Source organism: Colossoma macropomum, unplaced genomic scaffold, assembly GCF_904425465.1.
Source record: "Colossoma macropomum unplaced genomic scaffold, Colossoma_macropomum, whole genome shotgun sequence".
Lineage (NCBI taxonomy): Eukaryota > Metazoa > Chordata > Actinopteri > Characiformes > Serrasalmidae > Colossoma > Colossoma macropomum.
Window position 1 is genome coordinate 34,188,964 of NW_023494788.1, and position 72,089 is coordinate 34,261,052.

Sequence of the window (72,089 nt, forward strand, 5' to 3'; positions counted from 1 at the left end):
CCTGAACTATACTTGCTTTTAAATTACAGACTGAAAATGGGTGTGGCTTAATGTAGAAATGAGTGTGAGGTGTAATTACTGATTGCATTCACAAACTGCACTCCAATAAAGAAGCACAGAAGTCAATAAGGTACATGTAGAATCTAATTTCGACAACCAATTATAAAATCTGGAACAAGCATGCTGATTGAATAATGAAGGCTAAAGATGAGACTGACAACTCTGCACTCAGTGGCAGTAATGCCAACCAATCAGCACTCAGTATCTGTAAAGCTAACCAATTAGCACTCAGTAGCAGTAATGCCAACCAATCAGTACTCAGTAGCAGTAAGGCTAACCAATCAGTACTCAGTAGCAGTAATGATGATCAATTAGCACTCAGTAGCAATAATGCCAACCAATCAGCAAATGATAACCAATCAACAATCCATAGCAGGAATGCTAACTAATTAGCACTCAATAGCAGTAATGCCAACCAATCAGTGCTCAGTGACAGTAATTTTGCTAATCAATCAGTACTCAGTAGCAGTAAAGCTATCCAATCAGCAATTGGTAGCAGTAAGGCTAACCAATCAGTACTCAGTAGCAGTAATGATGATCAATTAGCACTCAGTAGCAATAATGCCAACCAATCAGCAAATGATAACCAATCAACAATCCATAGCAGCAATGCCAACCAATCAGCACTCAGTGGCAGTAAAGCTAACCAGTCAGTGCTCAGTAGCAGTAAAGCTATCAGCACTCAATAGCAGTAAAGCTAAGCTATCAGCGCTCAGTAGCAGTAAAGCTAACCAGTCAGTGTTCAGTAGCAGTAAAGCTATCAGCGCTCAGTAGCAGTAAAGTTAAGCTATCAGCACTCAGTAGCAGTAATGCTAACCAGTCAGTGCTCAGTAGCAGTAAAGCTAAGCTATCAGCGCTCAGTAGCAGTAAAGCTAAGCAATCAGTGCTCAGTAGCAGTAATGCCAAACAATCAGCACTCAGTAGCAATAAAGCTAACCAATCAGTGCTCAGTAGCAGCAAAGCTAACCAATCAGTGCTCAGTAGCAGTAATACTAATGTCCTACTGCCCAAAACCTGTTTGCTGTAGAAAAATAGAAATAAACAGATAATTTTCCCTTTGTGTTTTTTTTTAACAAAACATCCTCCTACATTTTAAAATGAAAGGAAGGTCCCGGGCAAGTGGTTAGCAACTATTTTAACTATTTGAATTTAGCCATTTAGCTCCATTCACCCACATTAATTTGGGACTTGCTCACAGGAACCGTCTGGCATTTTGCAGTCATGTTTTTGATGTAAAGTGAGAAATAGGAAAAGGCCAGACCCCTAAAACCGGCACATGTATAACTATGCCAAATTCATCGCTTTAGACCAATCAGAACAACTCCTGTAGCATTTTCTTCTCCACATACTAAATGTAGTTGTTGGATATGAATGGTTCACTCTATCAAACCTCTATCATTCTGAGAATTTAAACTTTCAGAGGAGTTACGATGTTTGCACGTTATGAGGTTGTGCAGATGTCTTTCTAAGTGTAAATAAGTTAACATCAAACCAGCACATTTCAATACACAATTACTGTTTTTTTGCTGACTTTAACATATTGGAGGGGAAAACTAAGCATAAAATGTGCAAAAATTACGGTATACTTTATATTTTAATTTTTTTCAGCAAATAAACAGAAATACTGCACTAAAAATCAAATATTTGACTGAGGGTGTTCAAACTTATGCACACAACTGTGTTCCTTTTTGTGTGTTTTCTTGTTCAAAATGGTTGTTTGTGAAACAAAGTAAAAACCTGAAAAAAATAAATGTTATTAAGGGGAAGTTTAATTAATTAAGCAGAAGAAATAACCACGTTTTTGCATCTGCCTTGAAGGGCTATGTTGGCTAACAATGAATGGAAGCTAGTAGCCATTAATTTGTTTGCTATTCACTTCCATTTATTGTTAGCAATGTTAGCAGCTTTGAAAACTTGAGTTTTGAGTGTGAGCCGCCAATTTGTAAAGAAAATAAAACACACAGGAGTCCATTAACGTTTACATTATACACTTGTCAGTTTATTGGTCACCTTCTGCAGTAAGGTAGATGTGTGTGAGTGTGTGTGTGAGTGTGTATGTGTATGTTTTGATAGTGTGTGTGTCTTGAAACTTGGTGCACCTTCTGTATTTGGCCTCTCGGTTGAAAATGGACCCATTTTTTTGGCTACAATAACACAGAATTACCATGTATTCAAATCTAGATTATTATGTTCTTCTTTTTTTTTCTTGTTCTTCTTCTTTACATGAATCTCAATATCCAAAAGTGAAAAAAGGATGGATGTAAAGTTTGGAGATAAGGCTTTCCGTCACATTAAGAACCCCTGTAAAGTTGATGGCCAAAAGCTAACATTCCCAGGACGCGACCCAGGACACTAAAACTGGCGAAAACAGCGCGAATGGAGACCACATTTTCAGAAAAGAAAGCAAAAAAATAATAAAAAAAACAAACAAAAAAGTATAATATATATAGATAGTTTTATATATAGATTTATATTTATTTCGAAGCTTAAAAGAGTACAGTTAAGACTTCTCACACGTGATATAACCTACGCATTGTCTGAGAGAGTACAATTTAGGCCACTGCTGTCCCCGCTCACGACGTGAACTTAAAAAGCAGAAAAAACCCCAGCGCGAGAACGATTCCTCCAAATCCACTGCTTTTCCCGGAAAAAAATAAAAGCAAAAAAATAGATTTAGGGAAAAAACACCTGACCATACACACACACACACGAAATAGAAAAACAGTCATGTCTAAAAGAGTGATATTGCATTTATAATGCACAAAGAGTTTTCCTGTACAATTGGCTTCTCAGTGGTGTGTGTGTACAAACAACTAAAGGGCTCAGTGAATAATATCTCCGTCGTTGTTGGTGTTTTTCTTGTTTTTTTTTCCTCTTTTTGTTTGTTTTGTTTGTACAGTAGTGCTGTAAACAGGCACACGCAGTATCCGAGAGAAGCGATACGGTCCCCTCGTTTCTCTCGTGGTCTTCATCGTCCTCCTTTGTTCTTTTGTTCTCATTTTTTTAGCAGTGCACATCTGTACTCCATTCCGTCTCAGTCCGGCTGAGAAGCGTGATGTCCTTTTGCGTCCAGCCACTAGTCTGTCCTCATCAGTCTCTCTCTATCTCTCTTGGCCCTGGAGGCTCTGCACCCTCCGTCCACGCTTCGGGAAATGGAGTCCAACTTTGATGCTTCAAACCTGATGGTCCTTTTCTCCATCAGTCCCAGTGATTGTGCAAAATCACGCCGTCTCTGGTATGTCCACACGGAAAGAGCTAACAAATCCTTTTCCGCGCTGCAAAGTGAAAGACATCCAAGGTTAGCAAGCATCAACAGAACACAACAAACAAAAACACAATCACTAAACAGTAAACAATCACTTTAGCAAGGAAATCTCAAATCTCAGCTTTCTTTGTATGATGTTCTCAAAAATCATAGTTGCTGTTTTTTGTTTGCTTGTTTTTTACAGAATTAAAAAAAACACCAGCTGCCATTCATATTATTAATATTATTATTATTGTTAAAATATTATTATGAACAGATCAATAGAAATGCTCCAAAATAACTTGGAGAAAAGTCCATTAACTTCCAATCAAAGTTAAGAACACTGTTTTAGTTTTGAAGATCCCAATTTTAAAAAACACGGTTTTGACAATAGAAAGTTTTAGAACTTTAAAATCGCCACTGTCGGTAATACATTCAAAAAAATGGTAATGTTACAGGAGAAGGAAAAAAATTTACTTTTAATGTAAGTCAATGGAACCAGACATTCTTCCAAGTAATTTTAGGCTGTTTCCTTTGGGCCATTCATCATGATATTTTCACACAATGTAAAAAAACAACAGAAACTTTAAATTATGTCAAAAACTGAAAAACAACAAAATGGAGGTTTTGTTCCAACAGCAGTGAGATTATATATATATATATATATATATATATATATATATATATATATATATATAATGAGCTTTAGATAATAAAGCTGTATCATAATAATTTTGCAAATAATATCAAATAGCCAAACAGCACAGACATCATACAATTTATAGAATTTATATCTACACTCTCTTAAAAAGATTGCACTCTAACAGTTTTAGCAAAGACCATGGTTAATATAGACCTTTTGCATTTTTAAATGGTTCCACAGATTGACGTAGAATGAGCTGCAGATGGTTCTATGTAGCACCTTTTTTGAAAACTGTTCTATGTAGCACCAAAAAGGGTTCTTCTATTGTTGTGATGTCAAGCTTGTCATGGTGGAAGAATTCTTTTTGGTGCTACATAGAACAGTTTTCAAAAAGGTGCTACATAGAACCATCTACAGCACATTCTCCATCAGTCTGAAGAACCACTTCTTGATGCAAAGAACCCTTTAAGCATTCAAATGGTTCTTTGAGAGTTCATGGTTCATTTTCTTTACTAAAGAACCCTTGAAGAACCAAGTGCATAGAATGTATTAAATATAGTGATTGAATCACATAATGCTTAAAATATTTACTACAAATAGGTAAATATATTATTTTTCATTTAATGTCATTTAATGTTCCTAAAATAATTATAATATTGAATACAATATCATAAAATACCTCCTGTCTAACATGTAGTATTTCAATCTACACTCGATATGTTAAAATAATAGAGATAAATATGAGATGAGAGAGCAGTGGTAAAAAATAAAGAGCAAAAAAAATGCATTAAGGAGAAATAAAAGGTATTTCTTAACATCTGTTTATTTTTTTTCCCTTTCATTCATTTACTTTTGAATATTTATTTGCTTTTCAAGATATCTTTTGGTTCATTTGTCATGAAACATTCACACAGTGCAAATGGCAGCTTTTGCTTTCAAAGCACAAAGAAAACAAACAAATAATGGTGATTTTTTTTTTTTTTAAGACAGCGACGAAACATTCGTTACTAAAGCTGGAATTAATCTGTTTACTTCATTAATGTCATTTTCATTCAGAAAAGCTTTGCATATCAGCTCTGATAAACAGGTCTCTGTTTGCTTCACGCACACACACACACACGCAGAACACACACCACCCACACACAACCTCCTTTCACATCCAGACAGCAGCACTCAAGGCTCTCCATCATTTCCCCATCACGTCCACACGCGCCTGCGTCATCTTTGGGAAAATAAACAGGCTGCTCAGCTCGGAGCTGGCAGGGCAGATCTGGAAAACGCTCGTTTGAAGTATCTGAACTATCTGAACTGATTGTTGATGCGGCCGATCACTGCACTGTCTCCCAGAGTGTATTTCTGTCCACTCGTGAGACAATGGCCAGACTCCGCCGCTCTCTGTCCTCCCTTTCCAGCTATTTTTCACCCGTTTATTTTGGGAATGGACAATCTGCAGAGAGCCTGCAGCCTGCTCTCAGATATCTGAGGATGAAAGGATGATCTTTCTGTCCTTTTCTTTTAGAAAGAGGGCCAAGAAGCACTTTTTGAAAGGGCCAATAGACCGCAATTCTCTAATATTCCATTATTTTTCGGTTCTATGCATGAAAATCAATGAACATTTTCCCACCTCTGTTCATCCCTTAGAATTAGACAGGCTGTTTACATCACTGTGCCTTTAATATAGATGTACAGTTGCTATGCGAAAGTTTGAACCCCCTGGTCAAAAGGCATGTTTTGTTGATTTTCTATGTAAAAACAAGTTAACACAGCCTGTACAGAGAAAACTTTTCTGTAAATTTTAGTGCACAAATTGGTCACAACTTTTGCACAGGCCACCTTTTATGGCTTTTTTCCCCCACAATATGTTAAATTCATATAATAAACAGTAATTGTGTATTAAAATGTGCAGAAGTGTGTTCTCTGTAGAGGATGTGTAACTTATTTTCACAACAACAAAAACAAAACATCACTTGACCAGGGGTGCACAAACTTTTGCATACTATTGTACAACGATTCTGGTTTAATTTAGTCATAATTCATTTTTATGAATCAAACGGGCTGTTTTTGTTACCTTTAAGACTGATATATATGCAAATGAGCTCTGTTCTGATTGGCTGCCCTGTATTGTGCCTGGTTCAAAAGGCAGTCAGGACTGGAACACTATAACTTCAGTGTAAACGGGCGGAGCTAAAACAGATGTATGTAAATGTATGTGTGGATTTGTGACATCACAAAAACAAATTCAGCTGTTCAATGTTCACATACTACACCCTCAAAAAGATGGTTCTTCAAGAGTTCTGTAACAAAGAAAATGGTTCTATATAGAACTATATACACTCAAAGAATCCATTGTATGATTAAAGGGTTCTTTGCATCACGAAAGTGTTCTTTAGATTGATGAATATGCTGTGGAGAGTATCTATATAGAACCTCGATGTAGCACCAAAAAGAGTTCCACTATTGTTACAAGCCAAAGAACCAATTTTTGGTGCTATATACAACCATTTTTGCCAAGAGTGTACATAAAGCTGCTTTATTTCAAAGCTAGAAAAGAATTTTGATTTTTGATGAAATGAGCCCTTTAAGATTCCTCAAGGCAAATATGATGCAATTTAATTTATCTATTTTTTATTTTATTTTATATAGTTTAAAGTAAAGGGCTGCCCTTATTATCAGAATACACACACACACACACACACACACACACACACACACATACATACATATAAGTTTGTGCACCCCAGTGAATTCACGTTTTGTGAAAATAATTACAGAGAACACATTTAATGCACATTTTAATACATAATTACAGTTTATAATCTGAATTTTTAAAACAATGGCCTGTGCAAAATTTATAGTACATTTTTTCAGTTTAAATTTTCCATGTTTTATTTTATTTTATTTTATTTTTTTCAATTTTTAAATTTAGCAAATTAAAATAAGACATATTTTTTGCAAATTTCAGTGCACAATTTCTATTTATTCGCTGAATTTATCATCCTGGGGGAAAATATGTTCAATATAATAATAATATTTCAATTTTTAAACCTGGCAAGTTTAAAGATGGCATTTTTGTGTAACATTTCTATTTATTTGCTGAGTTTAACATTCTGGGAAAAAATGTGGCCTGTGCAAAAATTATGTCACATTTTACATGTTCTAATTTTTTATTTTAATTTTTTCCTTTTCAATTTTTTTCAACTAAGCCAATTTGAATATGGCATTTCGCAACTACTAGTGCACAATTTCTATTTATTTGCTGAGTTTAACATCCTAGGGGAAAAAAGGGCCTGTTCAGAAATTATGGAACATGTTATATTGCAACACATGACATCTTTTGCGAAGGCCAAAGCTTATTATTTATTTTTCCCCTAATATGTAAAATTCAGCAAATCAACATATCGCTGAAAAACTATCACCATTTTTAACGTTTTGAATTTATTGAAAATACCTATGGCTCTTTATGTTGTATGTAAATTTCATGATGAATGGGCCAAAAGAAATGGCCCAAAGTGACTTGGAAAAAAGTCTGGTTACATTAAATGTAAAGTAGGTTTTTAGGTTCTCTTGTAAAGTTACCATTTTGGAGAGGTTTTCTTCCCACAACAGTGATATGCAGTAGTATGTTCTCTGTAGAGGGTGCATTAACTTATGCTCACTTACAAAATCAACAAAACATGTCATTGGACCAGGGGCGCACATACAGCATCACAAGCAATTTCTCCTGCTGAACCCAAAATAAGAATTTTAAATAAAATATACATTATGAATATGCTAGTGTTACATGGATTATGAATGCTTGAACTAGAACATTCATTTGAATCAGAGTTTAAATCCAACATTAATGAGAGCGGAAAAAGGTGGAAGAGGAATGGCGGTGAGATGGAGGAGGAAATGCAGGAATGTGATTGAAGGAACAGTGGATGGAGGAGCAGAGGAAGGAGCAGAAGGAGGGTGGAACAGCACTTCACGCCAGAGAGTTCAGGAGGAGCTTGGAAAAAAAGGGCTGAATTTAGCTGGGAACCAGTGGTGGCATTTTGCAGAAATCTGGCACATGGCAGAGTGACATCACAACATATCTGTCTTTAACGTAAAAAAGCCTTTACAGATTTTTTTTTAGCCTAACAGCCATGATTTATCACATCATTATTTAAAAGGCAAAATTCTTGTTTTCTTTTCTTTTGTCATTTTCTTCTAAAATGTCTTCTGGCTTTTGATTACATCACTGCAGACATATAGGCAGGGAACATAATTTTAACCTAGCTTAGAGACCCTCCCTCATACTGCGTTTCACTTACACAGTAGGGAAGAAAATTGTGTTATGATTTCTCTTTTTTATTCTAGTCACTATTTATTTGTTTATTTACTTTTTAGAAGATTTGAAAATTTCATTTACAACATATCAAAAACTCATTATACTTAGACCAAAATTGCTTTTAATATAATATTGTTACATTAAAGGTTACATTTTTACATTGAACATTAAAAGTGTGTTTTTCTTCTCCTGTAAAGCCACTTTTTTGGAGATTTTTTGAGAAAAGTTCCTTATTTAGAGAAAGTTTAATGTCGCTCCCTTGTGGTTAAGTTTCAGCTTGCTAAACATGAGTGAGTGAGTTACAAACCAGGTTTTTGAGGTCACACTCAGTGTCCTCCTGCAGGTCCACATCACAGATTACAAATCAGTCTAATTGACGTGTTCATGCTCCGCCCACAAATGCATTCTTTTTTAGCTACTGTTGCAAATTCGGACAGTTTTTACAGAATGTTTGCAAAACATTCAACCTAATAAAAAATTGAAGGTCACAGCTTTCAAAAATTAAGATTAAAGATTAAGTTTTATTGATATGTTGCAGTTATCTTGCATGGGTGTATGGAGTAAAACTGTTAGCTAAGTTTACGTGTAGTTCTTTTGTTATGTGATTGAGGCTGCTAGCTAGCTAACTAAGTCAACATTATAGCTTACACCACTAGCTACTGTAGCATTGCTGAAATTATTTGCAATTACAGTAACATTACCGCAAAACCAGTAAGCACAGACAAAATGATGCTCTGAGCCAGTGGTAACTTAGCTAGCACCATTTAGACAGCTTAAGCCAGACAATGTATTGCTTATTTGGTCAGATAATTGTCCCTAATTATAATTACATCAGTCTTTCCCAACAACGCAGTATTTCAAATGCATACAAAATAAATGGAATTTGAAATTGCTATGACAAAAATTTAGATGTTTTGACAAAAGTTATTCATTAGATTAAGTGAGATATTCCAATACAGTTCAATTCAAATGTATTTGTAGAGTGTTTACGGCAGACGTCAACTCAAACGCAACAGTGGTGAGGAAAAACTCCCTAACAGAATGAAACACGAAACCTTGCAAGAAGCCAAAACTCAAAATATGAACCGATTATTCGCTGTAAACCCTGCAGAAAGAATGCATTTGTGGTTGTGGAGTGGATTTAGGCACGGTAAATCTGAAGCTAGATCATCTCTATCATGTTGCTGTTGTATGGAATTTACCACACTCTGCCAAATGTGAACGCCAACTCTGCCTGGAGAAGGTCAGACAGTGGGAAAAAGAGAGGGAGGTAAGGTAGAGAGAGGTAGAGAGAGAGTGGATGGGTATGCTCTCTCTGGGCTGGGATACTTACACGGATAGTTGGCTTTGTAAGGCGTGCGCGAGTTACACAGAAGCGCATCGCACTCTCTCCTATCTAGCGTGGAGGCGTGGAGGTGCTGTTGGTGAGGGTGTTGGTGGTGTTGGTGTGTGTGGAGTGGCGGCTCTTTGCCGAAGGTGGAGAATGATGAGTGATCGCCCACGGTCAAATCGCCCTCAAATACCTCAGTGTCGGGCACGGCGTCCATGCCCGGGACGTGCAGGTTGCTGCGGTAATCCGCGCCCTGCCGGGACTCTGTGGGCACGAAGCTGGGCATCCAGCAGCGGTCTGAGTGACCCAGGGCTTTACACTCCTCCGTGCAGTTCGAGAACAAATCTGCTCCTGTGGGGAGAGAAAGAAGGGGGTTCAATTCTAAACACAGTGCACTCCGTATGGTTTACAGACGCTTTATAGAAATCTGTGTGCAAGAGTAACAGTGCCGAGAAAGAACTCTGAGAACATGAGAAGAACCAGGACTCAAAAGTGGTTAACATTGGTGGTTAACTCATTTGAACAATTTGTTTATATTCAATTTCTATGATATTCTAATATCAGCATCACCTTGTTTTAAGGAGCACATACTGGATCTTGTTCTGTGGTCATTAAAGCTCAAATTAGACATTTTTACACTCTTCAATAGGTTTCTTCAAGGGTGCTTTAAAAAAAGGAATGGTTCTGTATAGAACCATGTCATGCTTAAATGGTTCTTTTCATGGTGAAATACTTTTTCAGATTGATGGAGAATGTGTTGTGTATGGTTCTAGATAGAAAAACGTCCTACATAGCTCCAAAATGGGCTCGTCTTTTGTTGCTATATAGAGACACTTTTTTGAAATTCTTTTTAGAACCATATACAACACATTCTCCATCAACCTGAAGAACGTTTTCACCATGCAAAGACCCATTTAAGCATGAAATAGTCCTATACAGAACCCACAGTTCTAAATAGAGCCATTCCCTTTACTAATGCACCCATGCAGAACCATTGTTTTTAAGCATGTAGATGGTTCATTCACTATGCATTAGGCTTTGTCCATTATGACCTGTATTAGTACATAACTGGAAATGGCTTTATTAACAATGAAGTTTTTTTAAGCTTTGCTCTGCAAATTATTGAGCATGAATTACCATCTAAATTCATGTCTTTTTAATGTATAATGGGCAACATTTAATTGCTATAGGTTATAGGCAGCATTCAGTTTATTGCTTGATTGAAGGTCATTAATTAAGAGCTAATAGCGAGTTTAGTAAGTCAATAATACTTCAAGATGTTTTCCATTTTCTAAAAAGCTGTTTTAGTCACTGAACTCATTGCACATTTAACATTACATGGAACACTGACTGTGAAGCAAAAGGCCATGAATAGGTATTGAATTTGTGACTTATTGAAAGACTGTTCATCATATTTAATTAGTGATGATGACTTATTAAACTTGTTAAGCTCTAAAATAATAAACTCCAGAACTCACCTGACACTTACAGCCCATAGGGATCAAATGCCATTTTACAGTAATACGATGTGAAGTTGTAATAATTCATTCTCTATAAAGTGCAGATTTTGACACAGTGTGTACTCTGTGCTATTACAACTAATTACAACTCATTGGTGGTTTTCACACAAGAGACCTCCAAATATGTACTAATACAGGTCACGATGGATGAAGCTTAATGCATAGAGAATGAACCATTTAGAAAGGTATAATTTGGGCTTTATTAAACTGAACTTAATAAAGGCCTTAATACAGTCTCTATAAAATAAACTGTTACTCTAATGTCTAAGTAGTATGATTTGTTTCCTCAACTAAAACGTTTTCACCTGATTGACATCATAAAGAAAAACGTGCCCCAAAAAGGGACCACATCCTTCAGCAGGCTGCCCCTGATTGGTCAGGAACTCAGCCCTGATTGGTCTAAGAGCTGTTTATTATCCAAAATCCCATGGCGCATAAGTTGCCAAAGCAATAACAAGTGATCAAAAACCCCAGGTTAGATCAAACTAAGCCTCAAGTTACTTCCATAAGCAGGAAATCCTACTTAGTAAGACAGCCCCCTGATCCTGCTGTTTATCAGAGCATCACTGCTCGCCAGTTTCAGTCTCCATTTCCCAAATGCTTTAGCCAAGAGTGCTAATGTTACGTCTCCTAATAAACAGACACACTTTCAGCTCTGTCTCCTCATTATTCACCACTATCACTGTAATATTTTATAATCAGCATTAACACACAAAGGAAATAAGAGGGGATGGTGGAGATCGAGTCTGCAGTGTCTGAGATTTTTACAACACAGAGTTAGAAAAGAAAAACATCGCACAGTGAAAGCAGCGTTTTACAGTATAAATAAATGTAGCGTCATTATGCGAGTAGTCAACTATGCTGCCTGACACAGCTGCCTAAAATTGATAGAAACAGATGCTTAAACAGAAGTTAGGTCACTGTTGGGGTTTATCTTAAAGTTAGGACAGTATTTAGGAGATCTATTTAGGAGATCTAGTTAGGATGTCTGTGTAATACTGTTCTCTCATTTGGAGTTAATGATAAGATAATGAATTTAGGAACTGTTCAGTCCATACTGAAGTCGTCATGGAGACTAAATAGATCAGATTTCAGAGTAAAGATGTTTCTGTAATACTGCATGTTTTTAGAAAATGTTGATAACAATAATTATAATAAATTTGATAATGATAATTTATTACTGTCTTGCAAAAACCTTCTATTTCCATTTTTGTCATTTATTTATTTTTTTATTCATTTACTTATGTTGTTTGCACAATTTGAAAACTTCAGATAACCTTTGAATTGTGTGAAAATGACATGATGAATGGATCAATAGAAATGGCTCAAAATTATTTGGGAAAAAAAAAAGAAAGAATAAAACATTTATATTAACTTCTACTACAACCAAACAAAAGTTTTTCCTTCTCCTGTAAAGTTATCATTTGGGAGATACGAAGTTTTGTTCTAACAAAGACAAAATGCTTCAAAAACATTGTATCAGTGAAATAACGGCTGCCATTAGCAATTTAGAAAGTACATGCCACTCTATTGCAGAGTGATCTATAACAGCTAAACATCTTGCAAAGTACTTCTCCATTTCAGACATCATTAACCAGGAAATGAATTAGCAGTTATGAACTAATTAATAATGTATTGCTCTGTTAGATTCTTTTCATTTGTATTTGGAAACCATTGATTAAATATCTCTTATGCATTTGTCTTATAATATCTCTATGATGCTACAGCCATTTGTGGCCAGAAATCCAAGAAAGCACAACTGGAATCTGGATGGGTTGGGATGGTCCTACCACCCCCCATCACTCAGCGAGACGCTGTCCAACACAGGGGCCTGTTAACTGATGTTAGAGAATTGGAAGTTAGTGTTCTCCTCCAAGCGTGTTGAGCCCTCCAATGACATTGCATTAGCGGCAGTTTGAAAAGATGCAGTGGAGCTTTACATTTCATGCTACCATTCACCCTCCATAATGCTGGTAGTACTGTGTGATTGGAGGAGGTCTAGCTGGTGGGCGGAACTGGACACACTACACTGGGGAGAAAATTGGGGAAAAACAAAAATCTCTTACGCAAAACCAAACAATTTGATTTAAAATATATTAGTGTGCATATTGTGTGAATACTGTGCATCAAAAGTTTGGGGATAACTACATTTTTAAAATAGTTTATAACACAAGTGAACATGTTTCCTTTGTCTGTTTGTAATAACAACATATCGCTGTTGTTGGAAGAAAACCTCACATCTCCAAAATCTCCATTTACAGGAGAAGGTAAAAACATACTTTATTTTTAATGTAAATCAATGGAACCAGACATTTTTCCAAGACATTTTGGGTCGTTTCTTGTGGTCCTTTTATCATGAAACGTTTTCTTCCAACCGCAGCAATATTTAAGATTTTTTTTTTTCTTATAAGAAAACCAATATCATGCATGTAAATGTCTGTAACAGTGTAGTTAGTGACAGTGCTAACTTGGGAACAATGCCACACATTTTATTTTATTTTGTTTTGATGTCAGCACTCACACATTTTAGGCGTTTAAAAAACCTTTGGGCCAAAAAGCTTCAAAATGTGCTCTTAACGATAGTTTGGACAATAAAACTGTCCTGCTCTTCATACCAAGGAAGACCCTGTGTCGAACCTGAAGCTGTTAAAGCATTATCACATACCTGCGTTATGTTAACAATAACGTTACAGCTATTTTCTCCTCATTATTTAAAGAAAAGCAATGACTCACTTCACACTTCTCTGGTCTCTTCCAGTACTTTCTCAGTGCAGAGGAAAGAGATGTCATTTAAAGTCACATTGAGGTTGTTAATGATGGCAGGGCGAAGCTGACGCCTCCGACATTTCCAGACTTATTCGAGAATTAGAAACGTATAAATCCTGATGAAATATAATATCAGTCATTCAATTTGATCATATTTAAAGCCGTGAGCATGAAATGGCTTCAGCACCGCGGGCTTCAAGCATGGGGAGATTGGCTTTTGCACCATTTCCGTTTTTGGAGTGAATTAATATGTCGAATTACCCTGATCAAAGCATGTGAGGAGAACACACACACACACACATGCACAGAAAAGGAGCTCAGCGATTTACTCAATGCACTAATTTCTTCTCATACATTTCCCTCTTTCTTCTGTTCGAGATCAAAGCTAGGTACACGGAGGAGCTAACCCTGGAGATAAACCCTAGTTCTCTCTCTCTCTCTCTCTTTCTCTTTCCTGCTCTCTTCCAGCACCTTTCACCCCAGTGTGATGCAGGAACTGAAAGAAAAAACATGTTATTTCCAACTAGAGACTTAACACTTAAACCTTGCTACATAACAATGACATAACCCTGCCATAAACATGTCATACATACATTTTTAAAGTAACACATTTTAAATGATGCTTAAACAAAAGCATACTTAATTGGAATCAACTTAAGCGTATTAATTATGAAGTATATTTTAAAACAGTGACTTTTAAAAGATGCTTCAGTACTTTTTTGCTGTATTTTAGATGCAACATAAAACTAACTAACAACTAAACACACATAAGTGAACATTCAAAATAATTTCAGATGTGGCAGAATTTGTGTATTAACATTTGCTGAAGTTAACTTCATTGCAACATAAGTTGTTCCAATTTAGAAGAGAAAAAAATATATATTTCAACATGATTTAAATATACGTTGTGTTCTGTTATTCCAAAAATATGTGTGCATACTTTTATAAAAGTGCACTTAAGTACATGTTTTACTTAATAAATGTGTTGAAGTGTATTTAGCGATACTGAAATATAATGTATAGTGCATTTTAGCTGTAAGCAGCATATATACAGTAAGATTTGATAATATATTTAAGTGTAATAACTCCTGTGTCTACTTAATTCTACTTAAGTGCAACCTAAATCATTCAAAGCACTCAAAAGCACTTAATATACATTCAGGCACAGCTTAATTACAATGGAAATACACTTAAGTTGTTCCACAATAGTACATTTAGTATATGTTTAGTATAAGTGTAAACGTGCAAATATTAAAAATACATACTTTTCATTTTAAATTACATTTAAAGTACATTTAATGCATTTTTCGTTCAAAAGGGAACACATCAGAATATGATATGTTTATAGCATGGTTATGTCTATATTATTACCCACAAAACAGAACTGCATCCAAATTTTTGAAAGCCGAACTGCTAAATCCCAACCTTGACAGACAGAACATGAACTAAATAAACTCCACTCACTAGTCTTAAAGTCGAGCTTTTGCTGAAACTAACTGCTGTGAAATGGCTGCATCCACCATAAATGTTGCTGAAGAGATGATGTGCCGGTTCTCCTGCTCTACGCCGTATGTGACCAGCGTAGCGACCAGGGGCCGAGAAACGCCCTAAATCTGAAATCTGTTTAGTCACCATGACAACTGCAGTCAGGATCTAATTTAGGTCAATAGCTATTACAGAACAACAGTCCCTAAGTCCATCATCTTATCCACACTCTAGATAAGAAGAGAGTTTTACTGAAGAAGCCTAACTTTCCACAATACCGTCTCAACTCTAGAACAACCCCAGTGTTCTCCTTACTTCAGTTTTAACCTTTTGTTTCCACCTTTAGATTCTGATCTTCTGCAAACACCACCCTAAAATACAGTTTGGAGAGGCCTGTTTGTGTTACTGAGCTTTTAAATGATGTTTTAACATTAAATAACATTATAACAACAGAAGAACCTTATTTGGTGCCATATAGAACACTTTTCAAAAACCATCTACAGCACAATCTGAAGAACTCTTTCATGATGCAATCATGCAAAGGGTTCTTTAAGTGTTCATGGTTCTATATATAAACCTTTTCTTTACTAAAGAACCCTTGACAAAAAACATTTTTTAGAGTGTACTTTTAATAAACATTTCAAAACTTCTAAATATCTAATCTAATTTTGATACATTTCTCTTTATTTGTTCACTTATTTGTCTTTGTAATCTTTGTCTTTGTGTCGTTGTCCATATAATTTGAGCCAATACTCTCATTTTTCATTTATTTATTTTGTCATTTTTTCCCTGTACAGTTTTTGCATCCCTGGTCAAATGGCATGATTGTTGATTTTCTAGGTAAAAATAAGTTAACATATCTTTTACAGGGAATATTTCAATGCACAGCTACTGTTTATTTGGTGAAATTAGCATGTTGGGGAAAAAACAACACATTTATGTGGCCTGTGCCAAAGTTATGGCAACTTTCCTATTTTATGTTGTATAGTTTCCAGTATGTTAAATGCAGGAAAGAGCATAAAGAGAAAATGTGCACTCAAAATGCCATGCTTAAGTTCCCTGTAGTTTATGTGTTCCCTTATTTTCACAAAGAAAATGCATCATTTGATCAGAGGTGTTCAAACTTTTGCATATGACTGGATTCCTTCAAATATTAGTAAACTAATCCAACGTTATACACGAGAAAACATCACAAATGTGACCTACACTCTCAGAAATAAAGGTAATCACTGGGCAGTGCCCCTCTTGTCACTGGGGTGGGACTCTCAAGAGTACATCTCAGTACCTTTAATCAGGGAACATAACTGTACCATAATCCATTGAAATTATATTTAGGTTGTACTGACTCCACAGACCCCATCTCATCTCCAGACTTTTTATTTTATTGCTCTGTTTTAAAACATTAGGTTATTAAAAGATACAAAAGGTACTTTTCATCTGGAAAAACTTATTTAAGGTGCACAACTGCACCTTAAAACCACTGTTGTACCTTTGAGGGAACATTTACAGTGTTTGTACCTTGATGAACAAAACATGTTCCTACACAGAACCTTTATTTCTAACAGTGCAGACCTTAATTCTCAACGTCAACATGAGCACAACCAACCAGTTCACCACAAACAAGCCAGAGAAAGGAAGATTCACATGTGGTTGCAATGCTGTTCACCTCAGCTCTGGTCTACAAATGCATTCTGCTTAGCCGTGTTTAATCTGAAGCTTCTGAGCCACCCGTCGCTTTAATAGCGGAATAACCGAACGAATCGGAAAGCCAAGAAGCTGCGCCACAAAGGTGCGACACGCAAAGTCAGCGGGAGCAAGCAGATCCTGTTAGCCGGGCCTGACTGTTCCACAAGACTTTTTTTTCTTTTTTTTAAGTCCTGTTATCAGCCCAGCAGGTGTAAGCCGTTCCACTGCATATGTGTGTGTGTATGTATGTGTGTGGATCTAAAAAGCTGAGTAGTTCCAAATCCCCCCTTAGCCCCATCTCAAAACTCCTCCATGTCAAAAACAGTCAGTAATTACAGCTGCCGCATTAATATTGTGTGTGTGTGTGTGGGTTTTTTTTTTTTGTATTTTTCTAAGCAGCTCAAAGTGCCAATGCTGGGGGTTCTCAGTGCTGTGTGTGTGTGTGTGTGTGTGTGTTTCCATTGGGGGGGGCACTGGTTTTTAATCCTCTGACTAGCCCTTCAGACAGAAGACTGGTCAGCACATGCAGACTTTGGGTTTTTTCCTGCTTTTAAAGAGGATTAGAGTCATTCAACACAATATGCAAACAGTCTGCTTAAGACAAGGCCTTATGGGCCGGGCTGTAGGTCTCAGCCAAACGGGAGGCAACAAGTGAGACGCTGTTTAGCCGTCAAACACAGCTTTTACAAAAGTGACGGACATTTGAAATATCCTCACTAGCACAAGCTAATTTGAACGGCAAAGAAAAGTGAGAGAGAAAAGAGAAAGAGAGAGACAGCAAGACAGAGCGACAAACGAGAAACCGCGAGGAGGAGTTTGATATTTAGAGAGAGCAAGATAAGACACTCAAAGGCCAACAGACTCTTCCTCGCCTTCTAATCCCAGCGAGACATCTCGATATCTCCTGACATTTTATGAAATTAAATGCTCCGTGTATTCATACGGTGTCACTGTCTTTCTTCCCTCACCGGTAAATTGTAAAAGCAATTATGTTGTGGATTTACAGCCGGGTTTGGAGAGAAGGGTTAGAAAATATCTGAGGAACATTTCAGCAACAGACTTACTGGACTGGGACTGGAGAAAACTGGTTTATTAATGTACACAAGAAGAGGCCTTTCATTTTCAAAAAAAAACCCTTTTTTCTTACATCTGGAGCACATTACCTTCTCTTTTTTATGAAACTGATATGGATTTCAAAATCTTTAGTATCAATCAGTACTGATACCAATCCAAAGTTTCTTCTTCTAAAAATCCTCAGCTTTAAAATTAGCCTTTTTAAATTGAAGCAATTCCCTTTGAAAAGTGAACCATCTGCATTTTTCCAAATAAAGGTGCCTGAAAGGGTTCTTTACACTGTCCCATAGAAGAACCACAATTGGTTCCCTGTAAGACATTCTTTAGAGAACCACAGAGAACTTCCACATAATAAAAAGGTTCTAGGAAGAACTGTTAAATTGCTAAACAACCTTTATATTTGCACATTGCCCTAGAGCCCTATTGTTTCCCATAACATTCTTTAGAGAATCATACAGAACCCCTACATAATGCAAAGGTTCTAGAAAGAACTGTTAAATTAGTACAAAACCTTTATATTTGCACATTGCCATTGAAGAACCACTACTGGTTTTCTAAAAAAACTCCAACCCCTGTTGTTTCCCATAAAACCATTCTTTAGAGAACCCTAGGGAACCCCTACATAATGAAACAGTTCTAGGAAGAACTGTTAAATTGCTACAAAACCTTTATATTAGTGCAGTGCCATAGAAGAACCACTACTGGTTTCATAAAAAAACACTAGAACCCCTAAAAATGTTCTTTAGAGAACCATAGAGAACCCTTACATAATGAAAAGGTTCTAGGAAGAACAAAACCTTAGTACAAAACCTTTATATTTGCACAATGTCATAAATGAACCACTATTGGTTCCCTAAAAAAGAAATTGTTTTAGTTTTAACATTGTTTAGAAAACCATAGAGAACCTCACATAATGAAAAGGTCCTAGGAAGAACTCTTAAATTGGTACAAAACCTTTATATTATGTAAAGATACTTTAGGCCGGTTTGCAGATTAAAACAGCCAGTGGGTAACTTATAAAATACATATTGAAAAGTAAAGGATCCTAAATGGTTCTTGGCATGGATGGTTCTAGAAACAACCTGTAATTGTTAAAAAAAATCAAAAGAATCTTCTTTTTGGCACTTTTATTTTATTACATCTGAAGATGGCACCACTTTTTCTCTTTTCTGATTGTGAAATTGTAACTTTGAGTATGAAACATCACCAGCACTTATTTCAATCCAACATATTTAAAAACTACCAATTTAACTAAATGATTCTTCAACGGCATCACTCAAAGAACCCTTTGTGAGTAAGACAGTAATGTAGGCAATCATGTACAACCTACTCAGTAACTCTATTAACCCCACAGGAGGAACCACATGGCCAACAACACCACATCTCACAGTGAGAGTGAGTTTCAGGACAGATTTGTTACAGGCCTGAGGATTGCACTCTTAAAAATTGTACCACAGAGTTTTAAGCAATACCATAGAATCACTTTTGGTTTCCCAAAAAATCATATTTGTAAAAGAGTGTGAAGAACCTTCAGACAATGTAAAGGTTGTGTACCAACTGAAAGGTTCTTCCTACCACCTTTAGCATATGGGGAATACCTCTGAACTTTAATTTAAGGTCAACTAGGATTGTTCTCCAAAGAACCTTCTAAGGAAAGTTTATTAAGGAAGTGGTTCTTCTATTGCATCACACAAAGAACCCTTTATGAACCTATTTTGAACTTTGGGTACAGCCAATGAGACACTCTTAAAATGAAAAGTTTCTAAATGCTGCTTATCTAGGATGGTTCTACACACTTAAAAGATTGTTCTTCAAGGGCTCTTTAGTGAAGAAAATGGTTCTATACAGTACTTTGCATGATTAACAGGTTCTTTGCATGGTGAAATTTTTAGGTTGATAGAAAATGTGCTTTTTGAAAAGGGTTCCATAAAGCACCAAAAAGGGGCTGCTCTTGTTATGATGTCAAGTGTGTAACAGTTGAAGAACCCTTTTTGGTGCTATATAGAGCAATCTATACAGTACAATCTTAAAAATGTATGGTTCTTCAAGGGTTAGGTTTAGTAAAAAAAGTGTTTCTATAAAGAACCATGCACACTCCAAGGACCCTTTGCATGATCAAAGGGTTCCTTGCATCATTAAAGTACTATATTAGGAACTTAAGATTGTGCTGTAGATGGTTCTGTATTAGAACCTTTTTGAAAAGGGTTCTACATAGCACCAAAAATGTTTCTTCTATTGTTACAAGTTTGAATCCTTTTGGGTGCTATATAGAACCATCTACAGCACATTCTCCATTAATCTGAAGAGCCATTTCACCATGCAAAGAACCCTTTAATCATGCAAATGGTTCTTTGAGTGTTCATGGTTAACCATTGAAGAACTGCATGCATTGAAATGTTCTTTGGGGGACCATGAGTGGTTCCTCCATGGCATCGCTCCAAAGAACCTTTATTTTTAAGAGCCTATAAAGAGGAATCAGTGTGCTTTAGTGTGCAGGGCTAGAGCAGAGGCAGAAGAACATGAAGAGCCACAGACGGAGGTGCACCCTGTGAAAGAAATGACCCGTTATAACGTCTCTTTCATTCCCGGTTTGCTCCGCTGCTCTCCAGACAGAAGCTCTGCAGAGCCCGGGTGGGATAATAACCTTCATTTGCTAATTGGTATGCACAGGTCTAGAAATAAATTACTGATCAGTGAGCTGTTTCTGGGTGCTGCCGTGAACTGCAATCCAAATGAGGGATTTAGGTGCAGCGTGGCGGATTGGCAGGACAAAAGAAAAGTCAGAAAGGGGAAAAAAAATCAGCACTGCATTGCGATCTGCGGCCCGAACATCATCCAGCAAAGAAAACGTTGGTGGAAAAACGTCTCCGTGGCATTAAACCTGCATTACACACCGCCTTGTCTGATTATCCCTGATGCATTTTCGCATAGAAAGCGCAAATTAAGTAGATCCCACACTTAAGGCAGCCTTGTTGTGCATTGGCACCGGTGACCTGCAGCTGATGCGGCGTGGCGATAACAATGAGAGCGGATTTACAAACCTGAGACAAACTTTAGCATTTAACGGAAAGAGAGTTCGGATTTTAAAGGCCCTGAAAAGTACATCCTGAAAAAAAGAACGAAAAACAAGGTGGTGGTAAACAAGTAGTGGCAAATAAATCCGAACGGATAAGCAGAGAACTTCTCATTAAAATGAACAATGCAGGAGCCCCTGAACGTCCTTTCCGACAAGCCGGCGCGCTTTCAATTATCTTAATTAAACAAGATACTTCACAGCAAAACAATTAATTCTAGCGAAGAAAACATGCTCGCAGATCAGGGGGAAAAAAAATGAGATTCGGTAACGGCACAGAGCTCGTGAGATGGAAAAGCGAACAGATAGCTTACGACGTAACATCCAGATGGACTTGCAGCTACGAACATGACCTTATGTCTCGGAAAAAAAAAAAAGAAAAAAAAAACACTATGGCTTAAGCTCTGCTGTTTTAGGCTAAATTAGACGCCATGGCGGTCCATCTGAGCACTCCATTCACGGCATATGGTGCTCCAGGATAACAGCAGAGGGCATATGCTCAACCAAAGACAAATTAATGGTAATCAGATGCATCTCTCTGGTTGTATTTATTCGTGTGCAGCTATGTCATGATTAGGCTACATGAGATGAGGCCTGGTCACCTCTACGGCTCGTCAAAAGTTTGAGAACACATCAATTTTTAATACAAAAAGAGCACATTTCCTTTGTCAGCAGGACAGCAGGTTTATTTAGTTTCTCACATTAAAAAATGGGACAGTAATCAAAAAACACGCCTTAAATACTTATCTATCACCTTCTTATGATGTCGGCACTCTGCTGTCGGTCTTTGGGCCAACCTTTTGGAAAACACTGTCAAATCATTATTTAGGCAAAACCTGCTCTTCATACCAAAGAAAACATGTGAAGCTGAGTGTTAAAGATAAATACATCCACAGGATTAACACAGAGCAGCTTCAAGCTCTCGTCTCTTCTTACTTATTTGTACACCAGCAGTAAAAAGAAGTCAATGTGTCCCCAAACTTTTGACAGGCGGGGTAACACCGCTTTTCTGTCTGCTGCAGCGCGATGATAGAAGGCCGAATGCTGACACAAGGATGACGGGAGGCTATGAAAGCTCTCACGACTTTAATCGCGTTTGGAGGGCACAGAGTGCCAGGCTGTGAAAGGTGAGGATAAGAGAAGCAGGCGGGACAGTAGAATGGGGGCAGAGAGGTGGGGGTGAGGGGGTACAGAGAAATGGGACCAAGCACACCCAGAATAGCAGCGTGTAGAGGTTTGGAGCACACTGCCCATCAAATGTTTTAGCTTTTTCACAGGTTTCAACAAGCATATTTTCCATCATTAAAGACTGAGTGGGTTTATTTTCACGGGTAAATTATCACATGTAAACATTGGTGGCAGTTCTACCTTGGTAATAATGCCAAATGCCACACACTTTATCCTCTTTCAGCTTGTCGAAACCACTTTTAGGCCAAAAGAGGTGCATTGTGTGCTTTGACAATAGTTTAGAAAAGAAAACTGGTAAAATATTGCAGGCAAAACCTGCTCTTCAGTTCAAGGATGATGAACTGATGAACATTAAGCTGAAAGTTTAAGCTATTTATATCCAAATGATCAGCATGAAGCAGCTTTAAATTCACCTTTGCAGATATTTTTTCTGCATTGGTTACAAAGTAACAGCGAAACATTTTAGAATTTAACATCAGAGCACATTTTTGACAGGCAGTGTGTCTCCATGGGGTTGGATTGTTTGAAATGACATAAAATATGTTCATGCTGATTTAAAATAGCAGCAACTCAGACTCAAGAACACATTTTGGGCTGTCTAGATTCTTTAAAGACCCAGCAGTTCCTGACCCTGGTTTTGGAGAACCCCTGACCCACACACTTTGCTCTAACACAAATTATTCATTAACAAGGCCTTCCAAAGTTGAAGTGGGTGAAGTAAAGCACAGAAAACAATGAAATGTAGCTAAGTTAGCTTTTATTTCTACTACTGACTTGCTCTCTGATCTTAGCAATTAATCTGTTAAGTATTATTAAGTGTTTTATTTAAGCCCCTGCAGGTTCATAATTCAGTAATAAAGTCTAAGGCTTATTATACAGAACTACAACTTAACTGGAAGCTATGTGGCAATTACAATGTTTTATTTATACTTATTTTTATTAAACTTCAGGGCTGTACCCAATAATGAAAAAATCAAAAATCTAGTTCTGTATGTATATATGCTCATATGCAAAAGTTTGTGCACCCCGGTCAAATTCAAATACAAAGTGTTGTTGGTTTCCTAAGTGAACACATCCTCACACACACACAGAGAACACACTTCAGCATATTTTAATGCACATTTATGGTTCACTTGCTGAATTTAACATGATGGATTAAAAAAAAAAAACATAAAATGTGGCTCGTGCAAGAGTTACAGCACATTTTATGTTGTATGTTTTCTTTTTCCAATTTTTTAAATTCAGCAAATAAATAGAAATTGTGCATTAAGATTTTCAAAGAAGTGCGACTAATATATATTGTGACAAATGTATATCGCTGTTGTCAGAAGAAAACCTTGTATCTCCAAAATGGTAACTTTACAGGAGAAGGAAAAAGCCCACTTTTCTTTTCATGTAAGTCAATGGAACCAGAATTTTTTTACAAGTCATTTTTTGTCATTTTTTTTCGTCCATTCGTCATGAAATTTACACACAATGTAAAAAGCACCAGGCATTTTTGAATGATGTCAAAACCTGAAAACAACAAAAAATGGAGAAACACGGTTTTCTTTGGCCAGCAATTTGATTTTTTACACACACCCAAAATATAATGGTTTTTACTGCTGGTTTTGGCTGGTCAGAGGCCAAATTTAAAGCTATGGAGAATATCTGGGCTCACATTTAAACACAAACTAGCTCAGCAATGTTTTTCAGCTGTTTGAAGCCATCAACGCTGAGTGGATCAATACTGACTCTTCTTTCTGTAAAAAGACTGTCTGCAAATTTACACACAAAACTTCAACATTTGAAGAAATCAAAGTGAAAAATATCCCATACTAAATTAAATTATCTATATTTGGTTAAGAACTGTTTTTCTAAGTATGTGTTCCATATGATGAACCAATGCATAAGGTATCATCAGCCCCACAACACTCGGTTATGGATGCACAGAGGAGACAGGAGGATGTGACTAGTTGCTTGCCGTCCATGAATCACTCATTTGTCCGTGGCTCAACCTATTTGGTCAGGTTCTCACCAAGCGAACGACAGGCTGCCAGCCCTAAATTCCTGATCTAAATTCCCCCGCATCCCTGGAGTGGCTGGTCAGACGAGTGAAGGTCACACTAGAGCAGAACCTCATTACAGCTCTAAGTATTTACAAACAACAGGATTACTCTCAGCACTGGGCCTATTGTTCCGGAGAAGAGTTTCCCACGTATCTAAACAAGGCCAGGAGCCTGCGGGATGGCTGATAGCATCACACTGTGCATTAGCTTAGCGAGGAATGTTGAGGAGACATGACAAGGCCTGATTTTGGGGGTTTACTGCTTGTGTATGTGAGAGAGAAAGAGGCAGGGAGAGAGACAGAGCGAGAGGGAGAGATTAGAGAGAGGGAGAGAGTATATTTAAGAAGAATATGTATTTGCTCGGCGTCTGAAGCCTGCATGGTGGCGATAAACACTCTCAGCCGACTACAGCACAACACCAACGGCTCATTCACTGTCCTTTCAGCACCACTCTTCAACATGGAGCTTTACAATGTGCCAGTGTGTCGCAATCCTGCTGTTCTAGCTCCTCCGCCCTGCACAGTTTCGGGCTCTTTCTGCTCTAAAAACATCTGAATCAACAACTCAGATTCTTGGCTTTCTGGTTTATTGTGTTAGTAAAGCAACTGTTTGCTCAAAGTCCAAAGTTAACCCTTAGAAGGCAAGATAGAACCTGAAAGTTCTATTGCTGGAAATAAGTATAGTGGAAATTAATATTAATTACTTCACACTCGTAGCTCCCTGAAACAAGCATATACATTCTGTATACATTTCTGCCATGTTTCTGTTGTATTTTGGCACGAAACTAAGCAGAAAAAGGTGTTAATGTAAATCAAAGTGTAATGCAATGTTACTTACTATGTAATTACTCATGTTATTACATAGTCACATTACAATAGTAGTGACAAACTACAGTAATAACACTACACTTCTAAAGGTTAACTCTGGTTGCTATCTGGTTACTTCATCCCTCCTCAATTCTATCAATGACACATCCAGTTTTACACCATCACAGCAGTTTGTAGACCAATTAGTCTTAGATCACTAATAACTTCAACCACACTCTTAAATTTAAAGTTTCTGGGACTAGATGTGTGGTTCTAGGGAATAAACAGTTGGCATATTAGCATCAAATGAAAGTTCTTTAAACACTAAATTAGAAAAATGGATGTTCTTTAAAAGACCACCCTATGGTTCAATATTGAAACCAAAAGTTGTTTGTGCTCTAAAGAACCCTTTATAATTTAGTTACATGTGTATAAATACATGGACTGAAGGCTTATTTTGGTATGTTCAAGCAGGAAAACACTAAACACTTTGATGCAAATGAATCCAGGAGAGAAACTGTGAACTAAACCGTTAAGGAGGCACCACCTCACATCAAAAACAAGAGCATCAGGGCTTCTGGTGACCACAACACAGAGCAGAATGATCAAATAGAGAGCAAGAGGGAGGAAACTGACCGGAGGAGTGTCCACGATGCGTGGCGTCATGGTCACTGTCCCCCTGCTCGCTGTCCCCATGCCCACTGTCTTTTGAGCTCACTATGTCCGCCTCCTGGAAGGCCGAGCTGGAAGGAAAAAGCGAGAGAGGGAAAAAGAGAGGGAGGGGGTTTCACTGCTGTGCTGCATGACTCTTATATAACCACCTTATTATCACTGCTCAAGGATGAAATGGCTACTTCATGCCACCTCACATGCTTGCTACTTACACACTCACTGAAAGTGAAGCGAATACATGTCCACATAAAATGAGCAGCATTCAATGCTAAGAGGACAAAGTCCATTTTAAAAGCAAATAAGACTCCTTGGACATTCAGCACAAAACCTTCAACTGATGTAGAACATTTTCACGTGAATCGTCTTCAAAGTTTAGAATACAATGAATGATGGACTATCTTTAAAAAAAAAAACATCATTTGAAAGGACCTTTATGGACCAGAAGAGGGTCTTCTATGGCATCAAAGAAACCTTTGTGAATAAATACCAGCTGTTTTACCTTGTATGACTATTTAGTGATGAAAAAACAATAGAAATGGTCCAAAATCACTTGGGATAAAATCTTGTAATATTGACTTCCATTAAAAGTGATTAACCTGTTTAACTTCTCCCAAAATTACCATTTCGGAGATATAAGTTTTTGTTTTGGCAATACATGTACATCTATCACTGCTGTTGGAAGAGAACCTCGTATCTCAAAAATGGTAACTTTACATGACAAGGAAAAAACACTTCACTTTTAATGTATGTCAATGGAACCAGATGTCATTTTCAGCCGTTTCTTTTGGTCCATTCATTGTGAAATTTCCACACAATGTAAAGGGCAACAGGCATTTTCAAATGCTGCCAAAAATTGAATAACTAACTAAAATAAATAAATAAATAAATGCCAACAGGTCACATGACTGGGTCGGCAGGTGTGAAAGTGACGCGCTTACCTGTTTACACGCCTCGGCCTGTCCACAAGGTAACTGAGCTCCGCCCGCTGGTGCTTCGTCTGGAAGAAAGACAATGCATCTTATAATATACATTCATTTTTTACACAAATACCAACAATCAAATTGACTGCTGACTTTTTTTTTAATTAAGTTATATGAACAGCTACAATTACATATTCTGAGATGCCAGTATGTAAACCCACACATTGGTTCCTCAACTATATCAACATTCACAGTTACTGAATCATTCACAGTGGTAACTGACTAATCTGTCCTAAAGCTAATAAACAAATCATAAGCCTGGAGTTTAAATGGCTAACAAAGTCAGTAAACTTGTGACCTTGTTGAGTTGTTTGAAACCTTGAATCACAGTTGAACTACACTAGGAATTCTGAGTGTATTCTTCCAAAGTTAGGAGAACAAAGAAAGTCTAGAAAGGTTTACTAGTAATACTAATAATGACGGTAAAGAGGCCTGTGACGGTTTTATGTATGTGTCCCCTGAGCAGCAGGCTTTGTGCTGTGGGTTAGAACCCTTTAAAGCAGTGCTCCACTACACACGGCTCTTTGTTCCCGTGCGCCTCCGCAGCACCGTGACCCGCATAGATAACGCAAACGCTCTCGGCACTCAGCATGCAGCACCTATCCAAGAGGAGGCCTTCACACACCCATACCGCGGGCAGCTCCGCACCGAAGCCACTTTTGGGGACGAGTGGAGTATAAAGAACCAGCAGCTCTCTGTTTGAGCTTAGAAGCTGCACCATAAGGCTTTATGTGCCTCCATTATAGCCACTAATTTCATAATAATTCAGATGAATCCCTCAGGAGCACTTAATTCAACTGACAAACAGCCATAAAATGGCTCAGTTACATAAACTGCTCCATATTTCACTCAACAGCTCTCAGTGCAGGTCAATCAGCAACAGAGTCGCTTCACTAGCATCTCAGCAATATGAAAGGGCCATATTCACATTTAATAATAATAATAATATGAAGAAGAAGTAGATGAAGAGGAAAGAATGTACATCCAATATTGATACTTATGTATAGCACTAGTTTCCTTACAATATGCTCAGTTGCACACTGGGGATTATACTGCAGCATAACAATAACTACTCAAAATATGACTATGAATATATATATATATATATATATATATATATATATATATATATATATATATATATATACATATATCACACTGTAAAAACACTGCAAAAACATTTTTCACGTTGTAAAGGCTTCTTGTGTTCTCATAACTTTTTTTTGATTTGGACTTTACTGTGTGCCATTTAATGCACCTTTACATATTATAATGACGTTGTTAGTGTTTACTGTAACGTCAATTACGCAGCTCCACTGACGTGTAACACTGTGAATGAGGGGGTGGTGGCACTTTGGAGTGTGATTGGAAGCCACTTTACTGACTTTATTAGACCAGCAGTGAGTCAGATAATAGAATAACCTTCATTAATCAGCGCTGATTAATGCTCACCTCGCTGGAGAGCAGCCCTCCATTGGATATGATGTCTGGCTGCTGCTGCTGCTGTTGCTGCTCTCCATACGCGGACACCAGCGCCGCGCGCGCTCCCGGGTCTCCGTGTGCGCCCCCGCGGGCCGGGCTGCAGGCCTTGAGGAACATGAGGTCAGTGCTCGCAGCCTCCGGGCTCAGGCACACCTGGTAGCAGTAGTTCTGCTTGCGGTGCAGTGAGCCGAAGCTGCCGGACTCCTCCACGGGCACCTGCGCGCTCCCGACGCCGCAGGGCGCGCTCACGCTCACGTTGTGCGCGCTCCCGCTCCCGCCTCCTCCGCCGCTCTGCACCAGCATGATGTCCGACTTGCTGAGCTTCTTCTTCTTCTTCTTTTTGCTGGAGCGCGAGTGGCGCCCGCAGCAGCCGCCTCCGGCGCCCGCGCCTCCGTTCCCGGTGCCCGCGCACGCGCCGCCGCAGCACCACGCGCACGCACAGCAGCAGTGCAGAGCCGCGTGCACGTTGAGTTTCTTGTCCTTGCGGCAGCGCACGGCCAGCGCGATCATGGCCAGCAGGAAGATGAAGGACACGGAGCCCAAGGCCACGATGAGGATCAGTGTTAAGTCCAGAGAAGCATCCTTGGCTTTGGAGGCGCCTCGCGCGCTCCCGCTGCCGCCGCGCGTGCTCCCGCCCCCTCCTCCTCCGCCACCTCCTCCTCCGCCTCCTCCGCCATCCGCGAGACTGTCCACCAGAGCCACCTGCAGCAACGTGCTGCACGATAAGGGCGGCTGGCCGTGATCGCGCACCTCCACGAGAAGCTCGTACACCTGTTGCTGCTGTTGGTGCTGGTGCTGTGAACGCGCGCCGGCTCCCGCGTTCACGCGCCTGGCCGTGCGCAGCTCTCCTGTGCGCCAGTCCATACGGAAAAGTCCGTCCTCGTTTCCGCGCACAATGCTGTAGGAGAGGCGCGCGTTTTCGCCGTCATCCGCGTCCGCGGCCACGACGCGCGTCACCAGGTAGCCCGGCTCGGCCGTGCGCGGTAAAGGCTCCCGCGCGGTGCCATTCTTGCCCACGGGCGCGATCACGGCGGGCGCGTTGTCGTTCTGGTCCACCACGAGCACGCGCACGGTGGCGTTGGAAGCCAGCTCAGGCGTGCCGGCGTCGCGTGCGCGCACAGTGAAGCTGAACTCCCGCAGCTGCTCATAGTCGAAGGAGCGCAGCGCGTACAGGTAGCCATTCTCCGCGTTCACGGAGACGTACGTCACCACGGACATGCCTTGGATGTCGCGCTCGGCGATGGAGTAGGTGACGCGCGCGTTGCTGCCTTCGTCCGCGTCGAGCGCGGTCACGGCGTAGATGTACGCGCCCGGCACGTTGTTCTCGGCCACGTGTACATCATAGGAGGGCTGCGTGAACTGGGGTGCGTTGTCGTTCTCGTCGGCCACGCGCACGCGGATGGACTTGCTGGTAGCCAGTGGAGGCGTGCCCCCGTCGCGCGCCACCACCGTGACGGTGTAGGCGTCCGCGGTCTCGCGATCCAGCGGGCCGTCCGTCACCACCGTGTAGTAGTTGCGGAAGGAGGGCTTGAGCTTGAAGGGGGCTTCCTCGCCGACTATCTCGGCGCGCGTGCGCCCGTTCTCGTCCGCGTCTCTGTCTGACACGCTAAGCAGCGCGATCACAGTGCCCGGCTGCGCGCTCTCGCTCACCGACTCGCTCACGGTGCTGAAGGTGATCTCTGGCGCGTTGTCGTTTACGTCGGTGACGTGCACGAGCACCTTGCAGTGCGCCGGCACGGCGTTTGGCCCCAGGTCGCGCGCCTGCACGTAAATCTGATGTAGCGCGCTCTCCTCGTAGTCCACGTCGCCGCGCACCTCCACGCGCCCCGTGCGCGCGTCCACGTCGAAGAGCTCGCGCGCACGGCTGGCGGCCGCGTGGCTCCCTCCGCCGAGCGCGTACACCACCTCTCCGTTCGCGCCCTCGTCCGAGTCCGTGGCGTTCAGCTGGATGACGAGCGTGCCCACCGGCGCGTTCTCGCGCAGGGTCACCGCGTACACGGGCTGGTCGAACACGGGCGCGTTGTCGTTAGAGTCGAGCACGCGCACCACCAAAAGCGCTGTGCCCGTGCGCGCGGGCTGCCCGCCGTCCACCGCCGTCAGCACGTACCGGTGCACGGCCTGCCGCTCGCGGTCCAGCGGCGCGTCGAGCACGAGCTCCGCGTAGCGGCTGCCGTCGCCCTGCGTCTGCACGTCCAGGTGGAAGTGCGCGTTCGGCGTCATCTCGTACGCGCGCAGCCCGTTGCTGCCCACGTCTGGGTCCATGGCGGCCTCGAGAGGGAAGCGCGTGCCCGCGCTCGCGCTCTCCGAGATCTCCACGGTCACGTCCGGCTCCGGGAAAGTGGGCGGGTTGTCATTGATGTCCAGCACCTCCGTCTCCACGCGGAACAGCTCCAGAGGGTCCTCCAGGAAAACTTCCAGGTGCAGCAGGCACGGCGGAGGGCTCCCGCCGCACACGCGCTCCCGGTCGATCTTTTCGCTCACGTACAGCGCGCCGGTCTCCAGGTTCACGTCCAGGTACGGCGTACGCGAGCTCGGCACCGTCTGGAAGCGCCGCGCGGAGAGTTTCGTGGCGTCCAGCCCCAGATCCTCCGCGATGTTACCCACGAAAGTGCCCAGTTCGGACTCCTCGGCCACCGAGTAACGGAGCTGCGAGGACGCGCCGCGCACCAGCGCCAAAAGCACGAAGGAGAGCGCGGGCACGAACATCTTCGTCGAAGCACTTCGGAGCGGCAGCAGCAGCAGAAAGGCGCGCGAGTCAGTCTGTCTGTGTGTTATCCAAGTAAAGAGCGCGAGGGAACAGTCATCCTCTTCTGCTGCCTCCTCCTCCTCCACGGTAACGAGGATGAGTGCGTGCGCGTGAGAGAGAGAGAGGGAGTGCGTGTTTTCCTTCAGAGAGGGCGCGAGACAAACACCATGCTGCCTCACAGAGAGAGAGAGCGCTCACACGCGCGCGCACACGCACACGCACCTCACTCTCTCTCACACACACGCCTCACTCTCTCTCTCTCTCTCTCTCTCTCACACACACACCCCTCACTCTCTCACACACGCACTCACACTCATGCACGCGCCAAGATGTTTTTAGGCATCAGAGCGCGCATCTCTCCTTTTCCAAGCAAAACGCTTCTCTCTCTCTCTCTCTCTCTCTCTCTCTCTCTCTCTCTTTTTTTCTCTCTCTCTTTCCCGGTAATCCCTCTGTCTTTCTCTCTCTTTTTCTCTCTCTCCGTCTCTCTCCGCTCCGTTCCTCTACTCTGGCACTGATGACTCGAGCTGCGCAGTTTTCCCGCAGCGCTCCTCTCATCCGCAGCCAATAAGAGCGTGAGAAAACACGTAGCCCCGCCCCCTATACGGCGCCAGCAATCAGGCTCGGCTTAGCAGCAGAGCCCCGCCCACCGACAGCCAATCAGAGTAGGGCTAAGAGGTACGGGACACACAGGAAGCCAATCAAGAAAATGAGAGAGAGAGAGAGAGAGAGAGAGAGAGAGAGAGAAAGAGAAAGAGAATGAGAGATGTAGGGGACAGTAAGAGAGAGAGAGAATGGGTGAGAGATAATTAGGGAGAGAGAGAGAGAGAGAGAGAGAGAGAGAGAGAGAGAGAGAGGTTTGCAGGTTGTACCGGTATTTTTCTTAGCTATTTTTCTTCTAATTCGTTTTAGAAGTGTAAACTGTGTACTAAATCGTCTTATAATAATAAATAATAATAATAATAATAATAATAATAATAATAATAATCTTCGATTTATTGTATTTTATTGAGCCCATATTCTTATTCTCTGTGCTGAATAAAAAGCTCCCCTTAAACGAAGAGATTAAGTGAAGGTGGTCAGATGTGGGCTAGTTGGTGAGCCTGTGGGGTCTCTCCACTCTTCCCCCTCACTGCTCTGTCCCCATTTCACTCTCTTTCCAGCGGAGAAGAGTAAATGAACCACAGCAACACTTTCCCTCTTTCTTTTCATCCTCGTTCCCTTCATTTCCTTCCTTCACTGCCGTAGAGGTCTGGAGAAGACAGCCTGCACTTACACACTGTGTGTGTTTTCTGCTTGTTTTATCCACAAACACATTCAGGCTCTCACTGTGCGTGTGTGTGTGTGTGTGTGTGTGTGTGTGTGTGTGTGTGTGTTTCTCTCCGTCTCTCCCATGTGTGAGCTGAGTGCGCCCCCTAGCCGCCACACGCAACCTCAGTCTGCAGTTGGCTTTGTTTGCGGTGGTCACAGTGCTGACCTGCCTGGAGCTGCTGGACCCCCCTGACCCCGCTGGGTTTGGGGTTAAACTCCGGTAAATAAACACTGCTGCACTCAAACACCACACAGTGACATACTAATCAGAAGGAAACGAGCCGTAAAGAAACGAAATGATTTCCATCCAGTGGACCTGTGTGATCTGTTAACTGTTACATTCGACCTTAGTGAGCTTGGAATGTATTTATTTATTTATTTATTTATTTATTTATTGAGCATTTATACTTATTTTATTTAGTTGCATTTTACCAAGATTTGCCCAAGATATTTATTTATTTACTGTAACTTTTTCATTCATGTATAAAACAGTTTAATAATGCATTATTTATTTTTGTATTTGCTTATGTATTTATTTATTGTTACTATTAAAATTTTCAGTTCTTAAAATAATTCAATAACGTTTATTTATTTAACATTGATACTTTTATTTATTAGCATTTTCCCTAGTTTTACTTATTTATTTATGTATTTATTTATGTATTTATTTATTTATTGTTACTTTTTTCATTTTTGCTTATTACATAATTCAGTAATGCATTATTTATTTATTTAGTCATTTTTATTTTCAGTTTTTAAAATATTTCAATAATGCATATTTATTTATTTATTTATTTATTTTCCATGTTCTGCCTTCATTTATCTATTTTTAGTATGTTTTATTGTTATTTTGCTTATTTTAATTGGCCCTTTATTTCAGAGCTGTCTGATTTTCAAAAACATTTCCTGTTGTGGCTTTTTTAAAGTTCATGTTTGCATCCTGCACATCTTTTCTTGGTCATCTTTTTATTTAAAGTGCACGTTAATATTTTAAAAACTGTGTATTTGTCCATCACCACCACTGTGGGTTTCATTAAATGTCCTTCACACGAAGCTTACTAAACACTATAAGAGCCACTGAACCGTTACAGCAATGTTCTGTTTTAGTGCCTCAAATGGGGTTTACACTGACTTTTCAAAATTTCTGCATAATTCAGTGTGTGAGATGTAAACAGAGTCATTCAGAGTGGTTTGGTGTGAAATGGTTCAGATTTCTATACAGTGGTGGTAATAGGAACCAGGGGTCACCATGACTACAACACAAATATAACCATTTTATTTACTATCCAAAACTACCAGTGAACCTACATGTGTCTTCTGAGTTTTATATGGAATGTTGGTTTTGCTATTCATCACCCCCACATGTTTCTCTCCATCATGAATCCATTTTAAACATACTTTGTGGGCAGAAAACTAATGTCAAACATCATAAAAATGTCTCAGACACCAGGCAGCATATCCAGAACAATTTCATGCAATATCTTTCTGTGATGGAGCTTTTAGAGGTGGACGTCTGGTTCCTATCACCACTACTGTGAACAATTCTGACTCAGTAAGTTTCTCTAGACTGGAGCCATGTACACTCAGCCAGTAACCAGCAATCATCTGCACCAGGTGAGCTGGTCCTCCGGGGCCAAACGCCTACGCTGTGTGGTGAGGGTACGAGCAGCGTGGCGCCCCCTAGCGCGCCGCCACGCTACTACACCTCTGTCACTGATGGCTGAGCCGAGTCTCCCCTTAAGAAACGTACTTTTGGAAGAGTGGATCAAAACGGCGCTCTGCCAGAACGAATCTTAATGTGCCAGTGGAGTGTAAACATGAATCTCCTCCAAAAAAGAGATTTTCTAAATCAAGTTCCCGGCGAGCCACTGGCGCGCACACTCCGCTTTATGCTTTAATTCCCACCAGGCTGCCCGAGGCATTTGAATAGACTCAAGTTTTCATGAATATTTCAAGATTTATGGACAAATACTGATTTGAATATGAGAATCAGATTATCTCCTGCTCTCTGTATAATATGAACATACCTCAATAGCGTGAGGAATTCTTCCCTTACGGAGAGCGCTGGAGAGAGATAGATAGAGAGAGAGAGAGAGAGATTACATTATCATGGATAATGACAAAACTGCTTTTGAATCTTGTTTTTTTGCCATAATAGATAAATGCACATATAAGTGGAGGCTTGTCTTGCTGTGCAAGACATTTCTTACAAATAGCAAACACTCAACGTTTACAGCTAGAGCTGCTCCTTGTAAGCGGATATTGCAAATACTTTCACTCTAATGAAAAGATAGGATGTCATGAAAAAAGATTTGACAAGAAAACGTGACATTCATTTCGCAATGACACAAAATTTATGTATAAAAATGAACACTATCAGCTGCAGAGAGAGTCCGTTGTAGACAAAAAGGACAAAACTGACTCATGCTGACGCATTTGGAAGTACAATGATAAGTACAGAGTTATTTTGGCCGTTCTTTGGCTTGTCCCTTTTTGATATGAGACAGATACGCGCTCTGAATCCGCTCATTGCATAGAAACCAAGAGGGATCCCTTTCATGTCCCACTATCTCTTCAAACATGGGGATTAGTGACATTTTCAAGGGTGCAATAACAGAGCACAGTGGAAGGGCAGGAACATTGGAATCAGCACGGCTCTCTGTGCTAATCTTATCTGTTTGGTGAGCCGTCCTGGACTTCTGGTTCGTCTGAATCACAGGAAGGCAGAGAGGCTCTTTATTTTGAATGAAACTGGTTATATTTTGAATGATATTGGTTAAATATGCACTGTATGTCCAACAGTACAGCCATTCTATTTAGGGCACCCATTACTGACACAGGTGTTCCACTGTGCACTGCTCATACAATTTCCATATAAAAGCACTAAACAATAGAATGGGACACTCTGGAGCAGCCACACATGAGCCTATGGTCACCACGTCAAATGCCAAGTGTGGGCTAGAGGGGTATAAAACCCCCAGCATTGGGCTGTGGATCAGTGGAAGTATGTTCTCTGGAGTGATGGAGCTCCATACAATACCTTTGGGATGTGTTGGAGTGATTCAGAACTGACCATCCAACATCACTACCTGACCTCACTAATGCTCTGTCAAAGCCTCACAGCAATGTTCCAACATCTAGTGTAAAGCCTTCCCAGAAGAGTCGAGGCTGGTACTGCAGCACAAACTCACTACTAACACATTTCAGAAGAAATATTGGATGAGAAGGTGTCTACACACTTTTGGACATCTACTGTAGATCTGGTACAGTTGTGAGTGTTGATTTGTGACAAAAGTTAAACCATTTTAGCGCTAAAGTTCTTCCCACTTAGACATCATCAACATGGTTCTTCAATAAGGTAATTGGTTCTTCTATGGCATTGCTTAAAGAACCCTTTGTAACATATTTTGTTTTCAAGAGTGGATAATTCTATTAAGAACCATTTTATGATCCATATGTCTATGATATATGCAAGTGAAAAAAAATAAAAAATAATAAAGATTAAAGAAATTCCAGATGGCTTAAAGGTTCTCTACCAATTATAAGGCACCAAAAGTGGTTTGTCTAAAGCATCGCTCAAAGAACCCAATGTGACACCTTTATTTTGAAGAGTGAAGTTATGAGAGTGAGGAACCAAACTGTGGGCAAACAGGTGGAACCTTGTACTTTAAAGGGCTGTCTGTTCATTGTTATAACTTGGATAAAATCTTCCCTATGAAATGGAACAACACTCAGATTAAAAAAAATAAATAAATAAACAAAATAAAGAAAAACAAAAACAAACAAACTTCATTAATAGGCTACTACTGGCACTCTGTAGGAGACCCCGCCAGTTTGCAGTGACAGCAGAGGAGGGTAAAGTTCAGCAACCTCACTGCTGGGCTTTAGTTACATTTGGGACATCATCCACCCAATTCTTCAGTGATATGAAGCTGAAGTCAGCTATTCTCCAGCTTCTTGTTGGAATTTTCCCATTCCACCTTAAATGGAGCAGCAGTTCTAACACTATTTAAGGTAAAATGGGAAATTCAGCTAGCTAGCTATTGAGACATTGGCAAACAACTAGCAATTTTTTTTTTTTATTTTAGATAATATTTTTATTTAAGATTTTTATTTAAGGTAATACACTGGTTATTGTAATTTTTAACAGACAAAATACTCACGTTTGTGGGTTTCTTGTGCTTGCACAGCCATCTTGCTGTTTTTTCTTTTTTTCTCATAACACTGTTTGGAGTGTGTCAAACCACCATTTGGAGGGCCATGTAGCCCTAACACCCCTCTATCTCAACAAGAATTAGGACACCCTACCCCTATAACTGAATGGAGGGGCAGGGCTAAGTAATAGGGGCGAGGGGTGAAATGGGATTGGGCCCAAGTCATCTTTTAGGGCTTTTAGGGCTGCTATCAAAGAACCAGCACCAGCTAAGCCCAACTGATCACCTTCCATTGGCTCAGAGTCACCTCATTCTCATCTAAGAAGGTTCTTTAAACCTTTGAACCTTCTTCACACTCATAAATCACCTTTTCAAATGGTCTTTTGTGGCATCTCTCAAAGAACCTTTTGTAGCACATTAAAAAAGAGTGGGTAGTTCTGTTTGGAATGATTTTTGTCAGTGATATATGCAAGTGTGGGAGAAAAAAGGTTTTCAGGATGAAACAACTACCAGATAGTGCAAAGGTACCAATTACAAAATATTCCTAGAATCACACATCCAAGCCAAGAAGCATTTAGGAGTTTAATCAGAAGACCCAGTACAACGGAAGACAGAGAAACCAGCCTGACTAGTGTGTGTCTGACACTGATTCAGCATATTTAACTAGATGTAATGCTACCTAGCACCAATGATGACCAGCAGTGCTCTTAGGATGTCGAATGGTTTATCTGTAGAAGCAAGTCATGCAAATCCAGAAGAGTTCAAAAAGTGTGTCACAACGATTTCATGATTTATGTTATATGAACAGCACAGGGTTCATATATCCATGTTTATCCATTAACCCTCTGGAGTCCACAAACAATGTTTCTTTATCTGTTTCTGTATCTCTGTGATAATCCAGCACAGAAATACAGTTCAAACCCTTCCTGAATCTGTAGAGGTGCCTCTTATCACGAGATCATATCCAGAGTTATGAGCCTATGAAGAGGGGCTGAAATACATGTCATCTGTCTCTCACTGTGTGGAACTGGTGGATTCATGTGTCTGTCTATATTCTGTGTGAAACTGACCAATGGACACTCACTCAAATCACTATGGACTGACCCATCATGCCAGAACCCCTTCATTCAGTCCACATTGGAGACACATGTGAAATGCCATGCAGAGTTTACAGCTGCTGAAGTTGATGCAGCAGGTTTGGAAAGTAGTGATGAAGATAACAGAATATTTTGATATGAAACATATGAGTATCATGTCATATGAAGAGCCTTTGAAGAAGAATTTAAGAAGATATGAACAAATCGAGAAAATGACCTCAGACCATAGAGGGTTAACCAGTTCATTGGACTGGCCTTGTATGTATGATGTATCTTATTTATTTATGTATTTATTTATTTATTTAATTTTATTTTATTTTATATTTAAGATGTTGAACTTGCAGAAAGAAAATAATAAGTTGGAAAAACAGAATATTTTAAAAAAGAGTTGGGAACATGTAATATATATATATAAATACACTACACATAATATATACTGACCACATGCTACTCACAGCAGGATGCTCCCAGAATAAATCTATAGTTGTAATGATTTTTTTTTCAGTGTTACATGTGTGTCAGCGAAGAACCGCTTCATCTGAACCCACTTTAAAGAAGATGTGTAGGCCCCTATAAATAAGCTTCAAGGAATTCAAGGGTATATGTCGGTGCATTTGGTTTCTGGATGAAAAAAAAAAAAATAGTTTTGCTTCACATTCTGCCAAGCTAAATCTAAACTCCTGCTTGCTCTGTTTCTCTGCAGGAGGTCAAGGCTGCTTCACTCCAGGCTGGTCTTATATTATAATTTAAAACTTGGCAGTGGCGCTCGGCTCCTTGGATCTCCTTAACACTTTCAGATCTTGCATAACTTGCTTTGCTTTGCGTGGTCATGTCATTTTTGACAATAGTGTCAAGGGTTATAAGTGTTTCAGTGAACATAGTGTAAAACATTAAAGATGTGTTACATTTATCAAGCTTGAATGAAAGAAACAAGATAGAATACAGACAAATGCTGCTTTAAAGTGGCTCCTCAGACCTACCTGAAAAATGACAGGTCCTAATATTCTAGCGTGCTTGATTGACGTCCCTCAGTCTGCTATTCCGCCAAAAGAGAACTAAACAAAACAGCGCAAGACGTGAGAAATGAACAAAACAGGCTCTACATATGCAGGTCATGTGGCAGACCCCACTGTGTCCGTGGCTCAATAAAAACATTATCCATCTTTTATGTAGCCAGGTCTTAAAAATGCTTCTTAGTCAATTTTCTGAGGTATGTGCTTCCAAGGAATGCTGGCATGGCCGATTGGACGAGTGAACAAACAGGCAACAGACAAAGAGATGGACAGATGAGTGAGCTCGTTAGCTCAGTTATGCTCTGCAGGTTAATTTTCTCTCAGTTGTTAATTTACACATGATAAGATTATCTGACTCAGGCCATGGGTGAAGGCAGTGGACCTCATTTTTCTGACATTCACCAATGTTTTCTTATTTGGGTTTTGTTCTTAGGTAAGAACAGAATCTACACACACTCAAGAGCACAAAGGTGAGAACAAGTCTGCAGTTTAAGAGCACATCATGAATCTGATGTAGACTTTTTCTCAAAAACACATTTAGGAAAAAACATAGAAAGATATTGGAGAATAAGACCCACTATTGAGTATGTTTACATACACTTAATAATCTGATAACTGCAGAAAATCAGATTTTGCCTGTAATCTGATCATCATGTTTACATTGACCTAAGCAATCAGATAACGGGGAAGCTCTGGGTCTACATGAGTCAGGCAGGAATTGGATTTCTGCTTTACAACCAGCCAATAAACTCACAGAATAAGACGTGACTTAAAATATGAACATAAATCATCTAGAAGCTGAAGAATATTTAAATCTTTCTTTTTGTCAAGCATGTAGTTGATTTCAGCGCTGCTCCAAAAGTGTTTTTCTGCATCTTGCGGCAACACTGCTTGCTTATTTCTGGTACTATCTATCTATCTATCTATCTATCTATCTATCTATCTATCTATCTATCTATCTATCTATCTATCTATCTATCATGCAAGCCTTGTGATCTCTGAGGTCTTTACCCAAGATTTGGACTGAGTTTTGGTGCAATACCTTTTCTAGTGTATAGAACCACTTATTTAGGTTGTTTTGGGACTAATATCTCTGTACTAGTGTATTCTAGTGCATTTAAAGGACACTGGAAAGTATTTCACTGGACACACTGTGTGCATATAGATTGTGTACCTACGAATGCAAGATTAACCTAATTAGAAAGAAAACCTTATTCTCTTATATATACCTCTTTGGTTTCTCATATCAGTTCTCATATTATATCTTTCCATGCTTTTCTGAGCAATTTTCATGATTTCCCATGTTTCCCATGTAGCACGTCCCATGCTACATTCTGTTCTCTTACTTTATGGTTTTGGATGCTCCCTCTGTTTACCTGCCTTCTTGGGTTTTGACCCCTGCCTGGTATATGAACTGTGACTTTTGGAAGTCCCCAAAATTAAGCTACTTTACACATTTATCCTGCCAGCACCCATTTATTACACCCAGATTCAGAGATATTCCACTCTATAAACACTTCTCTACAGTACACACTTATATATAAATACACTACACACTTATATACAAATATTTTTCAAAGGTTCTTTAGTAAAGAAAATTGTTCTCTATGGAGCTCAAACAACCATTTGCATGATTAAATGGTTATTTGCATGGTGTAAGCGTTCTTCACATTGATGGAGAATGTGCTGTAGATGGTTCTATATAGAATCCTTTTTGAAAATGGTTTTATATAGCATCAAAAAGGGTTCTTTTGTTGGTACAAGCTTGACATTGTAAGAATAGCAGGATCCTTTTTGGTGCTATATAGAGCCATTTTCAAAAAAGGTTCTATATATAAAACAATCTACAGCACATTCCCCATCAATCTGAAGAGCTCTTTCAACATGCAAATAACCCTAAATCATACAAATGGTCTTTGGTGTTCATGGTTCTATACAGAACCATTTTCTTTACTTAAGAACCTTTGAGGAAGGTTTTAAAGTGCATAGTGTTGAATTTGCTGAATCTGGGTGTAATGAATGGGTGCTGGCAGGATATGTACAGAGTAGCTTTCCTATGTTTTAACAGAATAGAAGATATTAATGCAAAAACAACTTATATTAACACTTCTATACACAAGAATAGGAAATAACAATTTCAATGACCAAATCTGTATGCTAGAATAGGAGATATTAGTTTTCAAACAATCACAATAAATGCACATTTATGTACTACAATAGAAGATACTGGTCCATAAACAAATAGATACACAAAAATTATGAGATATTAGCCCCTAAACAACCTAGATAGGTCCTTCTATACACTAGAAACAAAGATAATATAATAGTTGAATGGGATAGATACTGTACTCTATACAGAGAAGATAACAGAGATAAACACCCTACTACCCACCTGTAGCATTTACAGAGTCACAAAATGTACCTTCTTCAATGTACCTTCCCTAGCAGCACCAATAAACATTTCTCAGAATCAGAATTTCGCCAAGTATGTCACACATACAAGGAAGTAGTCTTGGTGAGTCACACATGTATGACGTTAACACACTGAACAGACCAGACAAGCACAGACACTGTTAATAAGTATTGAACCAAGAAAATACAACAAATAGAACACAAAATAAAGAATAATAATAAAAACAGCCAATGTGAAAGGAGCTCAGGAGACGTACACATGGGATGTGTGTATATCTGTACATATGCAGATCTGAATGTTTGTACGTGTGCAGGTCATAGATATATACTATAAAATATACAATAAAGCCTCATATACAGAATATTGATATGAACATCTGTGAAAAAATTACTTGGGCAGTAGTGTGAATAAGCATTATGCTACAGGAGGAGTTACTGTAATACTTTAAGGGAGGTTTGTTGGTTCAGTTGAGGTTTAAAGTGTGACGTGTCCACTGTGGTTGATGAGCACTGCAGGTAAATAGGGTGAATTTGAAGTCACGTTATTGAGGCAACTGAAAAAAGATTTAGCATAGTAGCCTGCTTATATTCAGAGACCACATGGATGTCATTATGAAATTGAGTGTTGTTTGTTTTATATTAGATGATTTGTCAAGTGTCTTTTGACAGCATTTCTGAAGAAAGGATGAACATGATGAGGCTCAAAAGGACCTTCCGGTATGCGGTGTCCCAACAGCAAGCAGTGCAGACCAATAGGGATGATCTTGGTCCAGCGGGACAGGGATGTAGAATATTATTTTTCATTCTTAAATTCAGAAGACACACTGGGAATCATGGTAAATCCCCTTAAATCAGGACGTTATATTTGTCCATGCTCTAATGGTCTTACTGCTTGTTCCCTGTAACCTGCCAGATGATCTCTCCTGACCAGGAGTGGAGATCATTTTTAATGAAAGCCAAAGACAAATCTTTGCAAAACCAGCCAAATGAAACTCCACTCAGGATGATCAAACGCTTCAATGCCCTCTGAGAATACTGCCCTTGGCTTGGGGGTTTATGGAGGATTAAGCATAAGTCTGTGAATATCGCGGCAAATCAGCCCTTCACAAACTCAAATTGGTTATGAGTAATAAGCTAGATGATGCATGGTTCAGGCCACAGGCCCTGTTCTTTTGCACACAGTTCGAGATCGAAATAGGGGTCTATAACAAGACATTTTGATGCAAGTCATTTTATTCCCAACTCAACACACTGACATTACACGGCATTACAGGGCAGAAGTTTCCCCGATGCACATGTACCACCAATCAGACCCTGAACAACAACAGCTTCCTTCAAAAATCACTTTTAATTGGCCTGTTGAAATTGCAGCAGACACATTTCTGTCTGCCATTTTTCGCTGGTAAATATAAGGCAGAAGTCGGCCTCAGACAGGCCTGGCTTTCGGGCAGATGGGTCAGATGCTCTTATTAGGAGGCGAATGGAGCAGGAACAGTGGCTGGATCTTTAAACCCAATCATCTGCTGGGTTTTAACTGAGTTTCAGCATCTTGGAGCCAGAAATCTGCTTGATCTGGAGAAGACATGGTTGCGCCGGGCCAGCCCTGCCCCTCGCAAAATAGGCGGAAAAAAGGAAGAAAATTGGGTTTTCTGAGATAACAAAAGACGTCTGTTCTCACATCTTCATTTTCGATGGCCATGTGTGGCGTCTGTCTGCTGGTCAGTGTGTGTTTTGTTTTTGTAACATTTTCAGAACAGAAAAGTCCTCAGAGAAAAACAGGGTTATGGCACAATATATATTACAAATATCACATCTAATCAAATTAAATTCAATTACAGTTATTGTAACATCACATTTACACAGGTGCAAAGGTGAGTAAAAATCTTAGTTGCATAGCCCCCTTGTTGGAACAAAACCTTGTATCTCCAAAATGGTAACTTTACAGGAGAAGGAAAAATCACACTTTACTTTTAATGTAAGTCAATGGAACCAGACTTTGTTCCAAGTAATTTTGGGCCATTTCTTTTGGTCCAATCATCATGAAATTTACACACAGTGTAAAAGGCAACAAGACAACATTTTCACATTATGTCAAAAACTGAAAAACGGTAAAATTAGAGATACGTGGTTTTGTTCCGACAGCAGCAGTATGTCAGATAGATGGCATGCATTAAGTACAGGCTTATTCATTTTCAGGAGATATTTCTGAGGAGATTGGATATGGGATAATCCACCTGCACGAGGAAGGAGAAAAACAAAAGAAGACACTGGGTCGACACCAAAACTGCCCCATTAGATGAACAGCACTTAAATCTTTCATCTCTGAGAGAGAGGAGAAAATCAAGCTGTTTCAGATCTGAAAACATTCACAGGTGTTTCTGTCCATCCTTCCACTATGAGAAGACAACTTAGCACTATGGGTCTGAAAGGATGTGTAGCTGTCAAGAAGCCATTACTGAGAAAAGGAGACGGACACATCAAACAAAGAAGCTTCTCAGAAAAAATAACTGATCATGTGTTTGGGATTTGCTGGATAGCAATAAGCAGAAAATTCAACCAGCTTCTAAGACTGAAATTTGCAGGTATGGAAAAATATCCCTGTAGATTTCTGTGACTGCAAAGGAGTCTCCTGAAAAAAAATGGAAGCTGTGATGAAGGTAAAAGGAGGAATTACAATTCGAAACATAATTTTATACTATATTTATTTGTTCAGGTTTCTGCTTATTTTTTTTTTCCTAATGCTGAAAAAAGTGCTAATATAATAATAATTCTATATTACTATTACATACAAGCACTTATATATACATAATACATATGGTTCATATTACTATTACATGTAGCCACTTATATATGCATAATACATACAGTTCATAGTGTTATTACATGTAGGCATTTATATATGCATAATACATATGGCTCCTATTATTATTACATGTAGGCACTTATATATGCATTATATATACAGTTCATATTAGTATTACACGTAGGCACTTATATATGCATAATAACTATGGTTCAGATTATTATCACATATAAGCACTTATATATCTATAATACATATGGCTCATATTATTATTATTATGTGTAGGCACTTATATATGTATAATAAATATGGTTCAGATTATTATTATATATAAGCACGTATATATGCCTAAAACATATGGCTCATATTACTACTACATGTAGGCACTTACATATGCATAATACATAAGGTTCATATTACTACTACATGTAGGCACTAATATATGCATACTACATATGGTTCATATTATTATTACATGTAGACACTTATATATGCATAATACATAAGGTTCATATTACTACTACATGTAGGCACTAATATATGCATACTACATATGGTTCATATTATTATTACATGTAGACACTTATATATGCATAATACATATGGTTCATATTACTACTACATGTAGGCGCTTATATATGCATTATATATACGGTTCATATTATTATTACATGTAGGCACTTACATATGCATGATATATATGGTTCATATTATTAGTACAGGTAGGCACTTACATATGCCTTATATGTATGGTCTATATTAATATTACATATAGACACTTACATATGCCTATACATATGGTCTTTATTAATATTACATATTGACAGATATTTATATATAATGCATATGGAACAAATGTATATACCCACATTCTGACATTGTATAAAAACAAGTATGTGTGTGTTTACGTGTGTGTTTGTGTGTGTGTGTGTGTGTGTGTGTGTGTCTGTCTGGACTCTGGGTGACTGTCAGCTCTGGTCTATTCACTTTGTTCTTTGTCCGTGGCCCTGGAGAACACTCTCAGTTGCGAACTCTCTGGTATATATATGTGTGTGTGTGTGTGTGTGTGTGTGTGTGTGTGTGTGTGTGTGTGTGTATGTGTGTGTGTGTAGTGACAGAATGAGATGGGACATAGAGTGCTGGTTGACAGGAGGATTGTTTTCACTCCAAAAGGCTTATTAAAAATTTAGGCCTCCCTCAGAGACGGCCTGCCACTGCACAGGGACTGCATGTGACAGTGTGAGTGTGTGTGTGCGTGTGTGTGTGTATGTGTGTGTTTGTGTGTATGTGTGTGTGTGTGGGTGGGTTGCACAGGGGACAGAAACACAATCAGTGTGTGGTAAGTCAGGAGGGATAGTGAGGTGTTGTCTGGTATTTTTTGGTTTGAGTAAAAGGTTTAGCGATGTTTGTTTCAGTTGAATTTCATTTTAAAGTTTAAACCTGGTCATCTTCAGGGCAAAAACCACAGCACAATAAAAATCACTTGCAGTACATACTGGATACAAACCTCTTCGCTCACAGCATGTCCAGAAACTGTTTATTTTGCATCAGTTCATTGATGTTCTGTAGTTTCCCAATCGCTTAATTACATTTACACGTGATATATAGGACAACGGGTATTTTCAAATGAAAAATGACAAAAATGGAGGTACAAGGTTTTGTTCAGACAATATATATATATATATATATATATATATATATATATATATATATATATATATATATATATGCGTGATATGATCAAAATATGTTGTTGGTCAACCTAAAAAGCAAACCTAGAAACAAAGCAGTCTGACCAGTCAAATAAGCGCAAGTCACCTTGCGTGATTAAGGTGGTAGTATCTTCAGGCTTCTGCTGCTGGCGCTGCACGAGGATGATGGGCTAAAAATACCTGGGGTGTGCAGCAGGATTCATAGATTGAGAAGAGGTGGTATAGAGCAGTGAATGTCTCATTCGATGTGTGGAAAATGGGTCGCAAAGCAAATGTTAATGACTGGCAAAAAGGAATGATTCATTTCGACATGCCAAAGGCCACAGGGAAAGAAGTGTGAAGGAAGTAGTTAAATTCGCAGGTGTATCAAAGTGTATGGTTATACGGGTCTACCAGCAGTGGCAAAAATCCCAGCCTACAGGAAATTCTCATCAGAATTGTGGCTGAAAGACAAAACTGACGGACAGGGATGGCCAGCGTTTCACGACTTATAATTAAAAATCGCTTCACTTCCATGCAAGAACTGCTTCTAGAAGTCAACGCAGGTCCTTCGCAACGAATTTCTGAAAGAACACTCCATAGAGAACTGCATACCATGAACATATGAAGCAGAGTGGCACACAAGAGGCCTTTGCTCACTTCTGCTCACACAATTGCCTGGTTACAGATGGCAAAGAGACACAAAAATGGACTGATCACAACTGGAAATGTGTTATCTCATCAGCTGAATCCCGTTTCTGCCTGTATGTGAATGAGGTGTCATGTTCATCACAGACATCAGATGACAATTCTTGCATTCACATGGTTTAAATGTGATTGATTGGCATGATGAACATTCAGGAGCTAATTCATTCAGATTTAAATCCACTTAAAAATCTGTGGGACTATCTGGGACAACGAGTAAGATGCCAGTGAAGGTATCCACAAAATCTGGCCAAACTGTGCAATTCTTTGATGCAAGAGAGGTTGAACATTGTTGTTGCCTATATCCAGAAACCTGTCCGGTACATGTCAAATCAAATTGCAGCTGTTATTCGTGCTCATGGAGGTATTACACACTATTAGGTATGCTTCAGTCACAGGTGACTAAGTTTTTGTCTGGTTAACTTATATCATTTGCATAAAATACAGTAAATCAATAAAAAACATCATCATTTTCAACCATGTAGTTTCCCAAACTGAGAATGTAGGTAAGCGTGCATGACCACATTAGTCACAGTGAAAGCTGGAACTTTCTCTGTTTTACTTTGTTTATAATCTCTATACAAAAGAAGCCCAAGACCTCCTTTTTTTTTTTTTTTCCAAGTGAGTGCAAGAGCACAGTTTAGACTAGTAAGCTCTTATTATTGATTTGTTAAATGATAAGTGGGTCACACTTTATTTGGATGGTCCCCTAAAGATGATCTACAAATACTTAAATTATTAACAAACTCTCTAGTAATACTCAGTTGATTATCAACAACATTATGGTTAGGGTTAGGAGTAGGTGTAGGTTTTGCCTTGGGGTTAAGGTTAGGGTTAGGTTTAGTTGTCTTTACTAAAGAACCCTTGAAGAACCATGTTTTTTTGAGAGTGCTGATGTGCTTATGTCTTTTTTGTTCTTCTCCTTTGTCTTCTTGTTCTTTTTCTTATTATTATTCTTTCTTTCCTCTTATTCTTATATGTACATTCTAATGCAAAAGTAGAAATGCCCCCAGGCAAATGACATATGTTGATGATTTTCTAAGTGAAAGTAAGTTAACGCATCCTCTACAGTGAGCGGACGTAAATATGCCACCTTTCTCCATGTGTTAATGCAGAATTTCTATTTATTTGCTGAGTTTAACATATTATAATTACAATATAACAATATAAAATGTGCCAAAGCATTTGCACAATCAGTGCTTTGTTTTATTCATATCTTCAATTTGTTAAACTGAGCAAATAAATAGTAATTGTGCATTGAAATGTGCAGAAGTGTGTCTTTGTAGAGAATGTTTTAACCTATTTACACTTAGAAAAACAACAGCAATGACCAGCGGCATGTAAACTTTTGTATATGACTGCATCTTGCTGTTTTGTGTTCCTCTACTTCATCTGTTTGTGTTTCTTCTTCTTCCTCTCTCTCTCTCTCTCTCTCTCTCTCTCTCTCACCCACATTCTTATATTTATTTAAATATAAGGTAAAATCTAAAGATGAGGTGTGAGATGGAAACAGTAACTCAGCCTGGTGTGTTTGTTCGTCTCTGAAATGAGTAAATCAGTAAGAAAACAAACAAATAATCACAAATAAAATGAACAACACCAGATCTAGGTGTGTGTGTCCCGTCAGTAGGTGCCCTTTGACATGCAAATCAAACCTAGTGCAGAGATCCAAGATGAAGAGAAACAAACATGAGGGTGCATGCACACACACACACACACACACACACACACACACACACACACACACACACACACACACACACACACTCCTAAACGAGCAGGTTGTGATGAGGAACATATCCGTGAAGAGGATCAAAAGGGATGAGTAGAATCACATGAATAAATGGAAATTTGATGTGTGTGTGCATGTAGGTCATGAAGTCTCATTACACACACACACACACACACACACACACACATTTTATTTTAGATTGCACGTAATGTTCGCACCTCCAACACAAGCTTTTCAACAGCACTTGACTATACAAACTGAAATTTCAACAAAGTAAAAGAATGTAAAATGCAAATAAAAACAACAAAACAGCAATTCACAAATTCTCTTTGACTAGTATTAAGCTGAAAGCAGTACAAAACAAACCTTACAAACTTTATTATTATTATTATTATTATTATTATTATTATTATTATTAGTAGTAGTAGTAGTAGTAGCAGTAGTAGTATCATTATTATTGTTATTAGTTGTAGTATTATTATTATTAGTAGTAGTAGTAATAGTAGTATTAGTAGTTGTAGTAGTAGTAATTGTAGTAGTAGTAGTAGTAGTAGTTATAGTTAATTTCAAATGTAATGCCTGCAATATGTTCCCAAAAATTGGCACAAGATCATGTTTACCACTGTGTTACCTCACTTTTCCTTTCAGCAATACTCAATAATAAATTGGAGACTTAAAACACCAATAGCACCATTTTTGAAAGTCAAATTTTTTCACCTTTCTTCCATAACACACGTCTTCAGCTGCACAACTGCATATCACATTCTGACTTTTTACACTGGTAACAATCTTTACCGTCCTTTTCTTCTTTGGCCCACAGAACACAATTTCCATTATTCCATAAACTGAGAGGTTCACTCATCAGACCACAGTACACATTTCCACTGTATATCAACCCAGTTCAGACACTTAAGGAAGTTGTTTACTTACAGTTTCCACAGTGCATAGCACAGTCTTAACTTGCATTTGTGGATGCAGTGATTAACTGTGTTTATTGACACCTTGATTTGTCAAAGTATTCCCAGTGAATATCCACCACAGAGGCATGCCAGTTTATAATGCAGTGCCATCTAAGGGGTCAAATATCACGGGCATTCAGTTCATGTCTTCACTGAATCATTTGATGATGTTATGTATATTATGTAGAGGGTAAAATATCACAGTTTCTTGCAATTGCACTGTTGGATGATTCACTGACACATTTTTTTTGGCAAAGTGGTGACCCATCCTTACTCATACAGCATTCAGCCTTTCCTGTGTGCTCCTTTTATTCTCAAGCATGACTGCATCACCTGTTTTAAACAAAGAAACATTGGCGTCAATAAGGTAAAACATTATATATATCTTGTCTTTGTTCAATTCAAATTCAGGTCAAGGTGGATTTACATCATACTGGTTTCTTTTTGCAAGTGAACCTGCAACCTGACACAATTCTGGTTTCACAAAACACGAGTCGTGGTGTGTTAATCAGAGAATTACTCGCTGTGTGGTGTGTGTGTGTAGGAGTGAGTGTGGGTGTGTGGGGGTGCATTTGTTTTTCAGGATTTCTCAGTGTTACCATGCATAGCTGTAGCATGCTGATGCATTTGCTATGTTTGCGTAATCAGCCCATCATTGTTTCGGAGGAGTGCATGGAGGATGAGAGAGAGAGAGCGAGAGAGAGAGAGAGAGAGAGAGAGAGAGAGAGAGAGGCGATAGTACATCACAGATGGCATGAATCAAATTTGATGATAAACTGAGACATAGACAGAGGGAGTGAGGACTCAAAGACAAAAAAGTGTGAGTAACTTCTGCTCTATGACGTTTCTCTTTTTCAGAAGGAGAGAAAACCTGATCATTATCTATAGCACGTGTCAGACTCCAGCTCTTACAGACCACAGTGCTGCAGATTTCAATATCGCATGAACCCTATTGGACCAAGTATTTCACCAGCAGTCCATTCTGAAAATTTGGCGATGGTCCCCTTACCCCTTAAAAGGCCAGGGCCTACTTGAGGGGCCCAAAGTTTTGTTATGCACTTCTATAAACAAAAAGAATATCTCAGCCAGTTTGCATTGTAGTTTATGTAGTAACTGAATTATAAGCCTTAATGTGTAGTAAGCCTGGGATTATGAGGGGCTGAACACCTTTACATCTGTTACCAGAGGAATTATGCAGGTGAACATCTATGTTAGCCACAGTGAAACATATCAACATGCAGAATCAGAGCTTTCTATGCACTACTGTGTTTTCTATCACTGTTTAAAAGAGGCACAAGGCTTGTTGGATCCATTTCATAGCTCATTTAGAGCACAGTTTAGATCGGTAAGCGCTTATTATTAGATTGCTTTATCAGGGTCATGATAAAATGCTAATGATAACACAATGAGATTCTTAGTCATGTGTTTGCTTGTTCAAAAATGTAGCTTCAACAAAGCCAATTCCACCCTTCAAGTAAGTAGTACAAGAGATCAAAAAGGAAAGAAAGTGGAATTTAATAATACTTCAACTGCCTGACACATCCTGACTTTTACACTTTACACTGGTAACATTCTGGATGGTCCTTTTCTTCTTTGACCCCAAACATTCATTATTCCATAAACTGAAAAGTTGACTCATCAGACTGCAATACATGTTTCCACTGTACACCAGTCCATTTCATACTTAAGAGATACTTAAGAAAGTTGTTTACTTACAGTTTCCACAGTGCTTAGCATAGTCTTAACTTGCATTGGTGGATGCAGTGATGAACAGTGTTTATTGACACCTTGATTTGTCAAAGTAACCCCAGTGATTTCCACCACAGAGGCATGCTGGTTTATAATGCAGTGCCATCTAAGGGGTCAAAGGTCACCGGCATTCAGTTCATGTCTTCGATGTTGTGCTTTATGCACAGAGAGTGTTTGAAAGGAAAGGAAGCCAGTTTGACATCCTCGATCTTTATGAAGAATGACATAGAGGCTGCAGCAGAGCTGCAATAATTGATCAGACTCTTCTTTGGTTCAAAGTTTAAAGCCCCTGATGTCTTTCAAAGCTCAAACATCAGCAAGCAATTTTTTTTTTTTTTCATTTATGGTTAAACAAAACAGTACACTCAAAAACAAACAAACAAACAAACAAACAAACAAAAACATAACTAACCCAAGTTAGAGACCAAGAATGCCCAGCTTGCACAATCAATGGAAGCATAGAATAGAATGCAAAAATATGCAATGCAAAGCATTGGAGCAGCCACACATGAGCCTAATGTCAGTGGAGCTGCTTTCTCTGGAGTGATGGAGCCCCATCCAATACCTTTGGGATGAGTTGGAGTGATCCAGAACTGACCATCCAACATCAGTACCTGATCTCACTAATGCTCAATCAAATCCTCACAGCAATGTTCCAACATCTATTGTAAAGCCTTCCCAGAAGAGTCGAGGCTGTTACTGCAGCACAAACTCACTATTAACACCTTCATAAGAAACACTGAATGAGCAGGTGTGCAAACTTTTGGACACAGATTGTCTTTTAATGAGCACACATTTCCATACAGATAAATAGAGTAGTGTCAACACATATGGACTTTGTTGCCTCAGCATGCTGTGTTTTAGTGTAATAACAATCCCTGCAGTTTATGTAGTGTATTTTTGACCATGTCCATCATATGAAAGTTTTATTATTGTTTTTATTATTATTGCATTAAAACGTTGACTTCTTTCCAAGATGAAAATTGTGGATGAATTGATTTCTACTGGCTTTGAACGTAAACACATGCAGTGCTATTTATCCATTTAGAAAAAGGACGTCTGTAAAACCTGCAAGCAGTGAAAATGTCCTGTGCATACATGTTGTATGTATGAATATCTAACACACTGAAACTGTAGCAGTCACGTTGCCACTTCGCTGAGGTAGTATATGTGAAGCCTTAGATTTAAATCCTGAGGGCGTGCTGTGCTTCTGGAGGATGATCTTCTCCCTCTGATCTGCAGAATTCCTCAGCATGACCTGAGATCTTCCACCGTCTGTCCCCAGAGAGCCACACTGCTAGCCTGGTACAAACTGTCCTCAATCTCAGGAGCTTCCACCTCGTTTCATTCTACAGATTCAGTCTGGCAACCCAGCAGCAAACCATTTGTGCATACGTTCGCAATGCCTGTGTCAATCTCGGGAGCTTCAGCTGGATTTGCACACACAACACACACACAGTCATAGCCACATGTACGAGTTCTTCAACTGCACAGCTAGAAGTTTTCACAGCTTACAACAGACTCTGTGGCTGTTTTTTTCTACATTAGACTCTTGCATTTTCAGATGAGAAGCACTTCTTGGACCTGGATTTTAATTCATTTACCTATGTTTCTTCACAGTGGGGAGCCAAAGTTTCTTCACAGTGGGGAGCTATTAATGTTAACACTCAAATAGCCTTGGTGCTTATTAGAGTGGTGCTTATCACAGTGGTGTAGGTTTCAAATTTGGGGAGGGGGGGCACACTGCTCATTCCACCTGACCCATCATATTTACACTCACTCTTTGCCTTTGATGATGTTCTAGATCATCTACATCAGGCTTTGTGGTGGCAGCACAATGACAAGAAAAGAATTTATCAACGTATATCAAATGCATTTAGAGTGAAACTCAGCCTGATATTTTAACCTCCGGTCAGCAGTAGGCCTACCGAGTGTTTAATTAAAAAATGCACATCTGACAACCCTAGTTACACTCTTAAAAAGAGGTTCTTCAAAGGTTCTTTAGTAAAGAAAATGGTTCTATATATAAAGTGTTTTTTGCATCATGAAAACATTCTTCAGATTGATGGAGAATGTACTGTAGGTGGTTCTATATTAAACCTTTTTGAAAAGTTATTGATGAGTGTACAGTCTTATTTTTGTCATTGTTTGACAGTAAAACGTTGGAAGAAATCCTGGAGTGATTCTATATATATATATATATATATATATATATATATATATATATATATATATATATATATATATATATATATATATATATATATAGTTGTTGTCAGAACAAAACCTCATAATGATTTTTAAGCGGAGGGTAAAACATACTTGACTTTTAATGTAAGTCTATGAAACCAGACTTTTTTCCAAGTAACTTTGATCTGTTTTCTGGACAGTTTGGTACACCACTCTACAAGCCAACATGAAAATGAAATTAAATAGCAAATTCAAGGCTGTTAGCAATGTTATTGCTTCTTCTTTGGTTTGCATGCCCAATGTTTACCCATGCAGGCATCGTCATCAACTGAGCCAGACTGAACTCATGGAGCAAAACGAAGTGAATCAGAAGGGATTTTTTTTTTACCAAACTTCTGCAGCACTGCACAGTTTAATGATTTGCTCTGCTCTAGTACACCTAATTTAGCAAATGAAAGTATGATAATTATTAATAATTAGCTGATGAGTGGAGTAGCAGGCGTAAACCTGGAAAACACTTCACCCTGCGGTGCTGTGACCCTCTAGGACCTGAGCAGAGGAACCGGTGGTATAAACACTGCTCTCCTGCCCTCCCTTTTCTCACCTGCCCGCGTGCCTTTGTGCATTCATGAGCCGGCAGGCAGAAAGGGCAGCCGTTACAGACCACCCAACCGAATCGCAGCCTTCTCCTCTGTTCCATTCCCTTTGCCTTCCAAATCTCACTCACTGCTTGACTTCTCACTACAGTCGGTCCGAGCCTGAAGCCATTGCTTTTTCAAATAGACTTCATGTCTACTGACCACACTGAAATGGTTATAATCTGAATGTGGGCATCATAATGGATGTCCCTTGGTTAAATCATCTGTTTGACTTTTCAAAATAAAAATACTCAAAACTCTACAGTGTATATGCATATAAGTGCATAGGCCATTACTATAAGCCTGGAGTTCATTTCTAAAAAGGCTTTGTAGTCACTGACCATTCTGAAATATCTTTCGTTAGAGTGGTTGCCCTGGTGAAGCCAGCCACTTGACTTCACTCATTAATACTGAAACATCATCAGTCTAACTGGTTAAGGCCAAATCTAACATGATTGCATTTTCAAAAAAGTCCTCTTTTCTGCTGATCACACAGTAAATGTTTAGAACTTGAGTGTCTTTTTTTAAGATGATTTGATCAAACAAGTTGCCTGACTTCACTCTTTAAAGTGATGATTTGTAAGTGGTCATTGAAAATACATAGCCCTGAGTTACCTCATTTTTAAAAAGCCTTCATATCAACTGACCATACTTAAGTATTGAATATGAATATGAGCACCACAGTGGCTGTCCCTGGTGAAATTAATTGCTGTTAAAGTGACAAAATACTCAATACACTACAGTTTGACTGGTTATATGAAGTAGGCATTGGGTCCAAGAATAAAAACATTGCTGACAAGAAAAAAAATTATCAACGTATAGTTATCTTATTTCTGTCATATCTTCTGAATGCACTGAAATAATTTGAATATGTGTACCAAAATGACTGTCCTTGGTGAATCCAGCTGCTGGATTTTACTTCAAAATGATGTAAAAAAGTCCCAAAATATTCAAAACTCTACAATCTGGCTGGTTATGTAAAATACACAGAAAGTTAGTCCAAGCCCTGAGTTATTTAATTTTCTTTATATCTAGTAAATGCACTGAATGAATCTGAATATGTGCACCAAAATGGCTGTCCTTGGTGAAAGGCTGAACAGTTGGATTTCACTTCAAAATTATATAAAAGTGTCAAAATATTCAAAACTCTACTATCTGACGAGCCCAAGTTAGCCCACGCCCTGAGTTATCTGATTTTCAAAAAGCCTTCATATCTGCTGAGCACTCTGAAATATTTGCAATCTGGATATATTCACCAAATGGCTGTCCTTGTTGAAACCAGCTGCTAGACTTCACTCTTAATGCCGCAAGTGTCCTAATATGTTTTACAAACCTACAGAAACTAAGCCACAAACACAATGACGGGCTGCCAGCATTAAAAATGTGAGCAATTTAATGTTCAGAAAAACAGTTAATGTTAGGCATGCATAATGTAATTAAAAGGTTTCACTCGTTCACTGCCAGTTCTGTGATATATAATCACGCTGTGCAGTGATCCATGTAGTCGATCAAGCAGCATCATGCTACAACATCATGAATTCTACATGAACAGCAACCTCATTGAAAATGATGGAAAGAATTTTTGACTCTGAGCAGGTGCCACATATACTTTCCTCACTTTCTTCTTATATAACTGGCTGCAGCATTTTCTGGCACTGATTTTCACTTAATGTCTTAATTTAATTAAAAGGATTATGCAAAAGCTCCTCAATCTTGAGTCTGTCCTCATATTTGTTTTGCACTTTGACTTATGTGTTTTTCTGTGTGTGTTCTTAAGAAGCTGTGTTGCAGTGTCCGCTGCCATGAAATAACTTAATAGTAAAATTAAATTGGGATGCAAGTCACAAACTGGGTGACACATATTTTGAGTGGTACTGTTTTAGATGAAACAAACATTCAACAGACTCTCAGTAACGTCAAAAACATATGAGGGTTAGGATTAGGTTTTGGGTTATGATTAGGGCCAGGGTTAGGGTTAGGTTCTGGGTAAGGTTGGGTAAGGCTGGGTTTTGGGTAAGGTTGTGTAAGGTTAGGTTTTGGGTAAGGTTGGGTAGTGGGTAAGGTTGGGTAAGGTTAGGTTTGGGTAAGATTGAGTAAGGTTGGGTTTTGGGTAAGGTGGGTTTTGGGTAAGGTTGGGTAAGGTTAGGTTTTGGGGAAGGTTGTGTAAGGTTAGGTTTTGGGTAAGGTTAGGTTTGGGGTAAGGTTAGGTTTTAGGTAAAGTTGGGTAAGGTTACATTTTGCGTAAGGTTGGGTAAGGTTAGGTTTTGGGTAAGATTAGGTAAGGTTAGGTTTTGGGTAAGGTTAGGTTTTAGGTAAGGTCGGGTAAGGTTCCGTTTTGCGTAAGGTTGGGTAAGGTTGGGTTTTGGGTAAGATTAGGTAAGGTTAGGTTTTGGTTAAGGTTAGGTTCTGGGTAAGATTGGGTAAGGTTAGATTTTCGGTAAGGTTAGGTTTGGGGTAAGGTTGGGTTTAGGATAAGGTTGGGTTTTTGGTAAGGTTAGGTAAGGTTAGGTTTTGGGTAAGGTTGCATAAGGTTAGGTTGTGTGTAAGGTTGGGTAAGGTTAGATTTTGGGTAAGGTTGGGTAAGGTTAGGTTTTGGGCAAAGTTGAGTAAGTTTAGGTTTTTGGTAAGTTTGGGTAAGGTTAGGTTTTTTGGGTAATGTTACGTAAGGTTAGGTTTTGGATAAGTTTGGGTGCGTTTAGATATAGGGTTGAGTTTAAGGTTAGGGTTAGGATTAGGGCCAGGGTTAGGGTTAGGTTTTGGTTAAGGTTGGGTAAGATTAGGTTTTGAGTAATGGAAGTAACATGTTAACAATCTACTTAATGTAAAAAATGTATCAACAGAACATCTTCTAGATATTTACTTCGAGTGTATTCGGGTGCTTCACTACTGCTTCTTCACTGATATGTTGTTGATGTTTCACTGATAATTTGTTAAGAGTTTATCCATCATCTACAAAAGACCACTCCAAAGAAAGTGTTACCCAAAATGATGATTTTAACTGTGGGATGCATTTTTGTTAAGCTGCTCTTATTTATTTTACCCAAAATGTTCACAGTATTTTGTTGCCAGATAATTACAAAAATCAGCCTAGTTCCTTTTAAAAAAGGAATAATGCTATTTCTCAGTACTCCATTGACAAGAACCCTTCGATCAGCATGGTCATCTGTGAGAGGGTATAAATACACTGCAAACAATGATATCTTGTCAAGTGAATTAGTTTGAAATCTAGTCAAAATATTCAGCATTTCTCATTTTAAGACTGTTGTCAGCTTATTATAACATTATCTCTACCACTTTGGGATACATTTTACTTGTTTAAGTGGATTTACTATGTCAAATTATTTCAGTATGTTGGCAGATAATTTTTCCAGTTTCATATTTCTTACAACAAGCAAAATTATCTGCCAATATATTGAGAAAATTTCACTTACTTTTCTCACTTAAAACATATAAAAAGTCTAGAAAGAAGTTAAATAATCTCATGATAAGCTTAAAACATTCTGAAAATGAGAAATATTAGATGTACTGACTAGATTTAAGATGATTTCACTTGACAAGATATCATTTTTTGCAGTGTTTTATATTACTTAAATAGCAAAATTAGAAAACTGAAGCTTCCTTTCAGCTCATAAAGCAATAATGCATTAACAAAAAAGTAACATATTAAAATAGTCTTATAATTGAGGAGCTGCACATATGACTGAACCTTGACTTCATATCCCAAAGGGCTGTGGATTTAGAGGTGGGCTGCTTAGCATTTTCTTGAGTCTTTATGTTGCTGAAATTATGCCTTTAAAGCAGATGCTAATCGGTAAATGAGGTATTGTTGTAATGTCACTGGAAGCAGGCCTGTCATTTACTACATTAAAAAAACATGACAGTAAATGATTCATTTAAGCGCTTCTTTACAAACTTCCTTGTCATTCCTATCAAAAAGGCAACCACGGTGTGTCAAAACACAAAACATAACAACAGTGTTGACGACTCTATCTGATCAAAACTGGAGGCACTGCCAACATGGAAATTACATTGGCCTGTTAGGAGAGTCTTATCATGGAGCTGTAAATTGAGCATAGTTAAAAAGAAAATAAATAAATAAATGAAATTAAAAAAACAAGGTAGCAAACAAGGTGTGCATTTAGATGGTCCACAAACACTATATTTAGCACCAGCACAGTTGTTTGACTACACTAATGAAGAAGCTTCCAAAGTAACATTTTTATAAATTGGCTCCATTTGTCATCTGAGAAGTTGAGAGATTATTTTGGTAGGGCCGATTCTAAACATGCAATATTGTGAGTTGAGTTTGATGACAAGTTATTGCTGTGGGGAAGGTTTTGTTTATTTAATTTCCAGTCAGAGTGACCATTAAATACAAGTTATTAATGCTCACCATTGGAATGTTTTCAGTGTTCACTGTGTCCACTGTTTACCTTTATGACAATTTCCATTCTTTTCAGGATATTTAGGTCCAATCCCATTTTACCACTTGCCCCACCCCTCCATTTTGCCCATCATGAAGGGTGCTAAAGGGTGCTCTTCTATTGTTATGATGTCAAGTCTGTACCAGTAGAGGAACGCTTTTGGGTGCTATATAGAACCCTTTTCAAAAAGCTTCTATATAGAACCATATACACATTCTTAAGAATCCTTTCACGATGCAAAGAGTTCATTGAGTGTTCATGGTTCAATGGTTCTTTATAGGACCATTTTCTTTACTAAAAACCCTTAAAGAACCTCTTTTTATGAGTGTATGAGTAGGGTGTCCTGATTCTGGTTGAGATAGAGGGGTAGGTTGAAGTGTTAGGGCTACATGGCCCTCCAAATGGAGGCTTTTCAGGGACACACTCCAAACAGAGTGTTATGAGAAAAAAAAAAAAGGCAAGTTGGCTGCACAAGCAACCAAAGAAACCCACACATGTGAGTATTTTCTCCGTTAAAAAATTATGATAACCATTGAATAATTTAGTTTATTGTTGTTTCAATGTATTATGATTTTTTTCTTCATAGCAAGCATAAAAAATTGCTAGTAGTATGCTGATGTCTCTGTAGCTAACTAGCTAAATTTCTTGTTCCACCTTAAATAGTCCAGCAGTTCTGACACCCGAAACACCAGAATGAAACTGTTGCTCCATTTAAGGTGGAACGGAAGAATCTCAACACAAAGCTGATGAATAGCTGACTTCAGCTTCATATGACTGAGGAATTAGGGGTGATGATAATAAACAATTGCCCCTTTTTGAAGGCATATGATGCCCTAATGTAACTAAAGCCCAGCAGCAAGGTTGCTGTTCTTTACCCTCCTCTGCCATCACTGCAGATTGGCAGGGTCACCTACAAAGCACCACTAGTAGTCTGTTTATGAAGTAATGTTCTTTTTATTTGAGAGTTGTTCCATTTCGTAGGGAAGATTTCAACCACTACCTCTTGTAACTCAGTTCCAAAGGGCGATGTGACAGTCAAAAACAAGGGATAGGAGTAAAAATAAGAAATGGGACTGGGCCTTAGCAGTTGAGATTCTTAGAAGTTGGGTTAGTATTTTCTGCTTCTAAGAATCCAAGTAAACCCAAACCCATTAAATGATGTTGAGGTCTGGACTGTTGATCTGATGGGGATAATTTTGGTGGCTGACCGGGTCTTGCGGACGGTTGTTAGGAGCCCCATTTTCTCTGTATCGTTTAATCACTTTTGAACTCTAGTTTTCAAATAGTCTTTTTCACTTATATTTCTTTGGCTTTGAAGGTTGATTTTTGACTTTTATCCAGTACTGTATCTAAATAATTAAGCAATTATGTAATTACATGTAATTATATTTGCAGGACAGCAAATGACAATAATAAATCTAATGACGTCTGAAGGTTAAAATAAAATCTAGGAATTGAAAGTGTCAGTTCAGTGTCAGCTGCCCTTACGTATAGAGTGAGCATAACAATAAGATAATGGGCATGAAGCTTTTCTCACAAACAGAACAATTAAACTAGACTGATTTACTTCTCCACTCGAACTGAGTTAAGCTTTACTCAGAGTTCCCAGACATGACTAAAATTGCTTCTAAAGACAGCCTCATGTGTTAATGCTTGCTCTATTAAATGAGCCAGAATCTTTTCATTACCGTGTTTCAGCAGTGGGATGCTCGAGTGTGACATTTAAAGGTCTCCTCCTCCTCCGATTCTGCTACCAGAACTAATCATGTCATTTAAAGCATCAGGAAGAACAGTAAATGGCTTAATCCTACAAAAGTTCACAGTGTTAGGAACAGAAGGGTCGCTGTCTGCATTACGTTGCAGGATACAGCACCTGAGTGTACAGGCATCTGCAGAAGTTTCTAGTTTAACGTTATAACTGTAGGTTACAGGCCGTGTCTGAGATCCTTACCAACGGCAAAATTTCAGGACTCAGCTAAATTTTGGATTTGGGATGTCTGATGCTGAGCACTATGCACTGTACATTCATTTGCAAAAGTTTAAACACCTTGGGCCAAATTACACTGTTTGTTAATTTGCTAAGTGAAAATAAGTTAACACATTCTCTACAGAGAACACATTTGAATATGGCATTTTTCTGCTATTTTTTGCACAAAATTTCTGTTTGTTTGCTGAGTTTAATATGTTGGAAATAAAATAGAACATAAAAAATGTGCCTAATTTTTTGCACAGGCCATGCTTTGTGCTGATTTTTGGTTCCAGTATGTTCAATAACTTCAGTAAATTATCAGTATAAACATTAACTGTAAAACGTAGAAATGTAGAAATGTAAATGCGCTGAAGTGTGTTCTCTGTAGAGGATGTGTTTTCACTTATTTTCACTTAGCAAATCAACAAATTATGTAATTCAAACTGAGGTGTACAAATCTTTGCGTACAGCAGCATTCTTATTCCTAGAGCTGAGTATGTCACCATGTACTGCCTAGATTTTGTATTGTTTGTATCTTCTTAAATCAAACACTAAGGTTTTACACTCATACCAGTGAATTCCAGCTGCCTAAGCCCACTGAGCATTAAGGGTGTATAACTTTCAACACAAAATTAGGAAAGCTAATACACTGGGGAAGTTCGGGAAGGTAGTAAACCAAGGCAGTTAAGGAAGATAGTACACTACAGAAGTTAGGGAATCTACTAAATTAGGTAAACTAGGGAAGCTAGTACACTAGGGCGGTTAAGGAAGATAATATACAGGGGACGTTAGGGAAGCTAGTACACTAGGGGAGTTAAAGAAGATAGTACATATGGGAAGTTAGAGAAGCTAGTACAGTCAGAGGGTTAAGGATTATAGTACACTAGGGAAGTTAAGGAAGCTAGTACACTAGGGAAGTTAGGAAAACTAGTACACAAGAAATTTAAAGAAGCTAGTACACTAGGAAAGTCAGGAAGCTAATACACTTGGGTAGTTAGGGAAGTTGGTACACTGGGGAAGTTGGGGAATCTACTAAATTAGGTAAGCTAGGAAAGCTAGCACACTAGGGCGGTTAAAGAAGATAATACGCTGGGGACATTAGGGCAGCTAGTACACTAGGGGAGTTAAAGAAGATAGTACATACGGGAAGTTAGAGAAGCTAGTACAGTCAGAGGGTTAAGGAATATAGTATGCAGGGGATGCTAGAGAAGCTAGTACACTAGGGGAAGTTAGGGAAGCTAGTACACTAGGGACATTAGGAAAGCTGGTACACTAGGGAAGTTAACAAAGCTAGTACACTAGGGAAGTTAGGAATACAAGTACACTAGGACTTTTAAGAAGCTAGTACACTAGGAAAGTCAGGAAGCTAATACACTAGGGGAGTTAGGGAAGTTGGTACACCGGGGATATTAGGGAAAATAGTACACTAAGGAAATTAGGGAAGCTAATATACTAGGGAAATTAGGGAAGATAGTTCAGGGAAGTTAAGGAAGCTGGTACACCAAGTAATTTAGGAAAGCTAGTACATCTGAGAAATTAGGGATGCTAGTACACTCGAAAATGGCTGGTACACTAGGAAACATGAATTATTGTGTACACATAATGTACAGTCCATACACTAAATAATTCCACAGTACAATGATAGGTACTTATTTTATACATCTCATATAGACTCACTGTCCACTTTATTAGAAACCCCTACCTTGTACTGCCATTCACTGGCCACATTATTAGAAACACTGACCATTACTTACTTCGCATGCCTCTTTATCCCACAGTCCACCTACATTAAACATGTACAATTACTGGATGTGGCCGCACAATTTATTAGCTCTCTATTACACAATTCATCATTGGTAGGCGTCTGACCACAGGACCACTATTTACGAGATTTGGGTGGTGGTCCATTCTCAGCACATGGTAGTCTGCACAAACATATCTTCATGTCAGGGTCACTCCTAGGTTGAGAGTGGTCCACCAGCCAAAACTAACCAACCAAGAACAGACATATGTGGTTTAAAACTGACCACTGATGAAGGGCTAGAGCATGCATATCAAACTGGGGACCTTCTGGGCCAAAATGCTGCAGACAAGAACATTTACCCTTATCTAATGCTCTGAATTCAGTTCATGAAGACCTTGCTAGTTAGCTGATGAGCTGAATCAGGTGTGTTTAATGAGGCAGTGTGCTGAAGTCTTCAGTGGTATGGCCCACAAGGACTGGAACATGATACATGTGGGCCAGAGGATGGCTGACACAAACTGTGCATTAACAGATGGGGTAGAGTGTCCAACTGTACACCAGCAAGGGAGGTGTTTCTAATAAAGCGGCCAGTAAGTCAAGCAGAAAAGAATTCATACATTTTCATACATCATACAATTCGATTCACTTTGTTACTAAAAAACAATCAAATAATAATGACTGTATATTTGCTTTTTTCTTCAAGACTCTGTGAAGCCTTTTTTTATTTTTCTAAAGTGCTAAAGAGCATTTGTTAGAAGGGCTTAAATTATATAGTGCTCTTTTTCTTTTTTTTTTTCTTTTTTTCAGCCAACTTGTGACAAGGATGAATGAAGACAGAAAGCCTGGGTGGGGAGTCGCAGGGATTGTTTAGTGGCTGTTAAAGAAGAAAAAAAATAAACAAAAAAGCACAAATGGCAGTGGACGAAGCTGGTGGCCTATCGCCCGCTCTCTCTTTCTCTGTTTGAGTCTTGGAGTGCTTTGTTTGTGTCATTTGTCATTTGTCATTTGAGGCGGCCATTAGGAGAGACTGCGTTCGCTGTGTTCTGAGGGCAAGAGCGAGGTGCAGATTGCACTGGTTAATTGAGTTAACTCTCTTTCTCTCTTTCTCTCTCTTTCTCTTTCTCTCTGTCTCTCTCTCTCTCTCTCTTGCTGTCTCAGTCCATTTCGCCTCGTCCCTCTCATCGCTCATCTCACTCTGCCAGCAGTGTCGTTTGTCACTGTGGACCAGGCCAACGTGCGTCACATGCCTGTCTGTATTCCAGCCTACACTTACACACACACACACACACACATATATGCCCTGATTCGGAGATGTACTGCCACCTAACTCTGAATTTATCTTAATTACCCCTTTGCCTAATTAATTCAATCAATAATTAATTTAAATATAGCTCTAGAATTAATTATTGTTGTATTCCTTATAATTAGGCCCTTTAATTAAGTGGATAAATTCTAATTTCTCAGTGTTGATAATGAACGAGGGGCTTATGGAATTTGTTTACCACAAACCATCATTAGACACCAGCGTGCCACAAAGGACGTCAGCATGTGAGTGCGCTGAGGCTCATTGTTCAGAAACACTGAGGTGGATGTTCTGCTTTGCTGACTAGTCAAAGCTTAGAGTGACCTTAGAGCAGCAGACAGTAAAGTTAGGAGGTCTCGCTGGTGGTCCTCCTGAGGGCCTTTCAGCAAAAATCCTTCCTAACGTAATTAAAGTTCCTACCTGCTAATTAACCTGTACTCACACTGTTTACATCATTATATACAAAGTACACTCTGTGGCCACTTTAATGGACCACAACCCCCCGCCCCCCTCCATTGTAGCTACATCTTGCATCTGTTGATGCACAGTTTGTGTTAGCCATCCTGAAGTCCTTCATCAATGGTCAGTTTATGATGTGTGTAAAAACCCCAGCAACACCGCAGTGTCTCAGACACACACACACATTTTCTAAATTGCTCATCCTTTTGGGTTGCAGGGGGAGCTAGAGCCTATCCCAGCAGTCATTGGTCGGAAGGCATGATACACCCTGGATAGGTGGTCAACCCATTGCTGGGCAGACAGACACACAGACGTATACAGTCACATACACATTCACACCTAGGGGCAACTTAGCATGTCCAGTTGACTTGACTGTGTGTCTTTGGGCTATGGAAGGAAACCCATGCAGACATGGGGAGAACATGCAAACTCCACACAGAAAGGACCCTGGTCACCCGGCTGGGAATCGAACCCAGGCCCTTCTTGCTGTGAGGTGACAGCGCTCCCAAATACACAGTAAAGCATAATAATTGCTCCCCTTTTTTTTTTCCTTTACTATACTACTTATTGTATAACCCTTAGTTTCTGAAGTAACTCTCGTTAAGATCAGTTAGCTTGGAAAGTCCAACAGACTGAAGTGTCTTGTACTCAAAAATGTTATAATCTCAACAATGTATAGAAATTAAGAAATTAGAATTAGAAAATGTTAAATGTGAATTTTAAATGTAAAATGCATAATTCTCACCATGATGGTTCAAGCAGGGCAAATATGCATTTTTATGCATTATTAATATTAGAGTTCTCAGAAATAGGTGATGGTCTTATCTAAGCCATTTAGCCATTACTGTATGAAACAGTCCATTTAATATAATGGAGTTGTTTTAATTGATGCCAGTATAAACAAGGAGGAGTATTTAGTTTAAGTTAACCTGACTAATTCAAGAGTGAGCAGAACTTAAAATAGTAGAGCATCGCTAGCTACATGGAAACCATTTAAAATTATTTAGCTGTGGCAGGAAAAACTCCTTAAAAGCAAAAGGAAGAAACCTTGAGAGGAACCAAGACTCAAAAGGAGAACTCATCCTCCTCTGGTCTACACCATATAGCAAACACTAACACAGGAGCAAAATGAACAGAGAATAAGGTCTTAATAATGATGTGTGGTCAGCAGTGGTCATGCTGTCAGAAACTGGGCTAGATGGGGCGAAAAATGGTCCTGCAACAGCCTTTCTAAACACCTTTAGAAAGGACCTTTATGATGGATGGATAAAGTGACCGGTGTGTGGAAGTACAAGGAAAGGGACCAATAAGTTTAATACCCCCCAATAATGTCCAGCAGAAACAAAGATTCTTAAACTTGTCAGTCCTTAAAGACTTTTGTTTTTTATTTATATAGACAATTTGACAAGGCAAAAATGTGAATGTTGGAGAAGTACTCAGAAAATTTCACAGCAATCAGAGAGGTGTTATTCCATTTGTTTTGCTTCTTGGGTCAGTGCACTGGCATCTCTAAAGAGTGACAATTTAATTTGTGGTCAGATTGTTTTTCTCACTGCTAATCAGACACTCGTCAGCAGTGAGCCAAAATAGGCATCTATTAGAGTGAATCACTACTCACCACTCACCATTCAATAAAGACACAGGCCTCATTCTTACAGCTAGCAGTAGAAATGAAATCAAACTACCGCTGAACATGCTGTCGTTAATATTCTCATGAAAGAACTGCAGGATTGCTGGTGGCTCCATGCAGAGATGCTGACAACCATGGAAGATCATGTGGACCAATCACAGTCAGGGGAGGGTCTCAGCACAAACAGCGTGCACCGTTCAAACTCAAACTACTGCATTGTTTAGGTCAAAATACGTTGTTTTGCTTCAAAACATCAGTTTTGTGTGAAGTATGCTGTCGGGTTGTTGGCCCTAATTTGAATACATTTAAAAAAGTTGGCATTTTTTCTTACACTGAAAAAGCATTTCCATCCACAAAAGATGCATTTTTTTGAGAATATTTTGCAGCAACAAATGGTGAAATGAAGTGAAAATGGCACTTTTTTTGTTGGAGTGTGGAGGAGAAACAGTCCTAAAATGGAAAACAGCTTAATTAGAGTGTCACTGTTGATGCTGTTTTAGTAAATCTTTTCCAACTGAATACAGCCATAAACAGAGCATTACAGCTTACAAGACAAAGCACTTTACATTCATTGCTGTAAGACTGCATGTTCAGTACCAGCACTGCTTAGCTTAGCCATCTGTGATGGTGCACCGCAACAAATTGTGGTAAGACTGCTTTAACACTGCTACATAACACTGGCATAGCTAGGCCATATACATGTCATATGTTCATATGCTGTCATGAGTTGTCACAGGAAAAGGGTGTTCTTAGGCACGATGCAAACATTTTTTTCATTAATAATGATTGACATAAACAAGTATTCTGCCAACAAATGTAGTTCCTTTAGTGTATGGAATCGTTGCCAAGGAATGCAGAGCAGCGATGGACTGCTGAATAAGGAGAACGTTCAGTTGTCCATTACTGTACACTGAGGTCATTTCATGAATTTTTAACTTTTTGTCATACAATAATGAACATATGATAACACAGCACTGTTTAATGCAGAAACCTTTGCATTATAAGTACTTTTTGGTCACAAAATTACCACCAAGTTTTATTTAGCACCAATCCAGTGGAACCCTCTTCTCACGCTGAGGTTGAATTTCAAATGGCTCCCTGCACCCTACATAGTGCACTACGTAGAAATTTAAATACTGGATCCAGCAGCCCAACAGTGCAAAGAAATAATACAGCTAAAAAATAGTAACTTGGGACTCAAACACATCCATACTGGATAAATGATGTACTTTAGAGTCTAGAATTTTTAAACCTCCACAGCTAGCACACTATTTAGGGAATACAAAGCCATTTGGGATTCAGTCTGGGTTTGATGCAACTTCTGACTGAAACACAGACATTTGAAGCATTCAAATGGCATTTTTAGACATTGATACTGCTGTTTTACAGGTAATCATACCATAAGTACTTCATTCAAGCCTGTGATATTAATTATGAAGTTGTTTAGGCTGTAAGCTTTCTTTTAGCCTGTTAGCTAGCCGACCAGCCTAGTTCCAGTTAAGAACATAAGTTCCCAGCCCGTCAATTTAAACAAAAACCAGGCTCTTATTTTATCAGTATGCTCATTGCTTGAGAGCAGCATGAGAGTCAAAGGTTATTCCATTAACAGCATAAGGGTTTTTCATGCCGTGGCTTAGTAATACACAGTTCAGTTGTTATGAGCCAGTCATAGGTGTGCGTATATCATGGATTTTACAACAACTTCCAACACAGCTCAGCCAATTTATAATACAGATTTATAACAGTGGAATGTTTCCATTACTGCTAGATGTCATGATAGATGTCAAAATGCTTGATGTCATGAAGACTATTTAGAGTAGGCTGAGTAACAATAAGCATGTGACATCAAACATGATAGCATGGTGATTATGGTTATGGCATCATGATGCTGTTACATTACTGAACAAAATCTGCTATGATGTGTTTACAGCATCATTATGTCAGTGATATGTAGCAGGATTTACATGGTGAAACTCATTGCATGCTGTATTTCTGTGCAACTTGACAGTTTTACATGAAGCAATTCAAAAATAAAGTTACATGCAACACATTCAGTTACTACATTAGTTAGCCATCACCTTTACCAATGGATTCCAAATGAATCTGAGCTCTGTGTAAAATTAGGGGGCGTCAACAGAGTAGAAAATGAATCTTTATTTGTAAATCACAGCTAATATCAAAGAATAAATGGTGGCACATTAGCTATCTAGTTAACGCAGCTGGTTACAGAAATGTTAGATTGGAGAAACACTTTTGAAAGCATTCAACAAGACCACATGATGCATTATCAGTGTTTTGTTTGGCTGTTTCATGAAGCTTCTACAAATTTGAGACGCTGTTGCGGCTGAGTTTAAAATGAGTTGCAGGTTGCTTCATACTTTGCAACTTACGTGCTGTTAAGTTTCATGCAGGTTTCAAGCAACTACAGTTGCATGAAAGTTTCTTTCTTTTGTAAAGAAACGTCTTGACAAAGGCTGCTTAGTGGAAATGGTGTAAGTTTCCTGGCTCAGGCAGCATGCACATGCTCAATATAAACATTTATGCGTTGTTTCAGGGTTTCAGTGTGGACAGAAAACATTGTGAAAATGATGTAAAAACACTAATGAGGATGGAAGACTTTTTGACACCAAAACACAAATGTGTCTGTAGTAGTGGGGACAAGGTTACAGAATGTTGAGGTTATGGAAGCAATTTATGGGTTTATTATAGAAGAATGTATTTGCAAAGCTCTCTCTCTCTCTCTCTCTCTCTCTCTCTCTCTCTCTCTCTCTCTCTCTGAATCTACAAATAGCTGTGAAGCATGGCAAAAACCAGGCTGAATTTAATGACATGTATGACAATTACTGTGTCATCCATGGAGAAAGACACAAATTTAATAAGCTGTGAGTTTAATGTGGAAGAGAGAGCTGTGTGTGTGTGTGTGTGTGTGTGTGTGTGTGTGCTCACTAGTCTCATCAGTGTGTCGGTCTCAGGGGTTACTTGCTGTAATCTCCGCTTTTTTTAACCTCACACCATAATAAGGAACATGCGCTTAATTAATTTAATAGGGTCAGAAATTCTTACCTCCATAGCAGGGATTTTATCATTCAGGGCAGCTCCCTTTATATATTTTATTTTTTAATTGTGAAAGTATTTTTAAAGGTATTTCTCTCGGGGGCACTTTCGGGGGGCCCGCAGGGGGATTTTTAAATGAAGGTTGGGCCCAGGTGGGCTCAAGTTAAACTGCTTGGAGGTTCTGCTCTATTTGCATGTTCTCTCACACACACACACACACACACAACTGTAAGCACACCTGGGAAGATGGCCCGGTGAGAGCCAAATATACACAGTTTCTCCACTTAGTCAATCAGCCAAGACATGTTTGGTTCGCTTCTATAGTTCTGTATTGCAGCTACGAGGCTAATGTAGATGTAGCTAACACCAGCAGTGGTGTAGTAGTTTCTTTGGGACCCCTACAGCAACATGTGCTCTAGAGGTAAAAGAACTTAAATGTGAGTAGAAAAAAGAAAATGTGTGTAAAAAAAGGGATATATAGTGGTGATTCCTGATTTCTTATTCTTTTGCATGTTTGTCACATTAAAATATTTCAGATCACCAAACAAATTTAAATATTAGACAAAGATAACACAAGTAAACACAAAATGCAGTTTATAAATGAAGGTCTTTATTATTAAGGGAAAAAGAAATCCAAACCTACAGGGCCCTGTGTGAAAAAGTGATTGCCCCTAAACCTAATAACTGGTTGGGCCACCCTTAGCAGCAACAACTGCAATGAAGCATTTGTGATAACTGGCAATGAGTATTTTACAGTGCTGTGGAGGAATTTTGGCCCAATCATCTTTGCAGAATTGTTGTAATTCAGCCACATTGGAGGGTTTCCGAGCATGAACCGCCTTTTTAAGGTCATGCCACAGCATCTCAATCGGATTCAGGTCAGGACTTTGACTGGGCCACTCCAAAGTCTTAATTTTGTTTTTCTTAGGCCATTCAGAGGTGGACTTGCTGGTTTGTTTTGGATCATTGTCCTGCTACAGAACCCAAGTGCGCTTCAGCTTGAGGTCACGAACAGATGGCTGGACATTCTCCTTCAGGATTTTTTGGTAGACAGCAGAATTCATGGTTCCATTTACCATAGCAAGTCTTCCAGGTCCATGCTGTGTTACTTCTACGCCAGATGTAATGGGACATACACCATACAAAAAGTTTAACTTTTGTCTCGTCAGTCCACAGAGTATTCTCCCAAAAGTCTTCAAGATCAAGATGTTTTCTAGCAAAACTGAGACAAGCCTTTATGTTCTTTTTGCTCAGCAGTGGTTTTCGTCTTGGAACTCTGCCATGCCGACCATTTTTGCCCAGTCTCTTTCTTATGGTGGAGTCATGAACACTGACCCTAACTGAGGCAAGTGAGGCCTGCAGTTCTTTGGATGTTGTTGTGGGGTTGTTTGTGACCTCTTGGATGAGTCGTCACTGCACTCTTGGGGTAATTTTGGTCGACCGGCCACTCCTGGGAAGGTTCACCACTGTTCCATGTTTCCGCCATTTGTGGATAATGGCTCTCACTGTGGTTCGCTGGAGTCCCAAAGCTTTAGAAATGGCTTCATAACCTTTTCCAGACTGATAGATCTCAATTACTTTGTTTCTCATTTGTTCCTGAATTTCTTTGGATCGCAGCATGATGTCTAGCTTTTGAGGATCTTTTGGTCTACTTCACTTTGTCAGGCAGGTCCTATTTAAGTGATTTCTTGATTGAGAACAGGTGTGGCAGTAATCAGGCCTGGGTGTGGCTAGGGAAATTCAACTCAGCTGTTCAAAGATGTGATAAACCACAGTTAATTTATGTTTTAACGGGGGTTGGGGGCAATCACTTTTTCACACAGGGCCCTGTAGGTTTGAATTTCTTTTCCCCTCAATAATAAAGACCTTCATTTATAAACTGCATTTTGTATTAACTTGTGTTATCTTTGTCTAATATTTAAATTTGTTTGGTGATCTGAAACATTTAAGTGTGACAAACATGCAAAAGAATAAAAAATCAGGAAGGGGCAAACACTTTTTCACACCACTGTAAATATGTACTTAATGCAGTATCAGTACACTTTAAATCAATATAATGCTATAAAAATTGCTCAATTTAACACACACACACACACACACACACACACACACACCCACACACACACACACACACACACACACACACATCTTCTAAGTCGCTTATCCTTCTGGGTAGCAGAGGGAGCCGGAGCCCATCCCAGCAGCCACTGGGCAGAAGGCAGGACACATCCTGGACAGGTTGCCAGTCCATCACAGGGTGCTCAGTTCAACACATTGAAAAAAAGAAATTAATAATAATAATACATACATACATACATACATACATATATCTCAGTAACTCAGTTCCAAGGGGCAAGGTGACACAAAAACAAGGGGTAGGGGTAAAAATAAGAAATGGGATTGGGCCTAAATGTGTCTTTGTGCTGTCAAAACCATTAAACATTCCTTTACCAAAAAAAAAAAATAAATTAATAAAAATGTATACCTATGTTTTCAAGATCTGAGGTGAAACACCATTTTATTTTGATTTTTATTCCTGGAACAGGGTTCTGGTGCGTTCTGGCCCATTTCCCCCCCTGTGTACACTTCACAGCATCCATTACCAACTAAATTAGCCTCATATCCTTGAACTAATGAAGCGAACTTTAGATACATAACATGTCTTGTTTGATTATGAACATGTCTCGACTACATTTGGAGTAAAGCGCAAATTGTTGTAAATGTAATTTCGGACTGAACTACTCCTTTAAAGTGTCCTTGGTGGTAGCCCCTGTGTGTGGACGCTGGGCAGTGGGGCAGCAGGTGTGCTGTGTGCGTTTTCTGCATTTTGTAAAGCTGTTAAAGCTCGGTCCCTGGGTGCAGAGGCAGAAAGCTGCAGGATGTCAATATTTACCCCTGCTCCACAGAGCCCAGCGCAAGCAAAAACACGGGCGTTTGTGTGTGCGGCCTCCAGCGAGTGTTTAAATGCAGAGGTGCGGAGCTGAAGGATCTGACAGCAGCTCAGTGCGGCGGAGGAGGAAAAGTTTGATCAATGCACCCCATCCGATGACTGATTTGTCTTTCTTTTATTCCCCGCTGCACGTAGTAGATAATAGGTCACAGTATGTGTGTGTGTGTGTGTGTGTGTGTGTGTGTGTGAATGCATTTGCAGTGCTGAGTTCCTACAGAGATTAAAAAAAATGAAAAAAAAAACAACTCACTCTCCTTCTGACTTCACGTATATGGCACTGTTCAAATGTCAAAGACCACAAATCATTTATGTACTCTCCAATCAAACCAGCCATTAGGTTTAAGTTCATTTTCAGTGTGAGGAAAAAGCAGACAACATACACAGATGAGCCATAACACCTGTCTAACATGCCGTTGGTCCTCCATGTACCACCAAAACAGCCCGAACCCGCTAAGGCAGGGACGTCTGAAGGTGCCATGTGGTTTCTGGCATCATTATTGTTCCTGCAAATCCCACAAGTCGGATGGGGTCCTGGGGAATTTGGATGCCAGAGCAGCACCTTGAGCTCTTCATCATGTTCCTCAAACCATTCCTTAGCAATGTGTGTGGTGTGGCAGGATGCAGTGTCCACTTGAAAGAGGCCTCGGTCATCATGGGAATCCCACTGTCATGAAGGGTTGGTTCCGCCACTGTACGTAAGTTGGAAGTCAGGCTAGTTGTAACATTAATAAGCTCAGATTTACACATTACTACATCAAAACTAGTTGCACCACACAAACTACACGCTTAAAAATGACGGCTCTTTAGGGGTCTTTAATAAGTAAAATGGTTCTGTATAAGACTATGGGGACTCAAAGAACCCTAAAAATCGTTCTTCAGATTGATGGAGAATGTGCTGTATGTGGTTCTGTATAGAACCTTTTTGAAAAGAGTTGTATATAGCACCAAAAGGGTTCTTCTATTGTAATGATGTCAGGCTTGTTACAATAG

At 39.2% G+C, this 72,089-nt stretch overlaps 1 protein-coding gene across 2 annotated transcripts; it reads right to left on the reverse strand.

Moving 5' to 3' along the window:
- Positions 1-2,031: 2,031 nt before the first annotated feature.
- Positions 2,032-31,589, reverse strand: pcdh10b (protocadherin 10b). Of its 2 annotated transcripts, none has more exons than XM_036569240.1 (5): positions 28,340-31,589; positions 26,846-26,904; positions 25,872-25,978; positions 9,783-9,940; positions 2,032-3,335 (listed from the first exon to the last, which is right to left on the reverse strand). In XM_036569240.1, exons 1-5 carry the CDS (start codon positions 31,073-31,075, stop codon positions 3,282-3,284), a joined length of 3,114 nt encoding a protein of 1,037 aa, XP_036425133.1. In that variant the 5' UTR covers positions 31,076-31,589; the 3' UTR covers positions 2,032-3,281. The 2 variants fall into 2 exon arrangements, with proteins under 2 accessions (XP_036425133.1, XP_036425132.1); XM_036569239.1 differs by having other exon boundaries at positions 9,593-9,940.
- Between the last annotated feature and the right edge of the window lie 40,500 nt (positions 31,590-72,089).

Excerpts from the sequence above, each read along its gene's own strand:
- pcdh10b (XM_036569239.1), bottom strand. The coding sequence starts at position 31,075 with ATGTTCGTGCCCGCGCTCTCCTTCGTGCTTTTGGCGCTGGTGCGCGGC. Across the intron at positions 25,979-26,845 it reads AGGCCGAGGCGTGTAAACAG|CTCGGCCTTCCAGGAGGCGG; the intron begins GTAAGCGCGTCA and ends TTTTCCTTCCAG. Across the intron at positions 9,941-25,871 it reads GCATCGTGGACACTCCTCCG|GAGCAGATTTGTTCTCGAAC; the intron begins GTCAGTTTCCTC and ends CTCTCCCCACAG.